Below are 70,045 nucleotides of genomic sequence, written 5' to 3'. Positions count from 1 at the left end.
GGCAAGCGAGAGATAACCGTGCTCTAAGTCAGCAAGCTCACAATCATCCTGCTCGCTCCTAACCAGGGAGGCAGTGGCTGCAAAGGGAATGAGCGAGCCTCGCCTCCTCCGGCGCCCTCCCACATCAAAAGCACCCGAGGCGGGGGCTGCAGAGCCAACATTTTGCGTGGCGTTATGCTATCAGCCTCATTCTCAGCCCAGGAGAGCTCCCAAAGGGAAACAGAGAGCTCCAAGTGCTCTTGAGATCCGCCTGTCAAAAGTACGAGGTTTCACTTTGCAGACCTGCCTTTCAGGCAGCCTCTCTCGAGTTGGGCCAGAGCTGCCGCACAGCTGAGCCATCTGGAAAGGAGACTCCTCTCCGTCCTGGGCAGCTCTCCAAGTGAGAGCCATTCCCTAGGGAAACTCGCCAACAGGCTCCCAGCCCGCAAGAGGATGCTGCTGTGCCCGCAGGAGTCCCATGGGCTCAGGGAATGCCGAGGTTTGTCCCTGGCAGGGGCCAGCTTCACCCATATTCGATGCCTGCCCGCACAGACTTGGCACTTCCACTGGGGCAACGCCAATTCTTCCTGCCAGCGGTGGCCAGTGCCTTCTCCAAGGCAACAGAACCCCGGAATGCTGGCTGCCAAACTGACACCCAGGCCCGTGAGGGACAATCTCTCTCCGGGCTCCCTTTGCAGCTCCCAGTCCTGCCCAGACGTCCCCCACAGGCTCCAGGGTCTTCACAGCACCTCTTACACTTGCTCCTCTCTTCAAATAGAGACATGAAACGGCTCTGCAAGGCCTTACCATCAGTGGTGAGATCGCGCAGCGTTGGAAACATGCCAGGCTTCATGCCTTCCATCTTTCCACACCCTCTCTCCAGCTTAACACCAGCAGAAGGCGGGGGAAAAGGAACTTCCTCCTCTCCAATCTCCTTCTCCTTCTCCCCTTCTGCACTTCACCAAACGGCCCTCCACTGCTAGTGTACTGCCTCCCTTTGCCTTCTCCGTCTCTCGGAAAAGCAGCTCCTGAGGAGGAGAAAGGCAGCACAGAGAGCAGCAGCTAGCGCTGGGGATGCTGCAGGCCTCACAGTGAAGTGCGGGTGGGAGCCAGGGGCCCCGTGGGGAGAGGGGAGCTGTGGCTATGATGCGTGAGTGCCCCACTGTGACCCCAGGCCTTGTCACACCCGGAGGGGCTGCAGGGCCCTGACCGGCCTGCCAGATCATGCCCTACAATGGACATGGCGGTGGCACTGGCCCTTTGGGGGAGCTGCCCTCCTCCTGCTCTCCCTGCTGCCCAGGGGAGGGAATGAATAAAGAGGCCTGCACTGTTGGCTATACGCTCATGCGGCCAGTGGGAAGGAAGGGCTGATGCTGGCTGGTATTTCAGTAGGCCATGCGCATGGAAATAGCACAGCCTGGCAAAGGAGCAGAGAGATTTCCCCTGTCAGCTTGAGGAAGGGTTACTTCCTCTTCCCACAGGGATTCTCAAAAACTTGGAAGCAAGTCTTATCGTGGTTGCCACCAGGTGGTGCCAAAGCCTGTGAAGACTCTCCAGTCGGACACGGGACAGTTTGCTTCTGCTCGTGCTGCCCAAATCTCCCGCCATGCTGAGGAGCGCTGAGAAGGCTGGGGTGGTGGTGGTGGGGGGGGTTCTTTTGGTGTGACATCGTTTGTGTTTTCTTAAGCAGTCCTCACAATCACACGGGAGGAGATCGAGGCTGAGGTTGTGATGGGAGGCTGAACACCAACTTTGACTGCAGATTGCTCCTTTTGTGCAAGCAGGCCACAAAACTCACTTGCAGCTTCCCACACTCCTGTCCTCTGGAGGACTTTTAGACCCACTCCTGATCCAGATCATGGCAACACAACAAGAGGGACCCCAACGATGCCTGGAAATAGCGCCCGCCTGTAACATAATCTGATGATTTACAGCTCTCTCGGGGTCACACTCCTCAGTCACACACGAGCCTTTGAAAAGCACCAGGTCTCTAGCCCCTGCAGTAGTAAGCACTCCTGCAGAAAGGAGAGTTTCCCCCTGGGACACGGCTGCAATGGAAGAATCAGGGCAGGGAGCAGTGTGTCCTGCCGAGCCAAGTTTTCCCCCCGTTTTCTGTCTCACCAAGTCCCTTCCGGTGTGGCTGTCCCCCTCAGGAAGCCAGGTAGGCACCCTTGCCCTGTGCTCACCAGTGCGCCTTGATCAAGAATGCACAGAGCTAGCCTGCAGCCTGAACCGTTGGCTCCAGAGGTAGTGCACGGGAGCTGAGAAGCTCGAAAGTCCCAGGCCGCCTTGCACAGAGACAGATCTGATGCCTGCCCTCACGGATGGCTTCCTAACAAGCTACATGACCAGCTCATGGATAAGGGAGAGCACAACGGATGCCACTAGGTGCTCATGGCTAGGCATCATTTCCCCTTTTCCTCCTCAGAGAAATCTCAGGGCAAAGTCGTTCCCCTCATGTTTCTTCGTCCTCTTCACTGCCCAGGCCCCCGGGACTGCTGATCTCTCCTGCACTGATACTGCTGAATGGGACTTGGGCACAAACCTGCTAAGTAACTTGCTTCAGGCAGCATCACTGCCACACGAGTGCTTCTTGCAGGAGAAAGTATTTTCACACGCACTGTCGAACTAAGTTCACCCCACACACGCACTCCCTCGCCAAGTCTTCTTTCCCCACTGGGAACAACAAGCAAGCCTCAAACAAACGGACGATGAAATCCGCCAGAATTCCCCTGAAGGAGAGACAGACAGGAAAGGGGATACAACTCGGGGCGCTTCCTCAGTGAACACTTTACAATACCCTTTGAGCCTCCAAAGACTACAAATCCCCCCTAACCCTCGCAAACCCAAGCGGCCCCGCATCCAGAGGGGCTCCTGATGAAAGAGGCCGCGACAGTGGAGAAGAAATGCTGACAGCGCCCAGCCCGATTGAAGGGAGAGAAAAGAGTCAGGGGGCCTTTAAACCCCTTCTGACCAGGAAGAGAAAGTAGGTGGAAGCTTGCCAAGGAGAGCATTTCTCAGCCAAACTACAGCATTTCTGTGGTAGCCAGCCACAGTCGTTGCCCTGACTGCTTGTCTGGCTGCTCTTGGCTTTTCTCTTTCGGGGATCTCATGCACCAGTGTTAGCTGAGTGCCTACGCGCACTACCAACAATACTACACAACCCAACAGGTATAGAAACCAAAAGCTGCTTTCTAGCAGGGGTTCATCTGCTTCCCATTCCATGTGCAATGGAAGTGTGCTGCTTCGATGGAGATGCTCCCCTGTGTTTATTAGTCTGGCATTAGAATGGTTGAGACTGGCGAGCAAATGGGATTTCTCTGCCCTTACCATTCCTCAAAGCATCTTCCGAGAGCCCAGCACCACCTGCTCTTTCGTAAGGGGGTTAGGGTTAAGGCAGAGGCGCCTACAGGTGGCCAACCTGACAACGTGTGGGAAAGAAGGCCTCGCACCACACCGCTCTATGAGCACTTCTCACATTCTGAGGACTGCACGTGCTGGACTGTTTACCACCATACCAGACAGCTGGTTTCCAGAAAGTGTCATTTCACTTACACAGCGCAAATGAATGCCTTGAAAGCAGCCATGACAAGCCCTTTCTGCATCAGCACTCAGGCGTTTGGAGGGCAGAGCCAGGGGCAGTAGAAGCATGGTGCTGCCTCCCTCCATGCCCTCCAGCAAGCTAACACCACTCCTGTTCCTGTCCCCTAATGACCTTGGTGGCTGTCCTCTCTCCTTGCTGCACGTGATTACCTTGGTCAGGCTTTACATGCAGCAGGGGAGTCAGTGGCACCGTGGTCAGTGGGGCGGGAGCAACGGTGCTGGCAGAGTTGGCTTCTGTGTGTCTGCGTGCTCCAAGTGCTCCAGGAAGGGCAGCGCCCTACCTGCCTGGGGCAGACCTCCGCGTGGGCGTAGAGCCAAGAGACTGGGCACTGCTCACTGCCTCCTGGGCTTCGGAGGGGGCTGCTCGCTCTGCAGACCATACGTGCGTGTGGGAAAATGTGGAGTGGTTTCCAGGTGCTGAAGGGGGTCCCATGCCCCTGGAGGACGGGGCTTGGGAAAGAAGAGGCGGAAAGTGTGTGTCAGGGTGGTCTCAGGCCTCCCGTCAAGGCCCCTGGTGGCCCTTTGCCCTGGCTGGTGGTGTCAGAGCCAGAGCGCCCATCGTGCTGAAGACAGCCGCAGTGGCCCGGGCCATGAGCACGTCCTCTCCGGCAGCCCCCATCCCTATGGCAGCATCAGCTGAGGGAGTGCTGCTGGGGAGCCCGGGGAGGGGAGGAAGCAGTCTCCAAAGCCTCCTGCCTGGGGACTTGGTGAGGAGAGTTGCAGCAGTGGCTGCAGCAGTCAGCTGTGCGTGCCTCTGGGGCTGTCTGCCGGCATGGAAGAGCCTGGCCGGGTGCAGCAGAGAGATGGTGGGGCTGCCATTCGTACGTGCTCATTTGCCCGCTGAGACAAGTGCCCAGGCCTCAGCAGGAGAGGTCTGAAGGGGACAACCAGGTGCAGGTGAGGGAAGAAGGAGGTCATGCCTTGGGTCAGCTGTCTGCTGGAAAGCTTCCCGCTCACAGGCGGGAAATGGTTGGACAGAAAAGGCCAGTGTGTAACGTGGTGCTTTTAAGAAGCCTGATTATGGTTTAGCTAGCCCCCTCTGAGCCTTCCAGCTCCCAGGTGGTTTCAGCCTTCTCCACTCTCACCATTGCGCTCCTGCTCTCCTGTGGAAGTGGCACTGTGACGGCCAGGCAGGGAAGTGAGTCTGTGGCAGAGGGAAGAAACCGCTGCCTTTCTTTCTGCAACAGCAGCACTTGAAGCACTGAAAACACAGGGAGGGAGCAGGTGGGGGCCTGAGTACACCTGGAGGTGCCTAGCAGACATTGCTCTGAGGGCAATGGAGGATAATAGTGGGGGGCATGTGTATATATATATATATATATATAAAATGCATACATATGTGGATAAATGTATGCTTTTATCTATGTGCCCTCCCTTGTACATATATACTCCTATCAGTCATATGTCTATAAGAAAGAGAATAAAAGCAGGTATCTCTGCCTTATTTATCCGTGTTCAGGTGCGTGCATGCGTACGGCAGGAGGTACACTTAGAGATGTTTCTGTGGGGCCTTGACATAGTTCCGAGAGAAGCCTTTCTCTTCAGCCTGGCAGCACGCTAATGGCCCCTGAGGCCAGGATGCCCTCCCTCAGCCTAGGTTCTGTCCCAGAAGTGCCTGGTCCCCCAGTGACCTCCAAACTCCTTGCTGCCCCTGGCTGGGCATGCCAGTGAGCACCAGGCAAGAGCAATGCCCTTCAGCTGGAAAGCTGGCTAACTCATCTCTCGCAAGCAGGCAGCACTTGAATGGGAAAGGACAAAGGCTCACAGGCGCTTTCTTTGAATGCCGCTTCCCGTTTATATTGCTTTCCGCCTCTCTTGCTATCTCTTTCTTTCTTCCTTTTCTTTCCTTTGTATATCTGCAGCCACAGAAGCCCAGAAGATTCTTTGCTCCTCCTGCAGGCAGTGGAAGCACATTTCCTGCAGGGCCACACAAAGGCAAGAGTATGCAGGATTAGTCTCAGCTTTTTTTCTTTCTCCTTTTTTCTTTCTTTTTCTTTTTCAGACGAGTAGCTAGTGCTCGCTCTCGCTTCTGCCCCTTCTCTTCGTGCCTTTCTGTCCACAGCGTTTTGTTCTCAAGGCACAACTGAGAGGCCCTTCTGCATTGACCGGAGTTCGAAACCATCAGGGCACTACAAGGAAACTGCACATTTGCTATCCCCCAAAAGCCTTGCAATTAACCATTCTGGGATGAACAATGCCCCAAGAAGGAGCTGTAAAGTGTTTTGTGAGACTCTAGGCATGAAGAGTACTCTGTAAAAACGTGGAGCAGCTGGCATCTTTGAAAGTAAGAGCCAAAAGAAGTAACCGCATGTTACTATGAACACATAGGAAGGGCTCCCTGCTCAATACCCGTTCAAGTGTGTTCGTGCAGCTGTCTGCAGTCAGACACAAGAATCGTACCAATCCGTACAGTGTACCTGTCCTGCTGTCAGACATCCTTCACACACAGGGTATGCTGCCTGGCGCTGGGCTTCACGGGTTTCCTGCCCTCGGCAGCCGCTGGGATATGGTGGCAATCCGCAAGTACGCAAAGAGATGCGTTCACGTGTGTGCGGGATAAGTTTGTTGTCCCCCTTGTGCTCAAAAGCTGCACACCTGCTTCCGCAGCAGGAGGTGCTTCTGCAGGAGTGCCTTCCTGGGCTTGATAAACCAAAAGAGGAAGGCAAAACCCTGAGCTGTAACCCTCAGATGTGCCCCAATACTCCGCAAGCATGGTGCAGGGAGCTCAGGCCTGGGCCCCCTCTCTGTAAGAGAGAGCAAGAATAGGAGCAGTGTCATTGCTCCCACAAGTGCCCTCTTGGGAAGCTATCTGGAGAGCATTTTGACTTCTCCCCTTGTCATGAAATGCTTATAGATCTTGAAGACGGCTCCCGTGAATCAAAAGGATCAAGGTCCTTTAAATGCAGAAGGAATGAGGCAAAGATGCTAAGCCTCGTGAATGGTTACTTGCACTTAGTTCCCAAAGAGATGTGTGCACTGGAAGCACCGTCCCCCGAAAAGCGAGCTCAACATGGGAGTCTCGTAACAACCTGTGACACCCTTCCTCCCCAACAAGAGAAGGCAGCTATGCGCACCACTTGGCACAGCTGCTAGAGACCTTCCCGAGTGCATGCGGACCCTGTGTGCCGGGGAAACCTCTCCCTCGCACAGGACAAGAACACAGGGCCACCCCACCGCACTTCTCCAAGAGTCTCACCTGACAGAAGGCACTGCTCTGCTGGCCACCTCCCCTGCTTCTTCCTTGAGGCTGGGCAGCACATGAACTTGGGACCGCTTTTGAAGACGAAGCCTCTTTAGCGTAAGGAGGCACTTTGCGGGGCTCCCTGAAAGCAGGAATCGGGAGAAACTGCCCACTGGGTAGCTGAAGGCACTAGTACAATGCTCCCCCCACCGCCAAGGCCCTCTCTCCCCCACACCCAGATGCCCCAGCATCTCCTTGACCACCACGTGCGCTCGCCCCCTAGGGACCTTCGTGGCCACGTTCCCTTCTTCCTGGGGCTTACTACCTTGGGCGGGTGTAGCATGGAGGATGGTAGATCTGGAGCCGGCTCTTTTAGGTGCCATCTCAAGCTCAGACCTGGAAGGAAGAAGCAGATAAAGATGGGCCAGCACCAGAAGCAGGGGCAGATGGAGAGTCTCATGGAAACGTGCTGTGCCCTTGCCTGCCCTGCAGCAGGAAAGCACAGGTCACTGTGACAAGAGCTCTCGAGCTCAGTGAGACTCAGTGTCCAAGGGAAGCATCTCTGCCCATGCACAAGTACAGGCTTGCGCAAGGCTCTCACCTCACAGGAGACTCGTCTCGATAGGCACTCTTCCTCATTTCTTCCTGCACAGTCTTAGCTCTAGCCGCCAACTTCTGAGGCGTTATCCTCCTTCGAGCAAGGAGTCGCTTGCAGGCAGGGGTTAGAGGAAGGCTCCCTGACAGGGTGAAATGAGAAAACTCTTCAGAGAGCGGGGCCGCCTTGGATCAGGGTCCTCAGGTTCCTGTCCAGCCAAGGGTGAAGTATCGCCGAGGATGGCCATTCCAGGGCCTCTCCTGGCAACCTGGTCTGAAGTTTGCATGCCCTCCCCGTGAATGGTTTTGGCTTTGGGCGCTTCTCCTCCAGCAACCTCTCCCTCTTGCCTCTCGACCCCTCCCTGGGTACCCCTGAGAAAGCTCTGACTCTGTCTTCCCTGTAACCAACCAGTGGGTGTGAGTAAGGGGGTGTGAGGGGGAGTCAAAGCAAGCCATACAGGCAGCCTGCCTTAGCCTTCCCTTTGCCACAGGGAACAAACCTAGTGCCTGTAGTGTCTCCCAGTAAGTCGGGCACTTCCTCGTGGCCATGTTTGTGGCCGTACTCTCCCTTTCTGCCATCCTCTTCACGTGGGAGGACTTTGGGAGAAGAGAGGAACTTTTTAAAGGTGGTCTTCTGGGGGTTGTCCAAAGGCTTGACCTGGAAGCAAGGAGACAGAGGTGAGTATGGCATGACAGAGACACAAGCTGCTGCTAAAAGCTTGCGGTGCAGCAAGAAAGCAGGGGCCGTGGTGGCAGGGGGTAACAACATTCGGAGTCCACAAGAACATTGTGTCCCAGCACCACATCCCCCTCCCACAAGTAGTAGAGCACACTATCCGCCCAGTCGCCTTCTCCAAAGCGCTCACCTCGCGGGAGACTCGCTCTTCTCCCTCCCTTTGGCTGGCACAGTGAGCCCACTGATGCTCCGGGAAGAATGGCTCTGTTGGGGAAACTGGCGTTTCCCAGGAAGACTCCCTGCAAGGGGGACAGTGGGGAGTTCATCGGCTCTACGAGGCCGTGCGTTGCCTTTGCATCGTGGCTAGAATTCCCAAGCAAGGAGAAGCAAGCAAAGGCCTACAAGCGTCCGGAAATTCTCCTCTGGGTTTTTACATTACCTTTGTTTGTATTGTCCTTGTCAAGCTGATCTTCCCTGTTCTTTTTTGGGCTGGGGCTGAGAGGTGCACGGTGCGCTGTAGCTGCTGGAGGTCTTGGGAAAAGGTTGCATTTGGACCTGGAAGCAAGAGGAAGGGAAAAATGAGCCAGACAGAAGTGCCTTAGCAAAACCCGCTACCTGCTTGCTGTTCAGCAAGAAAGCAGAAGCCACGGTGGGAGAAGGGTAACAACCTTTCCGAGTGCAGAAGAACATTGTGTCCCAGCAACACTGCCTGCCCACAAGTACCAGAGCACACTGTGTGCCCAGCTGCCTTCTGCAAAGCTCTCACCTCACAGGAGACTGGCTCTTCTGCCTCCCTTTGGCCGGCACAGGGACCCCACTTACGCTCCGGGAAGAATGGCTCTGTTGGCGACACAAGCGCTTCCCCGGAAGATTCCCTGGAAGAGGGACAGCGGTGAGCAAATCAGTTGTACCTGTCCCTGCATTGCATTTGCGTCTTGGCTAGAATTCCCGAGCAAGAAGGACAAAGCGAAAGCCTGCAAACTGCTACGGAAAGTCGGGTCGGGTCTTACATTACCTTTCTTTGCATTGTCATCACCAGCCTCTTCCTGCATGTTCCTTTTGGGGCTGGGGCTAAGCGGTGCACGGGCCACTCCAGTTGCTGGAGGTCTTGGAAAGAGCTTGCCTTTGGACCTGGAACCCAGAAGAAGGGACAAATGATCCTGACAGGAGAATTTCACCTGGAAGAGCTACCTGCCTGCCGTGCAGCAAGAGCAGAGAGGCCCTGGTGGGAAAGGGTAACAATCTTCCGGGTCCGGAAGAAGATCGTGTCCCAGTGACACATCTCCCTCCACAAGTACCAGAGCACAGGATCAGCCCAATCCCCTTCTCCAAGGCACCCACCTCACAGGAGACTTGCTCTTTGTCCCTGCTTTTGCCAGCGCTGGGAGCCCACTTGTGCCCCGGGAAGAATGGCTCTGATGAGGAAGCTGGCCCTTCCCAGGAAGACTCCCTGCAAGGCGAGCAGTGAGAGTACATCAGCTCTAATGGTCCCTGCACTGCACTTGCGTCTCGGCTAGAATTCCTGAGCAAGAAGAAGAAAGCAAAGGCCTACAAACCTTCACAAATTCTCCCCTGGGTTTTCGCGTTACCTTTGTTTGTATTGTCACGGCCCAGCTCTTCTTCCACATTGCTTGTTGGGCTGGGGCAAAGCGGTGCACGGGCCACTCTAGTTGGTGGAGGTCTTGGAAAGAGCTTGCGTTCAGACCTGGAACAAAGAGGAAGAGGCAAATGAGCCTGACAGGAGAGTCTCACCAAAGCCCGATACCTGCTAGCCACGCAGCAAGAGCAGAGAGGCCCTGGTGGCAGGGAGCCACAATCTCTCGGGGTGCTGAAGAACATTGTGTCTCAGCACCACATTCCCCTCCCCAAAGTACCAGAGCAAACAATCCACCCAGCTGCCTTCTCCGAGGCTCTCACCTCACAGGAGACTTGCTCTCCTCCCTCCCTTTGGCCGGCACAGTGAGCCCACTGATGCTCCGGGAAGAATGGCTCTGTTGGGGAAACTGGCGCGTCCCAGGAAGATTCCCTGCAAGGGCAACAGGAGAGAGCTCCTCAGATCAGAAGCCCATGGTCAGCTTGAACTAAAACGCCGTTCCGATCTGATCCAGCCTCTTAGAAAATGGCAGCAGCAAGCCGCATTCCATCCACGCCATGCTTCTGAAGAGGTCTTTGGGCTCTTTTATCCTCCGTGGCTAGGGCAGCTGCCTTGTTGCCTCTGAACGTCCACAGCCGAGCCTTATTCCCTGGGGCATCACCCTTTGCCTGCTTTTCCCAGTCCCTGTGCTTCACAGGGTGGATAGCAGGGACCTTTCCAGGAGCTGACATAGTCTCTTTTAGGGGAATACCTTCACACCAGGGGAGCACGTTTTGGCATGTCTGTATCACTCTCATACAGACAATCTTGCTAGCCGCCTATTCAGTCCGAGCCCCCTCTTCTCATGGAAAGAGTACAACCAGTTTTCCCGACATGGGGTCAACCCCTGCCATAGCTGATGACTCAAGGTAGAATTAGTCCCCCAGAAGGCTGATGAGACCTGCCTACAGGTTTCCTCTTCTCCACCGCAAAGCAAAGGGCAGTTTGCAATGTCTGTGACTGTGAGGGAAGAGAGTCCGGCGGGAAGTGTCCTCCGGCCCTGCCAACTGCAGTTTGCAGTGCTGGGCTGTTCTCTGAGCTTGATTTGTAGGGTGCTTGTAGGGAGATTTGTCATGATGGGTAGGTAGTCTTGCCACAGTCTGCTTGTCCCCTGCAGTGCATTCACGAGGTGTCTCAAATCGCATAGCAAGAAGGCCAGGATGAAAGTGTAGAAAGCGTGCTCATGTGCCTGCTCTTACGTTACCTTGTTTGTTACCGTGACCATCGGTCTCTTCTTCCGCAGCCTCTTCTGCTCTGGGCTTTACGGACACGGTGGCCAATTTTGTGCCTCTTCTCTTTGGGGGTAGGTGGAGCTCGAACCTGGAAACAAGCGGACAACATCAGTTTGAACACAGGCCTCCAGGTCCCTTTGTAGCTTGCGCTAGCAAGGCCGCTGCGTAGGTGTCCAGGGCTGTTGGGAAGGCCATAGTTTTCCAAAGCAGAATATGCAATGTCTGGGGGGGCTATATTCAGAACGCGAGTTACACAGGAAAGAATTCCCGTGCCTGGAGGGGCAGGAGCATCTTTGTTAGTAAGCTCAGGGGCTTTGGGGGGCCTTACTGTGAGAAAGCGTATTCGAACACCAGTGCGCTCTCTTGTGCTGTTAGCCCAGCTCTCGCCTGGGGCTCATAAAGTTTGTGGAGAACTGTCTGGTTTTCCTCCCAGTCGCCACGGTGAAACTAAATTCTAATCTCGCCCTTGAGTTCACTTGCAGACCCTCCCTGAGTAACGCCATGTCATTGCGACTGGGAAGCGTAGTGTCAGTCGCCTAGGTCCCTAACGGAACTTCCTAGCAGCACTGGATTCCCTTTGCACGCATCTCCGCAGAGACCCACGGGAGGTTTTGCTGAGAAATCCCTCGTCCTGTACACTTTTGGCCCAAGACAAAGGCTTTCTGGTAACTTTTATTTACTGGAGTCCTCCAAGAGATGTGGTCCGCCCAAGTCACAAGCAGATGACTTGGATGGACCTGCTCTTTGAGCCACCTGCTAAGAGAGCAATGGGCTGAAGCTGTGTGGGAAAGGTTGCCTTAGCTCCTCTCCGTGTCACAGGCTTGGAGTTACGGGGGAACCGTTCCTTAGAAAGCACTAGTTGTGAATGACTTCACAAGTAGACAAGCCTTGGAAATGTGCTGCTACCATTCTGGAGCCGAGAAGCTGCCAGCTTGGTCAGCCAGGGGCTACAGAAAGCAACCTACTCACCTTGGAAGCAGGAAGACACCAACGGAATGCATGTCAAAGACGGTGGCTTCGCTGCTTCGTATGACTGAATCCCTTGCCCAGGGGGTCTGCAACAGTGGCAGAGACGGATCACCACGTTTTGTTCACACAAAGGGTCTCTAAGGCATGGCTTTCTGGAAGGTGTGTGTGGGAAGAGCAAGGGAAGCACCATGGGATAGAGAGCAACTCCGATCTTTGTCTGACCCAAGACACCTCTTCTATGTTGCAAAGAGCACCAAATGCTGGAGAGTAAATCTGCAGAGAGCTGTCAATAGTGCAGAACATGCTGAGGCCGTGGGGCTCCTTGGGTCCTGGCAGGCCAGCGGTGATCAGATCAATGGAGCTTTGGCCGGGTTGGGAAGGAACTGCAAGGAGCACCGCGGAAACGCCCCAACTTACACAGAGAAGAGATTCCAGCAGGTACCCCGTCCTATCCACGCTCTGAAGAAAGTCCTCGTAAAACCTCATTTTCACTTTCTTTTCTCTGATAACCAGGATGCCAATGTTGTTGAAAACCAAGTCAGCATCCTTCCCGTTGGCTAAGACCCGAGAGAAGAAACGCAGTGTCTCTCGGATACAGGCTTCCACCGTGTGCTGAGGGTACCGGGTGGCCAAGGTTATCAGAGCAGAGTTGAGCGGAACAGTTTGCATAAAACCTAGGGAAGAGCAGAAGAGGGTTGCAGGACAAGTCGGGCAGAATGGGGCCAGTTCCCTGTACAAGGTGGACGGCCTGAGAGAGCCGCAGCTGCCCCTATGTGGCTAAAGCCGTTCCAAGGCACGTAGCCTAAGTTTGTGCTACTTGGTGGCTATTTGGTTTTCAGGAGCTGAAGTTGTTCTCAGGAGCTTCTCAGGGACCTCTGTACATCGACCAGCCGTGGCCAGAGCCCAGGCAGTGCATGCTCCACATACGCTGCGGGGCAAAGCAAAGGGTTGGATCGGTCTGCTTACCAGAAATATCATTGCAGACAGGTCTGAGCCCTAATGACTGTGCATAAGAGGCAGACAGACAAAACACAGGCCTCCGAACAGTCAAAGGGGCACGGTTTTTCATGTAGAGGTCCTGGTCCAGAAGGCAGAATGTCCCGATTTCCATTCTGACAGCCTGAGAAGAGAAGAGAAGAGAAGAGAAGAGAAGAGAAGAGAAGAGAAGAGAAGAGAAGAGAAGAGAAGAGAAGAGAAGAGAAGGGCAGGAAGAAAGCATCTTTGTTTAGGCAGGCAAAGTGACTGATGGCTTGTCAGAGCATGGCCCATGTGCTTGGTGCCTTGCCCACTCCAGACGCACAAAGGGTCTCTCAGCTTGGGAGAGCTTTGGGGAAGATGTGGAGTCTGGTGCTCTCTTGCCTCTGCCCGCTCTAACAGACAGCGGGCGAAGCAGAAGCAGAGCAACTTCCCTATGCTAGCTCAGCTCCACGGGTGTCCTACAATGGGACAGGCCCCGCAAAGTGTCCAAGGCTGTCTGGGCTTGCTCCTTCCACTCTGGCCGTGGGGCCTCGAGGAGCCGCAGAAAGTGCACAGCCCTTTCTTCTGCTAGAGCTGGGCTTTTTCCTTTCTCCCAAGTGAGAGAGAAGCTGCTCTGCCCCACGTTGGTCAAGCGCAGGGCACTGCTGGGCTGTCTTTTCTGCCTTAAAAGGAGGGGGAGCATTAGGGCACGCGATGGCACGGGGGTGTCAGGGCTACCCACATCCTTGGAATTTGAGGGGAGAAAGGGGATACCTTGTCCAGGATAAGTTCTCGGAAAATGTAATCCGACACACCACCCCAGATAGCAACGATATCTGGAAGGCAAGCGAGAGATAACCGTGCTCTAAGTCAGCAAGCTCACAATCATCCTGCTCGCTCCTAACCAGGGAGGCAGTGGCTGCAAAGGGAATGAGCGAGCCTCGCCTCCTCCGGCGCCCTCCCACATCAAAAGCACCCGAGGCGGGGGCTGCAGAGCCAACATTTTGCGTGGCGTTATGCTATCAGCCTCATTCTCAGCCCAGGAGAGCTCCCAAAGGGAAACAGAGAGCTCCAAGTGCTCTTGAGATCCGCCTGTCAAAAGTACGAGGTTTCACTTTGCAGACCTGCCTTTCAGGCAGCCTCTCTCGAGTTGGGCCAGAGCTGCCGCACAGCTGAGCCATCTGGAAAGGAGACTCCTCTCCGTCCTGGGCAGCTCTCCAAGGGAGAGCCATTCCCTAGGGAAACTCGCCAACGGGCTCCCAGCCCGCAAGAGGATGCTGCTGTGCCCGCAGGAGTCCCATGGGCTCAGGGAATGCCGAGGTTTGTCCCTGGCAGGGGCCAGCTTCACCCATATTCGATGCCTGCCCGCACAGACTTGGCACTTCCACTGGGGCAACGCCAATTCTTCCTGCCAGCGGTGGCCAGTGCCTTCTCCAAGGCAACAGAACCCCGGAATGCTGGCTGCCAAACTGACACCCAGGCCCGTGAGGGACAATCTCTCTCCGGGCTCCCTTTGCAGCTCCCAGTCCTGCCCAGACGTCCCCCACAGGCTCCAGGGTCTTCACAGCACCTCTTACACTTGCTCCTCTCTTCAAATAGAGACATGAAACGGCTCTGCAAGGCCTTACCATCAGTGGTGAGATCGCGCAGCGTTGGAAACACGCCAGGCTTCATGCCTTCCATCTTTCCACACCCTCTCTCCAGCTTAACACCAGCAGAAGGCGGGGGAAAAGGAACTTCCTCCTCTCCAATCTCCTTCTCCTTCTCCCCTTCTGCACTTCACCAAACGGCCCTCCACTGCTAGTGTACTGCCTCCCTTTGCCTTCTCCGTCTCTCGGAAAAGCAGCTCCTGAGGAGGAGAAAGGCAGCACAGAGAGCAGCAGCTAGCGCTGGGGATGCTGCAGGCCTCACAGTGAAGTGCGGGTGGGAGCCAGGGGCCCCGTGGGGAGAGGGGAGCTGTGGCTATGATGCGTGAGTGCCCCACTGTGACCCCAGGCCTTGTCACACCCGGAGGGGCTGCAGGGCCCTGACCGGCCTGCCAGATCATGCCCTACAATGGACATGGCGGTGGCACTGGCCCTTTGGGGGAGCTGCCCTCCTCCTGCTCTCCCTGCTGCCCAGGGGAGGGAATGAATAAAGAGGCCTGCACTGTTGGCTATACGCTCATGCGGCCAGTGGGAAGGAAGGGCTGATGCTGGCTGGTATTTCAGTAGGCCATGCGCATGGAAATAGCACAGCCTGGCAAAGGAGCAGAGAGATTTCCCCTGTCAGCTTGAGGAAGGGTTACTTCCTCTTCCCACAGGGATTCTCAAAAACTTGGAAGCAAGTCTTATCGTGGTTGCCACCAGGTGGTGCCAAAGCCTGTGAAGACTCTCCAGTCGGACACGGGACAGTTTGCTTCTGCTCGTGCTGCCCAAATCTCCCGCCATGCTGAGGAGCGCTGAGAAGGCTGGGGTGGTGGTGGTGGGGGGGGTTCTTTTGGTGTGACATCGTTTGTGTTTTCTTAAGCAGTCCTCACAATCACACGGGAGGAGATCGAGGCTGAGGTTGTGATGGGAGGCTGAACACCAACTTTGACTGGAGATTGCTCCTTTTGTGCAAGCAGGCCACAAAACTCACTTGCAGCTTCCCACACTCCTGTCCTCTGGAGGACTTTTAGACCCACTCCTGATCCAGATCATGGCAACACAACAAGAGGGACCCCAACGATGCCTGGAAATAGCGCCCGCCTGTAACATAATCTGATGATTTACAGCTCTCTCGGGGTCACACTCCTCAGTCACACACGAGCCTTTGAAAAGCACCAGGTCTCTAGCCCCTGCAGTAGTAAGCACTCCTGCAGAAAGGAGAGTTTCCCCCTGGGACACGGCTGCAATGGAAGAATCAGGGCAGGGAGCAGTGTGTCCTGCCGAGCCAAGTTTTCCCCCCGTTTTCTGTCTCACCAAGTCCCTTCCGGTGTGGCTGTCCCCCTCAGGAAGCCAGGTAGGCACCCTTGCCCTGTGCTCACCAGTGCGCCTTGATCAAGAATGCACAGAGCTAGCCTGCAGCCTGAACCGTTGGCTCCAGAGGTAGTGCACGGGAGCTGAGAAGCTCGAAAGTCCCAGGCCGCCTTGCACAGAGACAGATCTGATGCCTGCCCTCACGGATGGCTTCCTAACAAGCTACATGACCAGCTCATGGATAAGGGAGAGCACAACGGATGCCACTAGGTGCTCATGGCTAGGCATCATTTCCCCTTTTCCTCCTCAGAGAAATCTCAGGGCAAAGTCGTTCCCCTCATGTTTCTTCGTCCTCTTCACTGCCCAGGCCCCCGGGACTGCTGATCTCTCCTGCACTGATACTGCTGAATGGGACTTGGGCACAAACCTGCTAAGTAACTTGCTTCAGGCAGCATCACTGCCACACGAGTGCTTCTTGCAGGAGAAAGTATTTTCACACGCACTGTCGAACTAAGTCCACCCCACACACGCACTCCCTCGCCAAGTCTTCTTTCCCCACTGGGAACAACAAGCAAGCCTCAAACAAACGGACGATGAAATCCGCCAGAATTCCCCTGAAGGAGAGACAGACAGGAAAGGGGATACAACTCGGGGCGCTTCCTCAGTGAACACTTTACAATACCCTTTGAGCCTCCAAAGACTACAAATCCCCCCTAACCCTCGCAAACCCAAGCGGCCCCGCATCCAGAGGGGCTCCTGATGAAAGAGGCCGCGACAATGGAGAAGAAATGCTGACAGCGCCCAGCCCGATTGAAGGGAGAGAAAAGAGTCAGGGGGCCTTTAAACCCCTTCTGACCAGGAAGAGAAAGTAGGTGGAAGCTTGCCAAGGAGAGCATTTCTCAGCCAAACTACAGCATTTCTGTGGTAGCCAGCCACAGTCGTTGCCCTGACTGCTTGTCTGGCTGCTCTTGGCTTTTCTCTTTCAGGGATCTCATGCACCAGTGTTAGCTGAGTGCCTACGCGCACTACCAACAATACTACACAACCCAACAGGTATAGAAACCAAAAGCTGCTTTCTAGCAGGGGTTCATCTGCTTCCCATTCCATGTGCAATGGAAGTGTGCTGCTTCGATGGAGATGCTCCCCTGTGTTTATTAGTCTGGCATTAGAATGGTTGAGACTGGCGAGCAAATGGGATTTCTCTGCCCTTACCATTCCTCAAAGCATCTTCCGAGAGCCCAGCACCACCTGCTCTTTCGTAAGGGGTTAAGGCAGAGGCGCCTACAGGTGGCCAACCTGACAACGTGTGGGAAAGAAGGCCTCGCACCACACCGCTCTATGAGCACTTCTCACATTCTGAGGACTGCACGTGCTGGACTGTTTACTACCATACCAGACAGCTGGTTTCCAGAAAGTGTCATTTCACTTACACAGCGCAAATGAATGCCTTGAAAGCAGCCATGACAAGCCCTTTCTGCATCAGCACTCAGGCGTTTGGAGGGCAGAGCCAGGGGCAGTAGAAGCATGGTGCTGCCTCCCTCCATGCCCTCCAGCAAGCTAACACCACTCCTGTTCCTGTCCCCTAATGACCTTGGTGGCTGTCCTCTCTCCTTGCTGCACGTGATTACCTTGGTCAGGCTTTACATGCAGCAGGGGAGTCAGTGGCACCGTGGTCAGTGGGGCGGGAGCAACAGTGCTGGCAGAGTTGGCTTCTGTGTGTCTGCGTGCTCCAAGTGCTCCAGGAAGGGCAGCGCCCTACCTGCCTGGGGCAGACCTCCGCGTGGGCGTAGAGCCAAGAGACTGGGCACTGCTCACTGCCTCCTGGGCTTCGGAGGGGGCTGCTCGCTCTGCAGACAATACGTGCGTGTGGGAAAATGTGGAGTGGTTTCCAGGTGCTGAAGGGGGTCCCATGCCCCTGGAGGACGGGGCTTGGGAAAGAAGAGGCGGAAAGTGTGTGTCGGGGTGGTCTCAGGCCTCCCGTCAAGGCCCCTGGTGGCCCTTTGCCCTGGCTGGTGGTGTCAGAGCCAGAGCGCCGATCGTGCTGAAGACAGCCGCAGTGGCCCGGGCCATGAGCACGTCCTCTCCGGCAGCCCCCATCCCTATGGCAGCATCAGCTGAGGGAGTGCTGCTGGGGAGCCCGGGGAGGGGAGGAAGCAGTCTCCAAAGCCTCCTGCCTGGGGACTTGGTGAGGAGAGTTGCAGCAGTGGCTGCAGCAGTCAGCTGTGCGTGCCTCTGGGGCTGTCTGCCGGCATGGAAGAGCCTGGCCGGGTGCAGCAGAGAGATGGTGGGGCTGCCATTCGTACGTGCTCATTTGCCCGCTGAGACAAGTGCCCAGGCCTCAGCAGGAGAGGTCTGAAGGGGACAACCAGGTGCAGGTGAGGGAAGAAGGAGGTCATCCCTTGGGTCAGCTGTCTGCTGGAAAGCTTCCCGCTCACAGGCGGGAAATGGTTGGACAGAAAAGGCCAGTGTGTAACGTGGTGCTTTTAAGAAGCCTGATTATGGTTTAGCTAGCCCCCTCTGAGCCTTCCAGCTCCCAGGTGGTTTCAGCCTTCTCCACTCTCACCATTGTGCTCCTGCTCTCCTGTGGAAGTGGCACTGTGACAGCCAGGCAGGGAAGTGAGTCTGTGGCAGAGGGAAGAAACCGCTGCCTTTCTTTCTGCAACAGCAGCACTTGAAGCACTGAAAACACAGGGAGGGAGCAGGTGGGGGCCTGAGTACACCTGGAGGTGCCTAGCAGACATTGCTCTGAGGGCAATGGAGGATAATAGTGGGGGGCATGTGTATATATATATATATATATATAAAATGCATACATATGTGGATAAATGTATGCTTTTATCTATGTGCACTCCCTTGTACATATATACTCCTATCAGACATATGTCTATAAGAAAGAGAATAAAAGGAGGTATCTCTGCCTTATTTATCCGTGTTCAGGTGTGTGCACGCGTACGGCGGGAGGTACACTTAGAGATGTTTCTGTGGGGCCTTGACATAGTTCCGAGAGAAGCCTTTCTCTTCAGCCTGGCAGCACGCTAATGGCCCCTGAGGCCAGGATGCCCTCCCTCAGCCTAGGTTCTGTCCCAGAAGTGCCTGGTCCCCCAGTGACCTCCAAACTCCTTGCTGCCCCTGGCTGGGCATGCCAGTGAGCACCAGGCAAGAGCAATGCCCTTCAGCTGGAAAGCTGGCTAACTCATCTCTCGCAAGCAGGCAGCACTTGAATGGGAAAGGACAAAGGCTCACAGGCGCTTTCTTTGAATGCCGCTTCCCGTTTATATTGCTTTCCGCCTCTCTTGCCATCTCTTTCTTTCTTCCTTTTCTTTCCTTTGTATATCTGCAGCCACAGAAGCCCAGAAGATTCTTTGCTCCTCCTGCAGGCAGTGGAAGCACATTTCCTGCAGGGCCACACAAAGGCAAGAGTATGCAGGATTAGTCTCAGCTTTTTTTCTTTCTCCTTTTTTCTTTCTTTTTCTTTTTCAGACGAGTAGCTAGTGCTCGCTCTCGCTTCTGCCCCTTCTCTTCGTGCCTTTCTGTCCACAGCGTTTTGTTCTCAAGGCACAACTGAGAGGCCCTTCTGCATTGACCGGAGTTCGAAACCATCAGGGCGCTACAAGGAAACTGCACATTTGCTATCCCCCAAAAGCCTTGCAATTAACCATTCTGGGATGAACAATGCCCCAAGAAGGAGCTGTAAAGTGTTTTGTGAGACTCTAGGCATGAAGAGTACTCTGTAAAAACGTGGAGCAGCTGGCATCTTTGAAAGTAAGAGCCAAAAGAAGTAACCGCATGTTACTATGAACACATAGGAAGGGCTCCCTGCTCAATACCCGTTCAAGTGTGTTCGTGCAGCTGTCTGCAGTCAGACACAAGAATCGTACCAATCCGTACAGTGTACCTGTCCTGCTGTCAGACATCCTTCACACACAGGGTGTGCTGCCTGGCGCTGGGCTTCACGGGTTTCCTGCCCTCGGCAGCCGCTGGGATATGGTGGCAATCTGCAAGTACGCAAAGAGATGCGTTCACGTGTGTGCGGGATAAGTTTGTTGTCCCCCTTGTGCTCAAAAGCTGCACGCCTGCTTCCGCAGCAGGAGGTGCTTCTGCAGGAGTGCCTTCCTGGGCTTGATAAACCAAAAGAGGAAGGCAAAACCCTGAGCTGTAACCCTCAGATGTGCCCCAATACTCCGCAAGCATGGTGCAGGGAGCTCAGGCCTGGGCCCCCTCTCTGTAAGAGAGAGCAAGAATAGGAGCAGTGTCATTGCTCCCACAAGTGCCCTCTTGGGAAGCTATCTGGAGAGCATTTTGACTTCTCCCCTTGTCATGAAATGCTTATAGATCTTGAAGACGGCTCCCGTGAATCAAAAGCATCAAGGTCCTTTAAATGCAGAAGGAATGAGGCAAAGATGCTAAGCCTCGTGAATGGTTACTTGCACTTAGTTCCCAAAGAGATGTGTGCACTGGAAGCACCGTCCCCCGAAAAGCGAGCTCAACATGGGAGTCTCGTAACAACCTGTGACACCCTTCCTCCCCAACAAGAGAAGGCAGCTATGCGCACCACTTGGCACAGCTGCTAGAGACCTTCCCGAGTGCATACGGACCCTGTGTGCCGGGGAAACCTCTCCCTCGCACAGGACAAGAACACAGGACCACCCCACCGCTCTTCTCCAAGAGTCTCACCTGACAGAAGGCACTGCTCTGCTGGCCACCTCCCCTGCTTCTTCCTTGAGGCTGGGCAGCACATGAACTTGGGACCGCTTTTGAAGACGAAGCCTCTTTAGCGTAAGGAGGCACTTTGCGGGGCTCCCTGAAAGCAGGAATCGGGAGAAACTGCCCACTGGGTAGCTGAAGGCACTAGTACAATGCTCCCCCCACCGCCAAGGCCCTCTCTGCCCCACACCCAGATGCCCCAGCATCTCCTTGACCACCACGTGCGCTCGCCCCCTAGGGACCTTCGTGGCCACGTTCCCTTCTTCCTGGGGCTTACTACCTTGGGCGGGTGTAGCATGGAGGATGGTAGATCTGGAGCCGGCTCTTTTAGGTGCCATCTCAAGCTCAGACCTGGAAGGAAGAAGCAGATAAAGATGGGCCAGCACCAGAAGCAGGGGCAGATGGAGAGTCTCATGGAAACGTGCTGTGCCCTTGCCTGCCCTGCAGCAGGAAAGCACAGGTCACTGTGACAAGAGCTCTCGAGCTCAGCGAGACTCAGTGTCCAAGGGAAGCATCTCTGCCCATGCACAAGTACAGGCTTGCGCAAGGCTCTCACCTCACAAGAGACTCGTCTCGATAGGCACTCTTCCTCATTTCTTCCTGCACAGTCTTAGCTCTAGCCGCCAACTTCTGAGGCGTTATCCTCCTTCGAGCAAGGAGTCGCTTGCAGGCAGGGGTTAGAGGAAGGCTCCCTGACAGGGTGAAATGAGAAAACTCTTCAGAGAGCGGGGCCGCCTTGGATCAGGGTCCTCAGGTTCCTGTCCAGCCAAGGGTGAAGTATCGCCGAGGATGGCCATTCCAGGGCCTCTCCTGGCAACCTGGTCTGAAGTTTGCATGCCCTCCCCGTGAATGGTTTTGGCTTTGGGCGCTTCTCCTCCAGCAACCTCTCCCTCTTGCCTCTCGACCCCTCCCTGGGTACCCCTGAGAAAGCTCTGACTCTGTCTTCCCTGTAACCAACCAGTGGGTGTGAGTAAGGGGGTGTGAGGGGGAGTCAAAGCAAGCCATACAGGCAGCCTGCCTTAGCCTTCCCTTTGCCACAGGGAACAAACCTAGTGCCTGTAGTGTCTCCCAGTAAGTCGGGCACTTCCTCGTGGCCATGTTTGTGGCCGTACTCTCCCTTTCTGCCATCCTCTTCACGTGGGAGGACTTTGGGAGAAGAGAGGAACTTTTTAAAGGTGGTCTTCTGGGGGTTGTCCAAAGGCTTGACCTGGAAGCAAGGAGACAGAGGTGAGTATGGCATGACAGAGACACAAGCTGCTGCTAAAAGCTTGCGGTGCAGCAAGAAAGCAGGGGCCGTGGTGGCAGGGGGTAACAACATTCGGAGTCCACAAGAACATTGTGTCCCAGCACCACATCCCCCTCCCACAAGTAGTAGAGCACACTATCCGCCCAGTCACCTTCTCCAAAGCGCTCACCTCGCGGGAGACTCGCTCTTCTCCCTCCCTTTGGCTGGCACAGTGAGCCCACTGATGCTCCGGGAAGAATGGCTCTGTTGGGGAAACTGGCGTTTCCCAGGAAGACTCCCTGCAAGGGGGACAGTGGGGAGTTCATCGGCTCTACGAGGCCGTGCGTTGCCTTTGCATCGTGGCTAGAATTCCCAAGCAAGGAGAAGCAAGCAAAGGCCTACAAGCGTCCGGAAATTCTCCTCTGGGTTTTTACATTACCTTTGTTTGTATTGTCCTTGTCAAGCTGATCTTCCCTGTTCTTTTTTGGGCTGGGGCTGAGAGGTGCACGGTGTGCTGTAGCTGCTGGAGGTCTTGGGAAAAGGTTGCATTTGGACCTGGAAGCAAGAGGAAGGGAAAAATGAGCCAGACAGAAGTGCCTTAGCAAAACCCGCTACCTGCTTGCTGTTCAGCAAGAAAGCAGAAGCCACGGTGGGAGAAGGGTAACAACCTTTCCGAGTGCAGAAGAACATTGTGTCCCAGCAACACTGCCTGCCCACAAGTACCAGAGCACACTGTGTGCCCAGCTGCCTTCTGCAAAGCTCTCACCTCACAGGAGACTGGCTCTTCTGCCTCCCTTTGGCCGGCACAGGGACCCCACTTACGCTCCGGGAAGAATGGCTCTGTTGGCGACACAAGCGCTTCCCCGGAAGATTCCCTGGAAGAGGGACAGCGGTGAGCAAATCAGTTGTACCTGTCCCTGCATTGCATTTGCGTCTTGGCTAGAATTCCCGAGCAAGAAGGACAAAGCGAAAGCCTGCAAACTGCTACGGAAAGTCGGGTCGGGTCTTACATTACCTTTCTTTGCATTGTCATCACCAGCCTCTTCCTGCATGTTCCTTTTGGGGCTGGGGCTAAGCGGTGCACGGGCCACTCCAGTTGCTGGAGGTCTTGGAAAGAGCTTGCCTTCGGACCTGGAACCCAGAAGAAGGGACAAATGATCCTGACAGGAGAATTTCACCTGGAAGAGCTACCTGCCTGCCGTGCAGCAAGAGCAGAGAGGCCCTGGTGGGAAAGGGTAACAATCTTCCGGGTCCGGAAGAAGATTGTGTCCCAGTGACACATCTCCCTCCACAAGTACCAGAGCACAGGATCAGCCCAATCCCCTTCTCCAAGGCACCCACCTCACAGGAGACTTGCTCTTTGTCCCTGCTTTTGCCAGCGCTGGGAGCCCACTTGTGCCCCGGGAAGAATGGCTCTGATGAGGAAGCTGGCCCTTCCCAGGAAGACTCCCTGCAAGGCGAGCAGTGAGAGTACATCAGCTCTATTGGTCCCTGCACTGCACTTGCGTCTCGGCTAGAATTCCTGAGCAAGAAGAAGAAAGCAAAGGCCTACAAACCTTCACAAATTCTCCCCTGGGTTTTCGCGTTACCTTTGTTTGTATTGTCACGGCCCAGCTCTTCTTCCACATTGCTTGTTGGGCTGGGGCAAAGCGGTGCACGGGCCACTCTAGTTGGTGGAGGTCTTGGAAAGAGCTTGCGTTCAGACCTGGAACAAAGAGGAAGAGGCAAATGAGCCTGACAGGAGAGTCTCACCAAAGCCCGATACCTGCTAGCCACGCAGCAAGAACAGAGAGGCCCTGGTGGCAGGGAGCCACAGTCTCTCCGGGTGCTGAAGAACATTGTGTCTCAGCACCACATTCCCCTCCCCAAAGTACCAGAGCAAACAATCCACCCAGCTGCCTTCTCCGAGGCTCTCACCTCACAGGAGACTTGCTCTCCTCCCTCCCTTTGGCCGGCACAGTGAGCCCACTCATGCTCCGGGAAGAATGGCTCTGTTGGGGAAACTGGCGCGTCCCAGGAAGATTCCCTGCAAGGGCAACAGGAGAGAGCTCCTCAGATCAGAAGCCCATGGTCAGCTTGAACTAAAACGCCGTTCCGATCTGATCCAGCCTCTTAGAAAATGGCAGCAGCAAGCCGCATTCCATCCACGCCATGCTTCTGAAGAGGTCTTTGGGCTCTTTTATCCTCCGTGGCTAGGGCAGCTGCCTTATTGCCTCTGAACGTCCACAGCCGAGCCTTATTCCCTGGGGCATCACCCTTTGCCTGCTTTTCCCAGTCCCTGTGCTTCACAGGGTGGATAGCAGGGACCTTTCCAGGAGCTGACATAGTCTCTTTTAGGGGAATACCTTCACACCAGAGGAGCACGTTTTGGCATGCCTGTATCACTCTCATACAGACAATCTTGCTAGCCGCCTATTCAGTCCGAGCCCCCTCTTCTCATGGAAAGAGTACAACCAGTTTTCCCGACATGGGGTCAACCCCTGCCATAGCTGATGACTCAAGGTAGAATTAGTCCCCCAGAAGGCTGATGAGACCTGCCTACAGGTTTCCTCTTCTCCACCGCAAAGCAAAGGGCAGTTTGCAATGTCTGTGACTGTGAGGGAAGAGAGTCCGGCGGGAAGTGTCCTCCGGCCCTGCCAACTGCAGTTTGCAGTGCTGGGCTGTTCTCTGAGCTTGATTTGTAGGGTGCTTGTAGGGAGATTTGTCATGATGGGTAGGTAGTCTTGCCACAGTCTGCTTGTCCCCTGCAGTGCATTCACGAGGTGTCTCAAATCGCATAGCAAGAAGGCCAGGATGAAAGTGTAGAAAGCGTGCTCATGTGCCTGCTCTTACGTTACCTTGTTTGTTACCGTGACCATCGGTCTCTTCTTCCGCAGCCTCTTCTGCTCTGGGCTTTACGGACACGGTGGCCAATTTTGTGCCTCTTCTCTTTGGGGGTAGGTGGAGCTCGAACCTGGAAACAAGCGGACAACATCAGTTTGAACACAGGCCTCCAGGTCCCTTTGTAGCTTGCGCTAGCAAGGCCGCTGCGTAGGTGTCCAGGGCTGTTGGGAAGGCCATAGTTTTCCAAAGCAGAATATGCAATGTCTGGGGGGGCTATATTCAGAACGCGAGTTACACAGGAAAGAATTCCCGTGCCTGGAGGGGCAGGAGCATCTTTGTTAGTAAGCTCAGGGGCTTTGGGGGGCCTTACTGTGAGAAAGCGTATTCGAACACCAGTGCGCTCTCTTGTGCTGTTAGCCCAGCTCTCGCCTGGGGCTCATAAAGTTTGTGGAGAACCGTCTGGTTTTCCTCCCAGTTGCCACGGTGAAACTAAATTCTAATCTCGCCCTTGAGTTCACTTGCAGACCCTCCCTGAGTAACGCCATGTCATTGCGACTGGGAAGCGTAGTGTCAGTCGCCTAGGTCCCTAACGGAACTTCCTAGCAGCACTGGATTCCCTTTGCACGCATCTCCGCAGAGACCCACGGGAGGTTTTGCTGAGAAATCCCTCGTCCTGTACACTTTTGGCCCAAGACAAAGGCTTTCTGGTAACTTTTATTTACTGGAGTCCTCCAAGAGATGTGGTCCGCCCAAGTCACAAGCAGATGACTTGGATGGACCTGCTCTTTGAGCCACCTGCTAAGAGAGCAATGGGCTGAAGCTGTGTGGGAAAGGTTGCCTTAGCTCCTCTCCGTGCCACAGGCTTGGAGTTACGGGGGAACCGTTCCTTAGAAAGCACTGGTTGTGAATGACTTCACAAGTAGACAAGCCTTGGAAATGTGCTGCTACCATTCTGGAGCCGAGAAGCTGCCAGCTTGGTCAGCCAGGGGCTACAGAAAGCAACCTACTCACCTTGGAAGCAGGAAGACACCAACGGAACGCATGTCAAAGACGGTGGCTTCGCTGCTTCGTATGACTGAATCCCTTGCCCAGGGGGTCTGCAACAGTGGCAGAGACGGATCACCACGTTTTATTCACACAAAGGGTCTCTAAGGCATGGCTTTCTGGAAGGTGTGTGTGGGAAGAGCAAGGGAAGCACCATGGGATAGAGAGCAACTCCGATCTTTGTCTGACCCAAGACACCTCTTCTATGTTGCAAAGAGCACCAAATGCTGGAGAGTAAATCTGCAGAGAGCTGTCAATAGTGCAGAACATGCTGAGGCTGTGGGGCTCCTTAGGTCCTGGCAGGCCAGCGGTGATCAGATCAATGGAGCTTTGGCCGGGTTGGGAAGGAACTGCAAGGAGCACCGCGGAAATGCCCCAACTTACACAGAGAAGAGATTCCAGCAGGTACCCCGTCCTATCCACGCTCTGAAGAAAGTCCTCGTAAAACCTCATTTTCACTTTCTTTTCTCTGATAACCAGGATGCCAATGTTGTTGAAAACCAAGTCAGCATCCTTCCCGTTGGCTAAGACCCGAGAGAAGAAACGCAGCGTCTCTCGGATACAGGCTTCCACCGTGTGCTGAGGGTACTGGGTGGCCAAGGTTATCAGAGCAGAGTTGAGCGGAACAGTTTGCATAAAACCTAGGGAAGAGCAGAAGAGGGTTGCAGGACAAGTCGGGCAGAATGGGGCCAGTTCCCTGTACAAGGTGGACGGCCTGAGAGAGCCGCAGCTGCCCCTATGTGGCTAAAGCCGTTCCAAGGCACGTAGCCTAAGTTTGTGCTACTTGGTGGCTATTTGGTTTTCAGGAGCTGAAGTTGTTCTCAGGAGCTTCTCAGGGACCTCTGTACATCGACCAGCCGTGGCCAGAGCCCAGGCAGTGCATGCTCCACATACGCTGCGGGGCAAAGCAAAGGGTTGGATCGGTCTGCTTACCAGAAATATCATTGCAGACAGGTCTGAGCCCTAATGACTGTGCATAAGAGGCAGACAGACAAAACACAGGCCTCCGAACAGTCAAAGGGGCACGGTTTTTCATGTAGAGGTCCTGGTCCAGAAGGCAGAATGTCCCGATTTCCATTCTGACAGCCTGAGAAGAGAAGAGAAGAGAAGAGAAGAGAAGAGAAGAGAAGAGAAGAGAAGAGAAGAGAAGGGCAGGAAGAAAGCATCTTTGTTTAGGCAGGCAAAGTGACTGATGGCTTGTCAGAGCATGGCCCATGTGCTTGGTGCCTTGCCCACTCCAGACGCACAAAGGGTCTCTCAGCTTGGGAGAGCTTTGGGGAAGATGTGGAGTCTGGTGCTCTCTTGCCTCTGCCCGCTCTAACAGACAGCGGGCGAAGCAGAAGCAGAGCAACTTCCCTATGCTAGCTCAGCTCCATGGGTGTCCTACAATGGGACAGGCCCCACAAAGTGTCCAAGGCTGTCTGGGCTTGCTCCTTCCACTCTGGCCGTGGGGCCTCGAGGAGCCGCAGAAAGTGCACAGCCCTTTCTTCTGCTAGAGCTGGGCTTTTTCCTTTCTCCCAAGTGAGAGAGAAGCTGCTCTGCCCCACGTTGGTCAAGCGCAGGGCACTGCTGGGCTGTCTTTTCTGCCTTAAAAGGAGGGGGAGCATTAGGGCACGCGATGGCACGGGGGTGTCAGGGCTACCCACATCCTTGGAATTTGAGGGGAGAAAGGGGATACCTTGTCCAGGATAAGTTCTCGGAAAATGTAATCCGACACACCACCCCAGATAGCAACGATATCTGGAAGGCAAGCGAGAGATAACCGTGCTCTAAGTCAGCAAGCTCACAATCATCCTGCTCGCTCCTAACCAGGGAGGCAGTGGCTGCAAAGGGAATGAGCGAGCCTCGCCTCCTCCGGCGCCCTCCCACATCAAAAGCGCCCGAGGCGGGGGCTGCAGAGCCAACATTTTGCGTGGCGTTATGCTATCAGCCTCATTCTCAGCCCAGGAGAGCTCCCAAAGGGAAACAGAGAGCTCCAAGTGCTCTTGAGATCCGCCTGTCAAAAGTACGAGGTTTCACTTTGCAGACCTGCCTTTCAGGCAGCCTCTCTCGAGTTGGGCCAGAGCTGCCGCACAGCTGAGCCATCTGGAAAGGAGACTCCTCTCCGTCCTGGGCAGCTCTCCAAGGGAGAGCCATTCCCTAGGGAAACTCGCCAACGGGCTCCCAGCCCGCAAGAGGATGCTGCTGTGCCCGCAGGAGTCCCATGGGCTCAGGGAATGCCGAGGTTTGTCCCTGGCAGGGGCCAGCTTCACCCATATTCGATGCCTGCCCGCACAGACTTGGCACTTCCACTGGGGCAACGCCAATTCTTCCTGCCAGCGGTGGCCAGTGCCTTCTCCAAGACAACAGAACCCCGGAATGCTGGCTGCCAAACTGACACCCAGGCCAGTGAGGGACAATCTCTCTCCGGGCTCCCTTTGCAGCTCCCAGTCCTGCCCAGACATCCCCCACAGGCTCCAGGGTCTTCACAGCACCTCTTACACTTGCTCCTCTCTTCAAATAGAGACATGAAACGGCTCTGCAAGGCCTTACCATCAGTGGTGAGATCGCGCAGCGTTGGAAACACGCCAGGCTTCATGCCTTCCATCTTTCCACACCCTCTCTCCAGCTTAACACCAGCAGAAGGCGGGGGAAAAGGAACTTCCTCCTCTCCAATCTCCTTCTCCTTCTCCCCTTCTGCACTTCACCAAACGGCCCTCCACTGCTAGTGTACTGCCTCCCTTTGCCTTCTCCGTCTCTCGGAAAAGCAGCTCCTGAGGAGGAGAAAGGCAGCACAGAGAGCAGCAGCTAGCGCTGGGGATGCTGCAGGCCTCACAGTGAAGTGCGGGTGGGAGCCAGGGGCCCCGTGGGGAGAGGGGAGCTGTGGCTATGATGCGTGAGTGCCCCACTGTGACCCCAGGCCTTGTCACACCCGGAGGGGCTGCAGGGCCCTGACCGGCCTGCCAGATCATGCCCTACAATGGACATGGCGGTGGCACTGGCCCTTTGGGGGAGCTGCCCTCCTCCTGCTCTCCCTGCTGCCCAGGGGAGGGAATGAATAAAGAGGCCTGCACTGTTGGCTATACGCTCATGCGGCCAGTGGGAAGGAAGGGCTGATGCTGGCTGGTATTTCAGTAGGCCATGCGCGTGGAAATAGCACAGCCTGGCAAAGGAGCAGAGAGATTTCCCCTGTCAGCTTGAGGAAGGGTTACTTCCTCTTCCCACAGGGATTCTCAAAAACTTGGAAGCAAGTCTTATCGTGGTTGCCACCAGGTGGTGCCAAAGCCTGTGAAGACTCTCCAGTCGGACACGGGACAGTTTGCTTCTGCTCGTGCTGCCCAAATCTCCCGCCATGCTGAGGAGCGCTGAGAAGGCTGGGGTGGTGGTGGTGGGGGGGGTTCTTTTGGTGTGACATCGTTTGTGTTTTCTTAAGCAGTCCTCACAATCACACGGGAGGAGATCGAGGCTGAGGTTGTGATGGGAGGCTGAACACCAACTTTGACTGCAGATTGCTCCTTTTGTGCAAGCAGGCCACAAAACTCACTTGCAGCTTCCCACACTCCTGTCCTCTGGAGGACTTTTAGACCCACTCCTGATCCAGATCATGGCAACACAACAAGAGGGACCCCAACGATGCCTGGAAATAGCGCCCGCCTGTAACATAATCTGATGATTTACAGCTCTCTCGGGGTCACACTCCTCAGTCACACACGAGCCTTTGAAAAGCACCAGGTCTCTAGCCCCTGCAGTAGTAAGCACTCCTGCAGAAAGGAGAGTTTCCCCCTGGGACACGGCTGCAATGGAAGAATCAGGGCAGGGAGCAGTGTGTCCTGCCGAGCCAAGTTTTCCCCCCGTTTTCTGTCTCACCAAGTCCCTTCTGGTCTGGCTGTCCCCCTCAGGAAGCCAGGTAGGCACCCTTGCCCTGTGCTCACCAGTGCGCCTTGATCAAGAATGCACAGAGCTAGCCTGCAGCCTGAACCGTTGGCTCCAGAGGTAGTGCACGGGAGCTGAGAAGCTCGAAAGTCCCAGGCCGCCTTGCACAGAGACAGATCTGATGCCTGCCCTCACGGATGGCTTCCTAACAAGCTACATGACCAGCTCATGGATAAGGGAGAGCACAACGGATGCCACTAGGTGCTCATGGCTAGGCATCATTTCCCCTTTTCCTCCTCAGAGAAATCTCAGGGCAAAGTCGTTCCCCTCATGTTTCTTCGTCCTCTTCACTGCCCAGGCCCCCGGGACTGCTGATCTCTCCTGCACTGATACTGCTGAATGGGACTTGGGCACAAACCTGCTAAGTAACTTGCTTCAGGCAGCATCACTGCCACACGAGTGCTTCTTGCAGGAGAAAGTATCTTCACACGCACTGTCGAACTAAGTCCAGCCCACACACGCACTCCCTCGCCAAGTCTTCTTTCCCCACTGGGAACAACAAGCAAGCCTCAAACAAATGGACGATGAAATCCACCAGAATTCCCCTGAAGGAGAGACAGACAGGAAAGGGGATACAACTCGGGGCGCTTCCTCAGTGAACACTTTACAATACCCTTTGAGCCTCCAAAGACTACAAATCCCCCCTAACCCTCGCAAACCCAAGCGGCCCCGCATCCAGAGGGGCTCCTGATGAAAGAGGCCGCGACAGTGGAGAAGAAATGCTGACAGCGCCCAGCCCGATTGAAGGGAGAGAAAAGAGTCAGGGGGCCTTTAAACCCCTTCTGACCAGGAAGAGAAAGTAGGTGGAAGCTTGCCAAGGAGAGCATTTCTCAGCCAAACTACAGCATTTCTGTGGTAGCTAGCCACAGTCGTTGCCCTGACTGCTTGTCTGGCTGCTCTTGGCTTTTCTCTTTCGGGGATCTCATGCACCAGTGTTAGCTGAGTGCCTACGCGCACTACCAACAATACTACACAACCCAACAGGTATAGAAACCAAAAGCTGCTTTCTAGCAGGGGTTCATCTGCTTCCCATTCCATGTGCAATGGAAGTGTGCTGCTTCGATGGAGATGCTCCCCTGTGTTTATTAGTCTGGCATTAGAATGGTTGAGACTGGCGAGCAAATGGGATTTCTCTGCCCTTACCATTCCTCAAAGCATCTTCCGAGAGCCCAGCACCACCTGCTCTTTCGTAAGGGGTTAAGGCAGAGGCGCCTACAGGTGGCCAACCTGACAACATGTGGGAAAGAAGGCCTCGCACCACACCGCTCTATGAGCACTTCTCACATTCTGAGGACTGCACGTGCTGGACTGTTTACTACCATACCAGACAGCTGGTTTCCAGAAAGTGTCATTTCACTTACACAGCGCAAATGAATGCCTTGAAAGCAGCCATGACAAGCCCTTTCTGCATCAGCACTCAGGCGTTTGGAGGGCAGAGCCAGGGGCAGTAGAAGCATGGTGCTGCCTCCCTCCATGCCCTCCAGCAAGCTAACACCACTCCTGTTCCTGTCCCCTAATGACCTTGGTGGCTGTCCTCTCTCCTTGCTGCACGTGATTACCTTGGTCAGGCTTTACATGCAGCAGGGGAGTCAGTGGCACCGTGGTCAGTGGGGCGGGAGCAACAGTGCTGGCAGAGTTGGCTTCTGTGTGTCTGCGTGCTCCAAGTGCTCCAGGAAGGGCAGCGCCCTACCTGCCTGGGGCAGACCTCCGCGTGGGCGTAGAGCCAAGAGACTGGGCACTGCTCACTGCCTCCTGGGCTTCGGAGGGGGCTGCTCGCTCTGCAGACAATACGTGCGTGTGGGAAAATGTGGAGTGGTTTCCAGGTGCTGAAGGGGGTCCCATGCCCCTGGAGGACGGGGCTTGGGAAAGAAGAGGCGGAAAGTGTGTGTCAGGGTGGTCTCAGGCCTCCCGTCAAGGCCCCTGGTGGCCCTTTGCCCTGGCTGGTGGTGTCAGAGCCAGAGCGCCGATCGTGCTGAAGACAGCCGCAGTGGCCCGGGCCATGAGCACGTCCTCTCCGGCAGCCCCCATCCCTATGGCAGCATCAGCTGAGGGAGTGCTGCTGGGGAGCCCGTGGAGGGGAGGAAGCAGTCTCCAAAGCCTCCTGCCTGGGGACTTGGTGAGGAGAGTTGCAGCAGTGGCTGCAGCAGTCAGCTGTGCGTGCCTCTGGGGCTGTCTGCCGGCATGGAAGAGCCTGGCCGGGTGCAGCAGAGAGATGGTGGGGCTGCCATTCGTACGTGCTCATTTGCCCGCTGAGACAAGTGCCCAGGCCTCAGCAGGAGAGGTCTGAAGGGGACAACCAGGTGCAGGTGAGGGAAGAAGGAGGTCATCCCTTGGGTCAGCTGTCTGCTGGAAAGCTTCCCGCTCACAGGCGGGAAATGGTTGGACAGAAAAGGCCGGTGTGTAACGTGGTGCTTTTAAGAAGCCTGATTATGGTTTAGCTAGCCCCCTCTGAGCCTTCCAGCTCCCAGGTGGTTTCAGCCTTCTCCACTCTCACCATTGTGCTCCTGCTCTCCTGTGGAAGTGGCACTGTGACAGCCAGGCAGGGAAGTGAGTCTGTGGCAGAGGGAAGAAACCGCTGCCTTTCTTTCTGCAACAGCAGCACTTGAAGCACTGAAAACACAGGGAGGGAGCAGGTGGGGGCCTGAGTACACCTGGAGGTGCCTAGCAGACATTGCTCTGAGGGCAATGGAGGATAATAGTGGGGGGCATGTGTATATATATATATATATATATAAAATGCATACATATGTGGATAAATGTATGCTTTTATCTATGTGCACTCCCTTGTACATATATACTCCTATCAGACATATGTCTATAAGAAAGAGAATAAAAGGAGGTATCTCTGCCTTATTTATCCGTGTTCAGGTGTGTGCACGCGTACGGCGGGAGGTACACTTAGAGATGTTTCTGTGGGGCCTTGACATAGTTCCGAGAGAAGCCTTTCTCTTCAGCCTGGCAGCACGCTAATGGCCCCTGAGGCCAGGATGCCCTCCCTCAGCCTAGGTTCTGTCCCAGAAGTGCCTGGTCCCCCAGTGACCTCCAAACTCCTTGCTGCCCCTGGCTGGGCATGCCAGTGAGCACCAGGCAAGAGCAATGCCCTTCAGCTGGAAAGCTGGCTAACTCATCTCTCGCAAGCAGGCAGCACTTGAATGGGAAAGGACAAAGGCTCACAGGCGCTTTCTTTGAATGCCGCTTCCCGTTTATATTGCTTTCCGCCTCTCTTGCCATCTCTTTCTTTCTTCCTTTTCTTTCCTTTGTATATCTGCAGCCACAGAAGCCCAGAAGATTCTTTGCTCCTCCTGCAGGCAGTGGAAGCACATTTCCTGCAGGGCCACACAAAGGCAAGAGTATGCAGGATTAGTCTCAGCTTTTTTTCTTTCTCCTTTTTTCTTTCTTTTTCTTTTTCAGACGAGTAGCTAGTGCTCACTCTCGCTTCTGCCCCTTCTCTTCGTGCCTTTCTGTCCACAGCGTTTTGTTCTCAAGGCACAACTGAGAGGCCCTTCTGCATTGACCGGAGTTCGAAACCATCAGGGCGCTACAAGGAAACTGCACATTTGCTATCCCCCAAAAGCCTTGCAATTAACCATTCTGGGATGAACAATGCCCCAAGAAGGAGCTGTAAAGTGTTTTGTGAGACTCTAGGCATGAAGAGTACTCTGTAAAAACGTGGAGCAGCTGGCATCTTTGAAAGTAAGAGCCAAAAGAAGTAACCGCATGTTACTATGAACACATAGGAAGGGCTCCCTGCTCAATACCCGTTCAAGTGTGTTCGTGCAGCTGTCTGCAGTCAGACACAAGAATCGTACCAATCCGTACAGTGTACCTGTCCTGCTGTCAGACATCCTTCACACACAGGGTGTGCTGCCTGGCGCTGGGCTTCACGGGTTTCCTGCCCTCGGCAGCCGCTGGGATATGGTGGCAATCTGCAAGTACGCAAAGAGATGCGTTCACGTGTGTGCGGGATAAGTTTGTTGTCCCCCTTGTGCTCAAAAGCTGCACGCCTGCTTCCGCAGCAGGAGGTGCTTCTGCAGGAGTGCCTTCCTGGGCTTGATAAACCAAAAGAGGAAGGCAAAACCCTGAGCTGTAACCCTCAGATGTGCCCCAATACTCCGCAAGCATGGTGCAGGGAGCTCAGGCCTGGGCCCCCTCTCTGTAAGAGAGAGCAAGAATAGGAGCAGTGTCATTGCTCCCACAAGTGCCCTCTTGGGAAGCTATCTGGAGAGCATTTTGACTTCTCCCCTTGTCATGAAATGCTTATAGATCTTGAAGACGGCTCCCGTGAATCAAAAGCATCAAGGTCCTTTAAATGCAGAAGGAATGAGGCAAAGATGCTAAGCCTCGTGAATGGTTACTTGCACTTAGTTCCCAAAGAGATGTGTGCACTGGAAGCACCGTCCCCCGAAAAGCGAGCTCAACATGGGAGTCTCGTAACAACCTGTGACACCCTTCCTCCCCAACAAGAGAAGGCAGCTATGCGCACCACTTGGCACAGCTGCTAGAGACCTTCCCGAGTGCATACGGACCCTGTGTGCCGGGGAAACCTCTCCCTCGCACAGGACAAGAACACAGGACCACCCCACCGCTCTTCTCCAAGAGTCTCACCTGACAGAAGGCACTGCTCTGCTGGCCACCTCCCCTGCTTCTTCCTTGAGGCTGGGCAGCACATGAACTTGGGACCGCTTTTGAAGACGAAGCCTCTTTAGCGTAAGGAGGCACTTTGCGGGGCTCCCTGAAAGCAGGAATCGGGAGAAACTGCCCACTGGGTAGCTGAAGGCACTAGTACAATGCTCCCCCCACCGCCAAGGCCCTCTCTGCCCCACACCCAGATGCCCCAGCATCTCCTTGACCACCACGTGCGCTCGCCCCCTAGGGACCTTCGTGGCCACGTTCCCTTCTTCCTGGGGCTTACTACCTTGGGCGGGTGTAGCATGGAGGATGGTAGATCTGGAGCCGGCTCTTTTAGGTGCCATCTCAAGCTCAGACCTGGAAGGAAGAAGCAGATAAAGATGGGCCAGCACCAGAAGCAGGGGCAGATGGAGAGTCTCATGGAAACGTGCTGTGCCCTTGCCTGCCCTGCAGCAGGAAAGCACAGGTCACTGTGACAAGAGCTCTCGAGCTCAGTGAGACTCAGTGTCCAAGGGAAGCATCTCTGCCCATGCACAAGTACAGGCTTGCGCAAGGCTCTCACCTCACAGGAGACTCGTCTCGATAGGCACTCTTCCTCATTTCTTCCTGCACAGTCTTAGCTCTAGCCGCCAACTTCTGAGGCGTTATCCTCCTTCGAGCAAGGAGTCGCTTGCAGGCAGGGGTTAGAGGAAGGCTCCCTGACAGGGTGAAATGAGAAAACTCTTCAGAGAGCGGGGCCGCCTTGGATCAGGGTCCTCAGGTTCCTGTCCAGCCAAGGGTGAAGTATCGCCGAGGATGGCCATTCCAGGGCCTCTCCTGGCAACCTGGTCTGAAGTTTGCATGCCCTCCCCGTGAATGGTTTTGGCTTTGGGCGCTTCTCCTCCAGCAACCTCTCCCTCTTGCCTCTCGACCCCTCCCTGGGTACCCCTGAGAAAGCTCTGACTCTGTCTTCCCTGTAACCAACCAGTGGGTGTGAGTAAGGGGGTGTGAGGGGGAGTCAAAGCAAGCCATACAGGCAGCCTGCCTTAGCCTTCCCTTTGCCACAGGGAACAAACCTAGTGCCTGTAGTGTCTCCCAGTAAGTCGGGCACTTCCTCGTGGCCATGTTTGTGGCCGTACTCTCCCTTTCTGCCATCCTCTTCACGTGGGAGGACTTTGGGAGAAGAGAGGAACTTTTTAAAGGTGGTCTTCTGGGGGTTGTCCAAAGGCTTGACCTGGAAGCAAGGAGACAGAGGTGAGTATGGCATGACAGAGACACAAGCTGCTGCTAAAAGCTTGCGGTGCAGCAAGAAAGCAGGGGCCGTGGTGGCAGGGGGTAACAACATTCGGAGTCCACAAGAACATTGTGTCCCAGCACCACATCCCCCTCCCACAAGTAGTAGAGCACACTATCCGCCCAGTCGCCTTCTCCAAAGCGCTCACCTCGCGGGAGACTCGCTCTTCTCCCTCCCTTTGGCTGGCACAGTGAGCCCACTGATGCTCCGGGAAGAATGGCTCTGTTGGGGAAACTGGCGTTTCCCAGGAAGACTCCCTGCAAGGGGGACAGTGGGGAGTTCATCGGCTCTACGAGGCCGTGCGTTGCCTTTGCATCGTGGCTAGAATTCCCAAGCAAGGAGAAGCAAGCAAAGGCCTACAAGCGTCCGGAAATTCTCCTCTGGGTTTTTACATTACCTTTGTTTGTATTGTCCTTGTCAAGCTGATCTTCCCTGTTCTTTTTTGGGCTGGGGCTGAGAGGTGCACGGTGCGCTGTAGCTGCTGGAGGTCTTGGGAAAAGGTTGCATTTGGACCTGGAAGCAAGAGGAAGGGAAAAATGAGCCAGACAGAAGTGCCTTAGCAAAACCCGCTACCTGCTTGCTGTTCAGCAAGAAAGCAGAAGCCACGGTGGGAGAAGGGTAACAACCTTTCCGAGTGCAGAAGAACATTGTGTCCCAGCAACACTGCCTGCCCACAAGTACCAGAGCACACTGTGTGCCCAGCTGCCTTCTGCAAAGCTCTCACCTCACAGGAGACTGGCTCTTCTGCCTCCCTTTGGCCGGCACAGGGACCCCACTTACGCTCCGGGAAGAATGGCTCTGTTGGCGACACAAGCGCTTCCCCGGAAGATTCCCTGGAAGAGGGACAGCGGTGAGCAAATCAGTTGTACCTGTCCCTGCATTGCATTTGCGTCTTGGCTAGAATTCCCGAGCAAGAAGGACAAAGCGAAAGCCTGCAAACTGCTACGGAAAGTCGGGTCGGGTCTTACATTACCTTTCTTTGCATTGTCATCACCAGCCTCTTCCTGCATGTTCCTTTTGGGGCTGGGGCTAAGCGGTGCACGGGCCACTCCAGTTGCTGGAGGTCTTGGAAAGAGCTTGCCTTTGGACCTGGAACCCAGAAGAAGGGACAAATGATCCTGACAGGAGAATTTCACCTGGAAGAGCTACCTGCCTGCCGTGCAGCAAGAGCAGAGAGGCCCTGGTGGGAAAGGGTAACAATCTTCCGGGTCCGGAAGAAGATCGTGTCCCAGTGACACATCTCCCTCCACAAGTACCAGAGCACAGGATCAGCCCAATCCCCTTCTCCAAGGCACCCACCTCACAGGAGACTTGCTCTTTGTCCCTGCTTTTGCCAGCGCTGGGAGCCCACTTGTGCCCCGGGAAGAATGGCTCTGATGAGGAAGCTGGCCCTTCCCAGGAAGACTCCCTGCAAGGCGAGCAGTGAGAGTACATCAGCTCTAATGGTCCCTGCACTGCACTTGCGTCTCGGCTAGAATTCCTGAGCAAGAAGAAGAAAGCAAAGGCCTACAAACCTTCACAAATTCTCCCCTGGGTTTTCGCGTTACCTTTGTTTGTATTGTCACGGCCCAGCTCTTCTTCCACATTGCTTGTTGGGCTGGGGCAAAGCGGTGCACGGGCCACTCTAGTTGGTGGAGGTCTTGGAAAGAGCTTGCGTTCAGACCTGGAACAAAGAGGAAGAGGCAAATGAGCCTGACAGGAGAGTCTCACCAAAGCCCGATACCTGCTAGCCACGCAGCAAGAACAGAGAGGCCCTGGTGGCAGGGAGCCACAATCTCTCGGGGTGCTGAAGAACATTGTGTCTCAGCACCACATTCCCCTCCCCAAAGTACCAGAGCAAACAATCCACCCAGCTGCCTTCTCCGAGGCTCTCACCTCACAGGAGACTTGCTCTCCTCCCTCCCTTTGGCCGGCACAGTGAGCCCACTGATGCTCCGGGAAGAATGGCTCTGTTGGGGAAACTGGCGCGTCCCAGGAAGATTCCCTGCAAGGGCAACAGGAGAGAGCTCCTCAGATCAGAAGCCCATGGTCAGCTTGAACTAAAACGCCGTTCCGATCTGATCCAGCCTCTTAGAAAATGGCAGCAGCAAGCCGCATTCCATCCACGCCATGCTTCTGAAGAGGTCTTTGGGCTCTTTTATCCTCCGTGGCTAGGGCAGCTGCCTTGTTGCCTCTGAACGTCCACAGCCGAGCCTTATTCCCTGGGGCATCACCCTTTGCCTGCTTTTCCCAGTCCCTGTGCTTCACAGGGTGGATAGCAGGGACCTTTCCAGGAGCTGACATAGTCTCTTTTAGGGGAATACCTTCACACCAGGGGAGCACGTTTTGGCATGTCTGTATCACTCTCATACAGACAATCTTGCTAGCCGCCTATTCAGTCCGAGCCCCCTCTTCTCATGGAAAGAGTACAACCAGTTTTCCCGACATGGGGTCAACCCCTGCCATAGCTGATGACTCAAGGTAGAATTAGTCCCCCAGAAGGCTGATGAGACCTGCCTACAGGTTTCCTCTTCTCCACCGCAAAGCAAAGGGCAGTTTGCAATGTCTGTGACTGTGAGGGAAGAGAGTCCGGCGGGAAGTGTCCTCCGGCCCTGCCAACTGCAGTTTGCAGTGCTGGGCTGTTCTCTGAGCTTGATTTGTAGGGTGCTTGTAGGGAGATTTGTCATGATGGGTAGGTAGTCTTGCCACAGTCTGCTTGTCCCCTGCAGTGCATTCACGAGGTGTCTCAAATCGCATAGCAAGAAGGCCAGGATGAAAGTGTAGAAAGCGTGCTCATGTGCCTGCTCTTACGTTACCTTGTTTGTTACCGTGACCATCGGTCTCTTCTTCCGCAGCCTCTTCTGCTCTGGGCTTTACGGACACGGTGGCCAATTTTGTGCCTCTTCTCTTTGGGGGTAGGTGGAGCTCGAACCTGGAAACAAGCGGACAACATCAGTTTGAACACAGGCCTCCAGGTCCCTTTGTAGCTTGCGCTAGCAAGGCCGCTGCGTAGGTGTCCAGGGCTGTTGGGAAGGCCATAGTTTTCCAAAGCAGAATATGCAATGTCTGGGGGGGCTATATTCAGAACGCGAGTTACACAGGAAAGAATTCCCGTGCCTGGAGGGGCAGGAGCATCTTTGTTAGTAAGCTCAGGGGCTTTGGGGGGCCTTACTGTGAGAAAGCGTATTCGAACACCAGTGCGCTCTCTTGTGCTGTTAGCCCAGCTCTCGCCTGGGGCTCATAAAGTTTGTGGAGAACTGTCTGGTTTTCCTCCCAGTCGCCACGGTGAAACTAAATTCTAATCTCGCCCTTGAGTTCACTTGCAGACCCTCCCTGAGTAACGCCATGTCATTGCGACTGGGAAGCGTAGTGTCAGTCGCCTAGGTCCCTAACGGAACTTCCTAGCAGCACTGGATTCCCTTTGCACGCATCTCCGCAGAGACCCACGGGAGGTTTTGCTGAGAAATCCCTCGTCCTGTACACTTTTGGCCCAAGACAAAGGCTTTCTGGTAACTTTTATTTACTGGAGTCCTCCAAGAGATGTGGTCCGCCCAAGTCACAAGCAGATGACTTGGATGGACCTGCTCTTTGAGCCACCTGCTAAGAGAGCAATGGGCTGAAGCTGTGTGGGAAAGGTTGCCTTAGCTCCTCTCCGTGTCACAGGCTTGGAGTTACGGGGGAACCGTTCCTTAGAAAGCACTAGTTGTGAATGACTTCACAAGTAGACAAGCCTTGGAAATGTGCTGCTACCATTCTGGAGCCGAGAAGCTGCCAGCTTGGTCAGCCAGGGGCTACAGAAAGCAACCTACTCACCTTGGAAGCAGGAAGACACCAACGGAATGCATGTCAAAGACGGTGGCTTCGCTGCTTCGTATGACTGAATCCCTTGCCCAGGGGGTCTGCAACAGTGGCAGAGACGGATCACCACGTTTTGTTCACACAAAGGGTCTCTAAGGCATGGCTTTCTGGAAGGTGTGTGTGGGAAGAGCAAGGGAAGCACCATGGGATAGAGAGCAACTCCGATCTTTGTCTGACCCAAGACACCTCTTCTATGTTGCAAAGAGCACCAAATGCTGGAGAGTAAATCTGCAGAGAGCTGTCAATAGTGCAGAACATGCTGAGGCCGTGGGGCTCCTTGGGTCCTGGCAGGCCAGCGGTGATCAGATCAATGGAGCTTTGGCCGGGTTGGGAAGGAACTGCAAGGAGCACCGCGGAAACGCCCCAACTTACACAGAGAAGAGATTCCAGCAGGTACCCCGTCCTATCCACGCTCTGAAGAAAGTCCTCGTAAAACCTCATTTTCACTTTCTTTTCTCTGATAACCAGGATGCCAATGTTGTTGAAAACCAAGTCAGCATCCTTCCCGTTGGCTAAGACCCGAGAGAAGAAACGCAGTGTCTCTCGGATACAGGCTTCCACCGTGTGCTGAGGGTACCGGGTGGCCAAGGTTATCAGAGCAGAGTTGAGCGGAACAGTTTGCATAAAACCTAGGGAAGAGCAGAAGAGGGTTGCAGGACAAGTCGGGCAGAATGGGGCCAGTTCCCTGTACAAGGTGGACGGCCTGAGAGAGCCGCAGCTGCCCCTATGTGGCTAAAGCCGTTCCAAGGCACGTAGCCTAAGTTTGTGCTACTTGGTGGCTATTTGGTTTTCAGGAGCTGAAGTTGTTCTCAGGAGCTTCTCAGGGACCTCTGTACATCGACCAGCCGTGGCCAGAGCCCAGGCAGTGCATGCTCCACATACGCTGCGGGGCAAAGCAAAGGGTTGGATCGGTCTGCTTACCAGAAATATCATTGCAGACAGGTCTGAGCCCTAATGACTGTGCATAAGAGGCAGACAGACAAAACACAGGCCTCCGAACAGTCAAAGGGGCACGGTTTTTCATGTAGAGGTCCTGGTCCAGAAGGCAGAATGTCCCGATTTCCATTCTGACAGCCTGAGAAGAGAAGAGAAGAGAAGAGAAGAGAAGAGAAGAGAAGAGAAGAGAAGAGAAGAGAAGGGCAGGAAGAAAGCATCTTTGTTTAGGCAGGCAAAGTGACTGATGGCTTGTCAGAGCATGGCCCATGTGCTTGGTGCCTTGCCCACTCCAGACGCACAAAGGGTCTCTCAGCTTGGGAGAGCTTTGGGGAAGATGTGGAGTCTGGTGCTCTCTTGCCTCTGCCCGCTCTAACAGACAGCGGGCGAAGCAGAAGCAGAGCAACTTCCCTATGCTAGCTCAGCTCCACGGGTGTCCTACAATGGGACAGGCCCCGCAAAGTGTCCAAGGCTGTCTGGGCTTGCTCCTTCCACTCTGGCCGTGGGGCCTCGAGGAGCCGCAGAAAGTGCACAGCCCTTTCTTCTGCTAGAGCTGGGCTTTTTCCTTTCTCCCAAGTGAGAGAGAAGCTGCTCTGCCCCACGTTGGTCAAGCGCAGGGCACTGCTGGGCTGTCTTTTCTGCCTTAAAAGGAGGGGGAGCATTAGGGCACGCGATGGCACGGGGGTGTCAGGGCTACCCACATCCTTGGAATTTGAGGGGAGAAAGGGGATACCTTGTCCAGGATAAGTTCTCGGAAAATGTAATCCGACACACCACCCCAGATAGCAACGATATCTGGAAGGCAAGCGAGAGATAACCGTGCTCTAAGTCAGCAAGCTCACAATCATCCTGCTCGCTCCTAACCAGGGAGGCAGTGGCTGCAAAGGGAATGAGCGAGCCTCGCCTCCTCCGGCGCCCTCCCACATCAAAAGCACCCGAGGCGGGGGCTGCAGAGCCAACATTTTGCGTGGCGTTATGCTATCAGCCTCATTCTCAGCCCAGGAGAGCTCCCAAAGGGAAACAGAGAGCTCCAAGTGCTCTTGAGATCCGCCTGTCAAAAGTACGAGGTTTCACTTTGCAGACCTGCCTTTCAGGCAGCGTCTCTCGAGTTGGGCCAGAGCTGCCGCACAGCTGAGCCATCTGGAAAGGAGACTCCTCTCCGTCCTGGGCAGCTCTCCAAGGGAGAGCCATTCCCTAGGGAAACTCGCCAACGGGCTCCCAGCCCGCAAGAGGATGCTGCTGTGCCCGCAGGAGTCCCATGGGCTCAGGGAATGCCGAGGTTTGTCCCTGGCAGGGGCCAGCTTCACCCATATTCGATGCCTGCCCGCACAGACTTGGCACTTCCACTGGGGCAACGCCAATTCTTCCTGCCAGCGGTGGCCAGTGCCTTCTCCAAGGCAACAGAACCCCGGAATGCTGGCTGCCAAACTGACACCCAGGCCCGTGAGGGACAATCTCTCTCCGGGCTCCCTTTGCAGCTCCCAGTCCTGCCCAGACGTCCCCCACAGGCTCCAGGGTCTTCACAGCACCTCTTACACTTGCTCCTCTCTTCAAATAGAGACATGAAACGGCTCTGCAAGGCCTTACCATCAGTGGTGAGATCGCGCAGCGTTGGAAACACGCCAGGCTTCATGCCTTCCATCTTTCCACACCCTCTCTCCAGCTTAACACCAGCAGAAGGCGGGGGAAAAGGAACTTCCTCCTCTCCAATCTCCTTCTCCTTCTCCCCTTCTGCACTTCACCAAACGGCCCTCCACTGCTAGTGTACTGCCTCCCTTTGCCTTCTCCGTCTCTCGGAAAAGCAGCTCCTGAGGAGGAGAAAGGCAGCACAGAGAGCAGCAGCTAGCGCTGGGGATGCTGCAGGCCTCACAGTGAAGTGCGGGTGGGAGCCAGGGGCCCCGTGGGGAGAGGGGAGCTGTGGCTATGATGCGTGAGTGCCCCACTGTGACCCCAGGCCTTGTCACACCCGGAGGGGCTGCAGGGCCCTGACCGGCCTGCCAGATCATGCCCTACAATGGACATGGCGGTGGCACTGGCCCTTTGGGGGAGCTGCCCTCCTCCTGCTCTCCCTGCTGCCCAGGGGAGGGAATGAATAAAGAGGCCTGCACTGTTGGCTATACGCTCATGCGGCCAGTGGGAAGGAAGGGCTGATGCTGGCTGGTATTTCAGTAGGCCATGCGCATGGAAATAGCACAGCCTGGCAAAGGAGCAGAGAGATTTCCCCTGTCAGCTTGAGGAAGGGTTACTTCCTCTTCCCACAGGGATTCTCAAAAACTTGGAAGCAAGTCTTATCGTGGTTGCCACCAGGTGGTGCCAAAGCCTGTGAAGACTCTCCAGTCGGACACGGGACAGTTTGCTTCTGCTCGTGCTGCCCAAATCTCCCGCCATGCTGAGGAGCGCTGAGAAGGCTGGGGTGGTGGTGGTGGGGGGGGTTCTTTTGGTGTGACATCGTTTGTGTTTTCTTAAGCAGTCCTCACAATCACACGGGAGGAGATCGAGGCTGAGGTTGTGATGGGAGGCTGAACACCAACTTTGACTGGAGATTGCTCCTTTTGTGCAAGCAGGCCACAAAACTCACTTGCAGCTTCCCACACTCCTGTCCTCTGGAGGACTTTTAGACCCACTCCTGATCCAGATCATGGCAACACAACAAGAGGGACCCCAACGATGCCTGGAAATAGCGCCCGCCTGTAACATAATCTGATGATTTACAGCTCTCTCGGGGTCACACTCCTCAGTCACACACGAGCCTTTGAAAAGCACCAGGTCTCTAGCCCCTGCAGTAGTAAGCACTCCTGCAGAAAGGAGAGTTTCCCCCTGGGACACGGCTGCAATGGAAGAATCAGGGCAGGGAGCAGTGTGTCCTGCCGAGCCAAGTTTTCCCCCCGTTTTCTGTCTCACCAAGTCCCTTCCGGTGTGGCTGTCCCCCTCAGGAAGCCAGGTAGGCACCCTTGCCCTGTGCTCACCAGTGCGCCTTGATCAAGAATGCACAGAGCTAGCCTGCAGCCTGAACCGTTGGCTCCAGAGGTAGTGCACGGGAGCTGAGAAGCTCGAAAGTCCCAGGCCGCCTTGCACAGAGACAGATCTGATGCCTGCCCTCACGGATGGCTTCCTAACAAGCTACATGACCAGCTCATGGATAAGGGAGAGCACAACGGATGCCACTAGGTGCTCATGGCTAGGCATCATTTCCCCTTTTCCTCCTCAGAGAAATCTCAGGGCAAAGTCGTTCCCCTCATGTTTCTTCGTCCTCTTCACTGCCCAGGCCCCCGGGACTGCTGATCTCTCCTGCACTGATACTGCTGAATGGGACTTGGGCACAAACCTGCTAAGTAACTTGCTTCAGGCAGCATCACTGCCACACGAGTGCTTCTTGCAGGAGAAAGTATTTTCACACGCACTGTCGAACTAAGTCCACCCCACACACGCACTCCCTCGCCAAGTCTTCTTTCCCCACTGGGAACAACAAGCAAGCCTCAAACAAACGGACGATGAAATCCGCCAGAATTCCCCTGAAGGAGAGACAGACAGGAAAGGGGATACAACTCGGGGCGCTTCCTCAGTGAACACTTTACAATACCCTTTGAGCCTCCAAAGACTACAAATCCCCCCTAACCCTCGCAAACCCAAGCGGCCCCGCATCCAGAGGGGCTCCTGATGAAAGAGGCCGCGACAATGGAGAAGAAATGCTGACAGCGCCCAGCCCGATTGAAGGGAGAGAAAAGAGTCAGGGGGCCTTTAAACCCCTTCTGACCAGGAAGAGAAAGTAGGTGGAAGCTTGCCAAGGAGAGCATTTCTCAGCCAAACTACAGCATTTCTGTGGTAGCCAGCCACAGTCGTTGCCCTGACTGCTTGTCTGGCTGCTCTTGGCTTTTCTCTTTCAGGGATCTCATGCACCAGTGTTAGCTGAGTGCCTACGCGCACTACCAACAATACTACACAACCCAACAGGTATAGAAACCAAAAGCTGCTTTCTAGCAGGGGTTCATCTGCTTCCCATTCCATGTGCAATGGAAGTGTGCTGCTTCGATGGAGATGCTCCCCTGTGTTTATTAGTCTGGCATTAGAATGGTTGAGACTGGCGAGCAAATGGGATTTCTCTGCCCTTACCATTCCTCAAAGCATCTTCCGAGAGCCCAGCACCACCTGCTCTTTCGTAAGGGGTTAAGGCAGAGGCGCCTACAGGTGGCCAACCTGACAACGTGTGGGAAAGAAGGCCTCGCACCACACCGCTCTATGAGCACTTCTCACATTCTGAGGACTGCACGTGCTGGACTGTTTACTACCATACCAGACAGCTGGTTTCCAGAAAGTGTCATTTCACTTACACAGCGCAAATGAATGCCTTGAAAGCAGCCATGACAAGCCCTTTCTGCATCAGCACTCAGGCGTTTGGAGGGCAGAGCCAGGGGCAGTAGAAGCATGGTGCTGCCTCCCTCCATGCCCTCCAGCAAGCTAACACCACTCCTGTTCCTGTCCCCTAATGACCTTGGTGGCTGTCCTCTCTCCTTGCTGCACGTGATTACCTTGGTCAGGCTTTACATGCAGCAGGGGAGTCAGTGGCACCGTGGTCAGTGGGGCGGGAGCAACAGTGCTGGCAGAGTTGGCTTCTGTGTGTCTGCGTGCTCCAAGTGCTCCAGGAAGGGCAGCGCCCTACCTGCCTGGGGCAGACCTCCGCGTGGGCGTAGAGCCAAGAGACTGGGCACTGCTCACTGCCTCCTGGGCTTCGGAGGGGGCTGCTCGCTCTGCAGACAATACGTGCGTGTGGGAAAATGTGGAGTGGTTTCCAGGTGCTGAAGGGGGTCCCATGCCCCTGGAGGACGGGGCTTGGGAAAGAAGAGGCGGAAAGTGTGTGTCGGGGTGGTCTCAGGCCTCCCGTCAAGGCCCCTGGTGGCCCTTTGCCCTGGCTGGTGGTGTCAGAGCCAGAGCGCCGATCGTGCTGAAGACAGCCGCAGTGGCCCGGGCCATGAGCACGTCCTCTCCGGCAGCCCCCATCCCTATGGCAGCATCAGCTGAGGGAGTGCTGCTGGGGAGCCCGGGGAGGGGAGGAAGCAGTCTCCAAAGCCTCCTGCCTGGGGACTTGGTGAGGAGAGTTGCAGCAGTGGCTGCAGCAGTCAGCTGTGCGTGCCTCTGGGGCTGTCTGCCGGCATGGAAGAGCCTGGCCGGGTGCAGCAGAGAGATGGTGGGGCTGCCATTCGTACGTGCTCATTTGCCCGCTGAGACAAGTGCCCAGGCCTCAGCAGGAGAGGTCTGAAGGGGACAACCAGGTGCAGGTGAGGGAAGAAGGAGGTCATCCCTTGGGTCAGCTGTCTGCTGGAAAGCTTCCCGCTCACAGGCGGGAAATGGTTGGACAGAAAAGGCCAGTGTGTAACGTGGTGCTTTTAAGAAGCCTGATTATGGTTTAGCTAGCCCCCTCTGAGCCTTCCAGCTCCCAGGTGGTTTCAGCCTTCTCCACTCTCACCATTGTGCTCCTGCTCTCCTGTGGAAGTGGCACTGTGACAGCCAGGCAGGGAAGTGAGTCTGTGGCAGAGGGAAGAAACCGCTGCCTTTCTTTCTGCAACAGCAGCACTTGAAGCACTGAAAACACAGGGAGGGAGCAGGTGGGGGCCTGAGTACACCTGGAGGTGCCTAGCAGACATTGCTCTGAGGGCAATGGAGGATAATAGTGGGGGGCATGTGTATATATATATATATATATATAAAATGCATACATATGTGGATAAATGTATGCTTTTATCTATGTGCACTCCCTTGTACATATATACTCCTATCAGACATATGTCTATAAGAAAGAGAATAAAAGGAGGTATCTCTGCCTTATTTATCCGTGTTCAGGTGTGTGCACGCGTACGGCGGGAGGTACACTTAGAGATGTTTCTGTGGGGCCTTGACATAGTTCCGAGAGAAGCCTTTCTCTTCAGCCTGGCAGCACGCTAATGGCCCCTGAGGCCAGGATGCCCTCCCTCAGCCTAGGTTCTGTCCCAGAAGTGCCTGGTCCCCCAGTGACCTCCAAACTCCTTGCTGCCCCTGGCTGGGCATGCCAGTGAGCACCAGGCAAGAGCAATGCCCTTCAGCTGGAAAGCTGGCTAACTCATCTCTCGCAAGCAGGCAGCACTTGAATGGGAAAGGACAAAGGCTCACAGGCGCTTTCTTTGAATGCCGCTTCCCGTTTATATTGCTTTCCGCCTCTCTTGCCATCTCTTTCTTTCTTCCTTTTCTTTCCTTTGTATATCTGCAGCCACAGAAGCCCAGAAGATTCTTTGCTCCTCCTGCAGGCAGTGGAAGCACATTTCCTGCAGGGCCACACAAAGGCAAGAGTATGCAGGATTAGTCTCAGCTTTTTTTCTTTCTCCTTTTTTCTTTCTTTTTCTTTTTCAGACGAGTAGCTAGTGCTCGCTCTCGCTTCTGCCCCTTCTCTTCGTGCCTTTCTGTCCACAGCGTTTTGTTCTCAAGGCACAACTGAGAGGCCCTTCTGCATTGACCGGAGTTCGAAACCATCAGGGCGCTACAAGGAAACTGCACATTTGCTATCCCCCAAAAGCCTTGCAATTAACCATTCTGGGATGAACAATGCCCCAAGAAGGAGCTGTAAAGTGTTTTGTGAGACTCTAGGCATGAAGAGTACTCTGTAAAAACGTGGAGCAGCTGGCATCTTTGAAAGTAAGAGCCAAAAGAAGTAACCGCATGTTACTATGAACACATAGGAAGGGCTCCCTGCTCAATACCCGTTCAAGTGTGTTCGTGCAGCTGTCTGCAGTCAGACACAAGAATCGTACCAATCCGTACAGTGTACCTGTCCTGCTGTCAGACATCCTTCACACACAGGGTGTGCTGCCTGGCGCTGGGCTTCACGGGTTTCCTGCCCTCGGCAGCCGCTGGGATATGGTGGCAATCTGCAAGTACGCAAAGAGATGCGTTCACGTGTGTGCGGGATAAGTTTGTTGTCCCCCTTGTGCTCAAAAGCTGCACGCCTGCTTCCGCAGCAGGAGGTGCTTCTGCAGGAGTGCCTTCCTGGGCTTGATAAACCAAAAGAGGAAGGCAAAACCCTGAGCTGTAACCCTCAGATGTGCCCCAATACTCCGCAAGCATGGTGCAGGGAGCTCAGGCCTGGGCCCCCTCTCTGTAAGAGAGAGCAAGAATAGGAGCAGTGTCATTGCTCCCACAAGTGCCCTCTTGGGAAGCTATCTGGAGAGCATTTTGACTTCTCCCCTTGTCATGAAATGCTTATAGATCTTGAAGACGGCTCCCGTGAATCAAAAGCATCAAGGTCCTTTAAATGCAGAAGGAATGAGGCAAAGATGCTAAGCCTCGTGAATGGTTACTTGCACTTAGTTCCCAAAGAGATGTGTGCACTGGAAGCACCGTCCCCCGAAAAGCGAGCTCAACATGGGAGTCTCGTAACAACCTGTGACACCCTTCCTCCCCAACAAGAGAAGGCAGCTATGCGCACCACTTGGCACAGCTGCTAGAGACCTTCCCGAGTGCATACGGACCCTGTGTGCCGGGGAAACCTCTCCCTCGCACAGGACAAGAACACAGGACCACCCCACCGCTCTTCTCCAAGAGTCTCACCTGACAGAAGGCACTGCTCTGCTGGCCACCTCCCCTGCTTCTTCCTTGAGGCTGGGCAGCACATGAACTTGGGACCGCTTTTGAAGACGAAGCCTCTTTAGCGTAAGGAGGCACTTTGCGGGGCTCCCTGAAAGCAGGAATCGGGAGAAACTGCCCACTGGGTAGCTGAAGGCACTAGTACAATGCTCCCCCCACCGCCAAGGCCCTCTCTGCCCCACACCCAGATGCCCCAGCATCTCCTTGACCACCACGTGCGCTCGCCCCCTAGGGACCTTCGTGGCCACGTTCCCTTCTTCCTGGGGCTTACTACCTTGGGCGGGTGTAGCATGGAGGATGGTAGATCTGGAGCCGGCTCTTTTAGGTGCCATCTCAAGCTCAGACCTGGAAGGAAGAAGCAGATAAAGATGGGCCAGCACCAGAAGCAGGGGCAGATGGAGAGTCTCATGGAAACGTGCTGTGCCCTTGCCTGCCCTGCAGCAGGAAAGCACAGGTCACTGTGACAAGAGCTCTCGAGCTCAGCGAGACTCAGTGTCCAAGGGAAGCATCTCTGCCCATGCACAAGTACAGGCTTGCGCAAGGCTCTCACCTCACAAGAGACTCGTCTCGATAGGCACTCTTCCTCATTTCTTCCTGCACAGTCTTAGCTCTAGCCGCCAACTTCTGAGGCGTTATCCTCCTTCGAGCAAGGAGTCGCTTGCAGGCAGGGGTTAGAGGAAGGCTCCCTGACAGGGTGAAATGAGAAAACTCTTCAGAGAGCGGGGCCGCCTTGGATCAGGGTCCTCAGGTTCCTGTCCAGCCAAGGGTGAAGTATCGCCGAGGATGGCCATTCCAGGGCCTCTCCTGGCAACCTGGTCTGAAGTTTGCATGCCCTCCCCGTGAATGGTTTTGGCTTTGGGCGCTTCTCCTCCAGCAACCTCTCCCTCTTGCCTCTCGACCCCTCCCTGGGTACCCCTGAGAAAGCTCTGACTCTGTCTTCCCTGTAACCAACCAGTGGGTGTGAGTAAGGGGGTGTGAGGGGGAGTCAAAGCAAGCCATACAGGCAGCCTGCCTTAGCCTTCCCTTTGCCACAGGGAACAAACCTAGTGCCTGTAGTGTCTCCCAGTAAGTCGGGCACTTCCTCGTGGCCATGTTTGTGGCCGTACTCTCCCTTTCTGCCATCCTCTTCACGTGGGAGGACTTTGGGAGAAGAGAGGAACTTTTTAAAGGTGGTCTTCTGGGGGTTGTCCAAAGGCTTGACCTGGAAGCAAGGAGACAGAGGTGAGTATGGCATGACAGAGACACAAGCTGCTGCTAAAAGCTTGCGGTGCAGCAAGAAAGCAGGGGCCGTGGTGGCAGGGGGTAACAACATTCGGAGTCCACAAGAACATTGTGTCCCAGCACCACATCCCCCTCCCACAAGTAGTAGAGCACACTATCCGCCCAGTCACCTTCTCCAAAGCGCTCACCTCGCGGGAGACTCGCTCTTCTCCCTCCCTTTGGCTGGCACAGTGAGCCCACTGATGCTCCGGGAAGAATGGCTCTGTTGGGGAAACTGGCGTTTCCCAGGAAGACTCCCTGCAAGGGGGACAGTGGGGAGTTCATCGGCTCTACGAGGCCGTGCGTTGCCTTTGCATCGTGGCTAGAATTCCCAAGCAAGGAGAAGCAAGCAAAGGCCTACAAGCGTCCGGAAATTCTCCTCTGGGTTTTTACATTACCTTTGTTTGTATTGTCCTTGTCAAGCTGATCTTCCCTGTTCTTTTTTGGGCTGGGGCTGAGAGGTGCACGGTGTGCTGTAGCTGCTGGAGGTCTTGGGAAAAGGTTGCATTTGGACCTGGAAGCAAGAGGAAGGGAAAAATGAGCCAGACAGAAGTGCCTTAGCAAAACCCGCTACCTGCTTGCTGTTCAGCAAGAAAGCAGAAGCCACGGTGGGAGAAGGGTAACAACCTTTCCGAGTGCAGAAGAACATTGTGTCCCAGCAACACTGCCTGCCCACAAGTACCAGAGCACACTGTGTGCCCAGCTGCCTTCTGCAAAGCTCTCACCTCACAGGAGACTGGCTCTTCTGCCTCCCTTTGGCCGGCACAGGGACCCCACTTACGCTCCGGGAAGAATGGCTCTGTTGGCGACACAAGCGCTTCCCCGGAAGATTCCCTGGAAGAGGGACAGCGGTGAGCAAATCAGTTGTACCTGTCCCTGCATTGCATTTGCGTCTTGGCTAGAATTCCCGAGCAAGAAGGACAAAGCGAAAGCCTGCAAACTGCTACGGAAAGTCGGGTCGGGTCTTACATTACCTTTCTTTGCATTGTCATCACCAGCCTCTTCCTGCATGTTCCTTTTGGGGCTGGGGCTAAGCGGTGCACGGGCCACTCCAGTTGCTGGAGGTCTTGGAAAGAGCTTGCCTTCGGACCTGGAACCCAGAAGAAGGGACAAATGATCCTGACAGGAGAATTTCACCTGGAAGAGCTACCTGCCTGCCGTGCAGCAAGAGCAGAGAGGCCCTGGTGGGAAAGGGTAACAATCTTCCGGGTCCGGAAGAAGATTGTGTCCCAGTGACACATCTCCCTCCACAAGTACCAGAGCACAGGATCAGCCCAATCCCCTTCTCCAAGGCACCCACCTCACAGGAGACTTGCTCTTTGTCCCTGCTTTTGCCAGCGCTGGGAGCCCACTTGTGCCCCGGGAAGAATGGCTCTGATGAGGAAGCTGGCCCTTCCCAGGAAGACTCCCTGCAAGGCGAGCAGTGAGAGTACATCAGCTCTATTGGTCCCTGCACTGCACTTGCGTCTCGGCTAGAATTCCTGAGCAAGAAGAAGAAAGCAAAGGCCTACAAACCTTCACAAATTCTCCCCTGGGTTTTCGCGTTACCTTTGTTTGTATTGTCACGGCCCAGCTCTTCTTCCACATTGCTTGTTGGGCTGGGGCAAAGCGGTGCACGGGCCACTCTAGTTGGTGGAGGTCTTGGAAAGAGCTTGCGTTCAGACCTGGAACAAAGAGGAAGAGGCAAATGAGCCTGACAGGAGAGTCTCACCAAAGCCCGATACCTGCTAGCCACGCAGCAAGAACAGAGAGGCCCTGGTGGCAGGGAGCCACAGTCTCTCCGGGTGCTGAAGAACATTGTGTCTCAGCACCACATTCCCCTCCCCAAAGTACCAGAGCAAACAATCCACCCAGCTGCCTTCTCCGAGGCTCTCACCTCACAGGAGACTTGCTCTCCTCCCTCCCTTTGGCCGGCACAGTGAGCCCACTCATGCTCCGGGAAGAATGGCTCTGTTGGGGAAACTGGCGCGTCCCAGGAAGATTCCCTGCAAGGGCAACAGGAGAGAGCTCCTCAGATCAGAAGCCCATGGTCAGCTTGAACTAAAACGCCGTTCCGATCTGATCCAGCCTCTTAGAAAATGGCAGCAGCAAGCCGCATTCCATCCACGCCATGCTTCTGAAGAGGTCTTTGGGCTCTTTTATCCTCCGTGGCTAGGGCAGCTGCCTTATTGCCTCTGAACGTCCACAGCCGAGCCTTATTCCCTGGGGCATCACCCTTTGCCTGCTTTTCCCAGTCCCTGTGCTTCACAGGGTGGATAGCAGGGACCTTTCCAGGAGCTGACATAGTCTCTTTTAGGGGAATACCTTCACACCAGAGGAGCACGTTTTGGCATGCCTGTATCACTCTCATACAGACAATCTTGCTAGCCGCCTATTCAGTCCGAGCCCCCTCTTCTCATGGAAAGAGTACAACCAGTTTTCCCGACATGGGGTCAACCCCTGCCATAGCTGATGACTCAAGGTAGAATTAGTCCCCCAGAAGGCTGATGAGACCTGCCTACAGGTTTCCTCTTCTCCACCGCAAAGCAAAGGGCAGTTTGCAATGTCTGTGACTGTGAGGGAAGAGAGTCCGGCGGGAAGTGTCCTCCGGCCCTGCCAACTGCAGTTTGCAGTGCTGGGCTGTTCTCTGAGCTTGATTTGTAGGGTGCTTGTAGGGAGATTTGTCATGATGGGTAGGTAGTCTTGCCACAGTCTGCTTGTCCCCTGCAGTGCATTCACGAGGTGTCTCAAATCGCATAGCAAGAAGGCCAGGATGAAAGTGTAGAAAGCGTGCTCATGTGCCTGCTCTTACGTTACCTTGTTTGTTACCGTGACCATCGGTCTCTTCTTCCGCAGCCTCTTCTGCTCTGGGCTTTACGGACACGGTGGCCAATTTTGTGCCTCTTCTCTTTGGGGGTAGGTGGAGCTCGAACCTGGAAACAAGCGGACAACATCAGTTTGAACACAGGCCTCCAGGTCCCTTTGTAGCTTGCGCTAGCAAGGCCGCTGCGTAGGTGTCCAGGGCTGTTGGGAAGGCCATAGTTTTCCAAAGCAGAATATGCAATGTCTGGGGGGGCTATATTCAGAACGCGAGTTACACAGGAAAGAATTCCCGTGCCTGGAGGGGCAGGAGCATCTTTGTTAGTAAGCTCAGGGGCTTTGGGGGGCCTTACTGTGAGAAAGCGTATTCGAACACCAGTGCGCTCTCTTGTGCTGTTAGCCCAGCTCTCGCCTGGGGCTCATAAAGTTTGTGGAGAACCGTCTGGTTTTCCTCCCAGTTGCCACGGTGAAACTAAATTCTAATCTCGCCCTTGAGTTCACTTGCAGACCCTCCCTGAGTAACGCCATGTCATTGCGACTGGGAAGCGTAGTGTCAGTCGCCTAGGTCCCTAACGGAACTTCCTAGCAGCACTGGATTCCCTTTGCACGCATCTCCGCAGAGACCCACGGGAGGTTTTGCTGAGAAATCCCTCGTCCTGTACACTTTTGGCCCAAGACAAAGGCTTTCTGGTAACTTTTATTTACTGGAGTCCTCCAAGAGATGTGGTCCGCCCAAGTCACAAGCAGATGACTTGGATGGACCTGCTCTTTGAGCCACCTGCTAAGAGAGCAATGGGCTGAAGCTGTGTGGGAAAGGTTGCCTTAGCTCCTCTCCGTGTCACAGGCTTGGAGTTACGGGGGAACCGTTCCTTAGAAAGCACTGGTTGTGAATGACTTCACAAGTAGACAAGCCTTGGAAATGTGCTGCTACCATTCTGGAGCCGAGAAGCTGCCAGCTTGGTCAGCCAGGGGCTACAGAAAGCAACCTACTCACCTTGGAAGCAGGAAGACACCAACGGAACGCATGTCAAAGACGGTGGCTTCGCTGCTTCGTATGACTGAATCCCTTGCCCAGGGGGTCTGCAACAGTGGCAGAGACGGATCACCACGTTTTATTCACACAAAGGGTCTCTAAGGCATGGCTTTCTGGAAGGTGTGTGTGGGAAGAGCAAGGGAAGCACCATGGGATAGAGAGCAACTCCGATCTTTGTCTGACCCAAGACACCTCTTCTATGTTGCAAAGAGCACCAAATGCTGGAGAGTAAATCTGCAGAGAGCTGTCAATAGTGCAGAACATGCTGAGGCTGTGGGGCTCCTTAGGTCCTGGCAGGCCAGCGGTGATCAGATCAATGGAGCTTTGGCCGGGTTGGGAAGGAACTGCAAGGAGCACCGCGGAAATGCCCCAACTTACACAGAGAAGAGATTCCAGCAGGTACCCCGTCCTATCCACGCTCTGAAGAAAGTCCTCGTAAAACCTCATTTTCACTTTCTTTTCTCTGATAACCAGGATGCCAATGTTGTTGAAAACCAAGTCAGCATCCTTCCCGTTGGCTAAGACCCGAGAGAAGAAACGCAGCGTCTCTCGGATACAGGCTTCCACCGTGTGCTGAGGGTACTGGGTGGCCAAGGTTATCAGAGCAGAGTTGAGCGGAACAGTTTGCATAAAACCTAGGGAAGAGCAGAAGAGGGTTGCAGGACAAGTCGGGCAGAATGGGGCCAGTTCCCTGTACAAGGTGGACGGCCTGAGAGAGCCGCAGCTGCCCCTATGTGGCTAAAGCCGTTCCAAGGCACGTAGCCTAAGTTTGTGCTACTTGGTGGCTATTTGGTTTTCAGGAGCTGAAGTTGTTCTCAGGAGCTTCTCAGGGACCTCTGTACATCGACCAGCCGTGGCCAGAGCCCAGGCAGTGCATGCTCCACATACGCTGCGGGGCAAAGCAAAGGGTTGGATCGGTCTGCTTACCAGAAATATCATTGCAGACAGGTCTGAGCCCTAATGACTGTGCATAAGAGGCAGACAGACAAAACACAGGCCTCCGAACAGTCAAAGGGGCACGGTTTTTCATGTAGAGGTCCTGGTCCAGAAGGCAGAATGTCCCGATTTCCATTCTGACAGCCTGAGAAGAGAAGAGAAGAGAAGAGAAGAGAAGAGAAGAGAAGAGAAGAGAAGAGAAGAGAAGGGCAGGAAGAAAGCATCTTTGTTTAGGCAGGCAAAGTGACTGATGGCTTGTCAGAGCATGGCCCATGTGCTTGGTGCCTTGCCCACTCCAGACGCACAAAGGGTCTCTCAGCTTGGGAGAGCTTTGGGGAAGATGTGGAGTCTGGTGCTCTCTTGCCTCTGCCCGCTCTAACAGACAGCGGGCGAAGCAGAAGCAGAGCAACTTCCCTATGCTAGCTCAGCTCCATGGGTGTCCTACAATGGGACAGGCCCCGCAAAGTGTCCAAGGCTGTCTGGGCTTGCTCCTTCCACTCTGGCCGTGGGGCCTCGAGGAGCCGCAGAAAGTGCACAGCCCTTTCTTCTGCTAGAGCTGGGCTTTTTCCTTTCTCCCAAGTGAGAGAGAAGCTGCTCTGCCCCACGTTGGTCAAGCGCAGGGCACTGCTGGGCTGTCTTTTCTGCCTTAAAAGGAGGGGGAGCATTAGGGCACGCGATGGCACGGGGGTGTCAGGGCTACCCACATCCTTGGAATTTGAGGGGAGAAAGGGGATACCTTGTCCAGGATAAGTTCTCGGAAAATGTAATCCGACACACCACCCCAGATAGCAACGATATCTGGAAGGCAAGCGAGAGATAACCGTGCTCTAAGTCAGCAAGCTCACAATCATCCTGCTCGCTCCTAACCAGGGAGGCAGTGGCTGCAAAGGGAATGAGCGAGCCTCGCCTCCTCCGGCGCCCTCCCACATCAAAAGCGCCCGAGGCGGGGGCTGCAGAGCCAACATTTTGCGTGGCGTTATGCTATCAGCCTCATTCTCAGCCCAGGAGAGCTCCCAAAGGGAAACAGAGAGCTCCAAGTGCTCTTGAGATCCGCCTGTCAAAAGTACGAGGTTTCACTTTGCAGACCTGCCTTTCAGGCAGCCTCTCTCGAGTTGGGCCAGAGCTGCCGCACAGCTGAGCCATCTGGAAAGGAGACTCCTCTCCGTCCTGGGCAGCTCTCCAAGGGAGAGCCATTCCCTAGGGAAACTCGCCAACGGGCTCCCAGCCCGCAAGAGGATGCTGCTGTGCCCGCAGGAGTCCCATGGGCTCAGGGAATGCCGAGGTTTGTCCCTGGCAGGGGCCAGCTTCACCCATATTCGATGCCTGCCCGCACAGACTTGGCACTTCCACTGGGGCAACGCCAATTCTTCCTGCCAGCGGTGGCCAGTGCCTTCTCCAAGACAACAGAACCCCGGAATGCTGGCTGCCAAACTGACACCCAGGCCAGTGAGGGACAATCTCTCTCCGGGCTCCCTTTGCAGCTCCCAGTCCTGCCCAGACATCCCCCACAGGCTCCAGGGTCTTCACAGCACCTCTTACACTTGCTCCTCTCTTCAAATAGAGACATGAAACGGCTCTGCAAGGCCTTACCATCAGTGGTGAGATCGCGCAGCGTTGGAAACACGCCAGGCTTCATGCCTTCCATCTTTCCACACCCTCTCTCCAGCTTAACACCAGCAGAAGGCGGGGGAAAAGGAACTTCCTCCTCTCCAATCTCCTTCTCCTTCTCCCCTTCTGCACTTCACCAAACGGCCCTCCACTGCTAGTGTACTGCCTCCCTTTGCCTTCTCCGTCTCTCGGAAAAGCAGCTCCTGAGGAGGAGAAAGGCAGCACAGAGAGCAGCAGCTAGCGCTGGGGATGCTGCAGGCCTCACAGTGAAGTGCGGGTGGGAGCCAGGGGCCCCGTGGGGAGAGGGGAGCTGTGGCTATGATGCGTGAGTGCCCCACTGTGACCCCAGGCCTTGTCACACCCGGAGGGGCTGCAGGGCCCTGACCGGCCTGCCAGATCATGCCCTACAATGGACATGGCGGTGGCACTGGCCCTTTGGGGGAGCTGCCCTCCTCCTGCTCTCCCTGCTGCCCAGGGGAGGGAATGAATAAAGAGGCCTGCACTGTTGGCTATACGCTCATGCGGCCAGTGGGAAGGAAGGGCTGATGCTGGCTGGTATTTCAGTAGGCCATGCGCGTGGAAATAGCACAGCCTGGCAAAGGAGCAGAGAGATTTCCCCTGTCAGCTTGAGGAAGGGTTACTTCCTCTTCCCACAGGGATTCTCAAAAACTTGGAAGCAAGTCTTATCGTGGTTGCCACCAGGTGGTGCCAAAGCCTGTGAAGACTCTCCAGTCGGACACGGGACAGTTTGCTTCTGCTCGTGCTGCCCAAATCTCCCGCCATGCTGAGGAGCGCTGAGAAGGCTGGGGTGGTGGTGGTGGGGGGGGTTCTTTTGGTGTGACATCGTTTGTGTTTTCTTAAGCAGTCCTCACAATCACACGGGAGGAGATCGAGGCTGAGGTTGTGATGGGAGGCTGAACACCAACTTTGACTGCAGATTGCTCCTTTTGTGCAAGCAGGCCACAAAACTCACTTGCAGCTTCCCACACTCCTGTCCTCTGGAGGACTTTTAGACCCACTCCTGATCCAGATCATGGCAACACAACAAGAGGGACCCCAACGATGCCTGGAAATAGCGCCCGCCTGTAACATAATCTGATGATTTACAGCTCTCTCGGGGTCACACTCCTCAGTCACACACGAGCCTTTGAAAAGCACCAGGTCTCTAGCCCCTGCAGTAGTAAGCACTCCTGCAGAAAGGAGAGTTTCCCCCTGGGACACGGCTGCAATGGAAGAATCAGGGCAGGGAGCAGTGTGTCCTGCCGAGCCAAGTTTTCCCCCCGTTTTCTGTCTCACCAAGTCCCTTCTGGTCTGGCTGTCCCCCTCAGGAAGCCAGGTAGGCACCCTTGCCCTGTGCTCACCAGTGCGCCTTGATCAAGAATGCACAGAGCTAGCCTGCAGCCTGAACCGTTGGCTCCAGAGGTAGTGCACGGGAGCTGAGAAGCTCGAAAGTCCCAGGCCGCCTTGCACAGAGACAGATCTGATGCCTGCCCTCACGGATGGCTTCCTAACAAGCTACATGACCAGCTCATGGATAAGGGAGAGCACAACGGATGCCACTAGGTGCTCATGGCTAGGCATCATTTCCCCTTTTCCTCCTCAGAGAAATCTCAGGGCAAAGTCGTTCCCCTCATGTTTCTTCGTCCTCTTCACTGCCCAGGCCCCCGGGACTGCTGATCTCTCCTGCACTGATACTGCTGAATGGGACTTGGGCACAAACCTGCTAAGTAACTTGCTTCAGGCAGCATCACTGCCACACGAGTGCTTCTTGCAGGAGAAAGTATCTTCACACGCACTGTCGAACTAAGTCCAGCCCACACACGCACTCCCTCGCCAAGTCTTCTTTCCCCACTGGGAACAACAAGCAAGCCTCAAACAAATGGACGATGAAATCCACCAGAATTCCCCTGAAGGAGAGACAGACAGGAAAGGGGATACAACTCGGGGCGCTTCCTCAGTGAACACTTTACAATACCCTTTGAGCCTCCAAAGACTACAAATCCCCCCTAACCCTCGCAAACCCAAGCGGCCCCGCATCCAGAGGGGCTCCTGATGAAAGAGGCCGCGACAGTGGAGAAGAAATGCTGACAGCGCCCAGCCCGATTGAAGGGAGAGAAAAGAGTCAGGGGGCCTTTAAACCCCTTCTGACCAGGAAGAGAAAGTAGGTGGAAGCTTGCCAAGGAGAGCATTTCTCAGCCAAACTACAGCATTTCTGTGGTAGCTAGCCACAGTCGTTGCCCTGACTGCTTGTCTGGCTGCTCTTGGCTTTTCTCTTTCGGGGATCTCATGCACCAGTGTTAGCTGAGTGCCTACGCGCACTACCAACAATACTACACAACCCAACAGGTATAGAAACCAAAAGCTGCTTTCTAGCAGGGGTTCATCTGCTTCCCATTCCATGTGCAATGGAAGTGTGCTGCTTCGATGGAGATGCTCCCCTGTGTTTATTAGTCTGGCATTAGAATGGTTGAGACTGGCGAGCAAATGGGATTTCTCTGCCCTTACCATTCCTCAAAGCATCTTCCGAGAGCCCAGCACCACCTGCTCTTTCGTAAGGGGTTAAGGCAGAGGCGCCTACAGGTGGCCAACCTGACAACATGTGGGAAAGAAGGCCTCGCACCACACCGCTCTATGAGCACTTCTCACATTCTGAGGACTGCACGTGCTGGACTGTTTACTACCATACCAGACAGCTGGTTTCCAGAAAGTGTCATTTCACTTACACAGCGCAAATGAATGCCTTGAAAGCAGCCATGACAAGCCCTTTCTGCATCAGCACTCAGGCGTTTGGAGGGCAGAGCCAGGGGCAGTAGAAGCATGGTGCTGCCTCCCTCCATGCCCTCCAGCAAGCTAACACCACTCCTGTTCCTGTCCCCTAATGACCTTGGTGGCTGTCCTCTCTCCTTGCTGCACGTGATTACCTTGGTCAGGCTTTACATGCAGCAGGGGAGTCAGTGGCACCGTGGTCAGTGGGGCGGGAGCAACAGTGCTGGCAGAGTTGGCTTCTGTGTGTCTGCGTGCTCCAAGTGCTCCAGGAAGGGCAGCGCCCTACCTGCCTGGGGCAGACCTCCGCGTGGGCGTAGAGCCAAGAGACTGGGCACTGCTCACTGCCTCCTGGGCTTCGGAGGGGGCTGCTCGCTCTGCAGACAATACGTGCGTGTGGGAAAATGTGGAGTGGTTTCCAGGTGCTGAAGGGGGTCCCATGCCCCTGGAGGACGGGGCTTGGGAAAGAAGAGGCGGAAAGTGTGTGTCAGGGTGGTCTCAGGCCTCCCGTCAAGGCCCCTGGTGGCCCTTTGCCCTGGCTGGTGGTGTCAGAGCCAGAGCGCCGATCGTGCTGAAGACAGCCGCAGTGGCCCGGGCCATGAGCACGTCCTCTCCGGCAGCCCCCATCCCTATGGCAGCATCAGCTGAGGGAGTGCTGCTGGGGAGCCCGGGGAGGGGAGGAAGCAGTCTCCAAAGCCTCCTGCCTGGGGACTTGGTGAGGAGAGTTGCAGCAGTGGCTGCAGCAGTCAGCTGTGCGTGCCTCTGGGGCTGTCTGCCGGCATGGAAGAGCCTGGCCGGGTGCAGCAGAGAGATGGTGGGGCTGCCATTCGTACGTGCTCATTTGCCCGCTGAGACAAGTGCCCAGGCCTCAGCAGGAGAGGTCTGAAGGGGACAACCAGGTGCAGGTGAGGGAAGAAGGAGGTCATCCCTTGGGTCAGCTGTCTGCTGGAAAGCTTCCCGCTCACAGGCGGGAAATGGTTGGACAGAAAAGGCCGGTGTGTAACGTGGTGCTTTTAAGAAGCCTGATTATGGTTTAGCTAGCCCCCTCTGAGCCTTCCAGCTCCCAGGTGGTTTCAGCCTTCTCCACTCTCACCATTGTGCTCCTGCTCTCCTGTGGAAGTGGCACTGTGACAGCCAGGCAGGGAAGTGAGTCTGTGGCAGAGGGAAGAAACCGCTGCCTTTCTTTCTGCAACAGCAGCACTTGAAGCACTGAAAACACAGGGAGGGAGCAGGTGGGGGCCTGAGTACACCTGGAGGTGCCTAGCAGACATTGCTCTGAGGGCAATGGAGGATAATAGTGGGGGGCATGTGTATATATATATATATATATATAAAATGCATACATATGTGGATAAATGTATGCTTTTATCTATGTGCACTCCCTTGTACATATATACTCCTATCAGACATATGTCTATAAGAAAGAGAATAAAAGGAGGTATCTCTGCCTTATTTATCCGTGTTCAGGTGTGTGCACGCGTACGGCGGGAGGTACACTTAGAGATGTTTCTGTGGGGCCTTGACATAGTTCCGAGAGAAGCCTTTCTCTTCAGCCTGGCAGCACGCTAATGGCCCCTGAGGCCAGGATGCCCTCCCTCAGCCTAGGTTCTGTCCCAGAAGTGCCTGGTCCCCCAGTGACCTCCAAACTCCTTGCTGCCCCTGGCTGGGCATGCCAGTGAGCACCAGGCAAGAGCAATGCCCTTCAGCTGGAAAGCTGGCTAACTCATCTCTCGCAAGCAGGCAGCACTTGAATGGGAAAGGACAAAGGCTCACAGGCGCTTTCTTTGAATGCCGCTTCCCGTTTATATTGCTTTCCGCCTCTCTTGCCATCTCTTTCTTTCTTCCTTTTCTTTCCTTTGTATATCTGCAGCCACAGAAGCCCAGAAGATTCTTTGCTCCTCCTGCAGGCAGTGGAAGCACATTTCCTGCAGGGCCACACAAAGGCAAGAGTATGCAGGATTAGTCTCAGCTTTTTTTCTTTCTCCTTTTTTCTTTCTTTTTCTTTTTCAGACGAGTAGCTAGTGCTCACTCTCGCTTCTGCCCCTTCTCTTCGTGCCTTTCTGTCCACAGCGTTTTGTTCTCAAGGCACAACTGAGAGGCCCTTCTGCATTGACCGGAGTTCGAAACCATCAGGGCGCTACAAGGAAACTGCACATTTGCTATCCCCCAAAAGCCTTGCAATTAACCATTCTGGGATGAACAATGCCCCAAGAAGGAGCTGTAAAGTGTTTTGTGAGACTCTAGGCATGAAGAGTACTCTGTAAAAACGTGGAGCAGCTGGCATCTTTGAAAGTAAGAGCCAAAAGAAGTAACCGCATGTTACTATGAACACATAGGAAGGGCTCCCTGCTCAATACCCGTTCAAGTGTGTTTGTGGAGCTGTCTGCAGTCAGACACAAGAATCGTACCAATCCGTACAGTGTACCTGTCCTGCTGTCAGACATCCTTCACACACAGGGTGTGCTGCCTGGCGCTGGGCTTCACGGGTTTCCTGCCCTCGGCAGCCGCTGGGATATGGTGGCAATCTGCAAGTACGCAAAGAGATGCGTTCACGTGTGTGCGGGATAAGTTTGTTGTCCCCCTTGTGCTCAAAAGCTGCACGCCTGCTTCCGCAGCAGGAGGTGCTTCTGCAGGAGTGCCTTCCTGGGCTTGATAAACCAAAAGAGGAAGGCAAAACCCTGAGCTGTAACCCTCAGATGTGCCCCAATACTCCGCAAGCATGGTGCAGGGAGCTCAGGCCTGGGCCCCCTCTCTGTAAGAGAGAGCAAGAATAGGAGCAGTGTCATTGCTCCCACAAGTGCCCTCTTGGGAAGCTATCTGGAGAGCATTTTGACTTCTCCCCTTGTCATGAAATGCTTATAGATCTTGAAGACGGCTCCCGTGAATCAAAAGCATCAAGGTCCTTTAAATGCAGAAGGAATGAGGCAAAGATGCTAAGCCTCGTGAATGGTTACTTGCACTTAGTTCCCAAAGAGATGTGTGCACTGGAAGCACCGTCCCCCGAAAAGCGAGCTCAACATGGGAGTCTCGTAACAACCTGTGACACCCTTCCTCCCCAACAAGAGAAGGCAGCTATGCGCACCACTTGGCACAGCTGCTAGAGACCTTCCCGAGTGCATACGGACCCTGTGTGCCGGGGAAACCTCTCCCTCGCACAGGACAAGAACACAGGACCACCCCACCGCTCTTCTCCAAGAGTCTCACCTGACAGAAGGCACTGCTCTGCTGGCCACCTCCCCTGCTTCTTCCTTGAGGCTGGGCAGCACATGAACTTGGGACCGCTTTTGAAGACGAAGCCTCTTTAGCGTAAGGAGGCACTTTGCGGGGCTCCCTGAAAGCAGGAATCGGGAGAAACTGCCCACTGGGTAGCTGAAGGCACTAGTACAATGCTCCCCCCACCGCCAAGGCCCTCTCTGCCCCACACCCAGATGCCCCAGCATCTCCTTGACCACCACGTGCGCTCGCCCCCTAGGGACCTTCGTGGCCACGTTCCCTTCTTCCTGGGGCTTACTACCTTGGGCGGGTGTAGCATGGAGGATGGTAGATCTGGAGCCGGCTCTTTTAGGTGCCATCTCAAGCTCAGACCTGGAAGGAAGAAGCAGATAAAGATGGGCCAGCACCAGAAGCAGGGGCAGATGGAGAGTCTCATGGAAACGTGCTGTGCCCTTGCCTGCCCTGCAGCAGGAAAGCACAGGTCACTGTGACAAGAGCTCTCGAGCTCAGCGAGACTCAGTGTCCAAGGGAAGCATCTCTGCCCATGCACAAGTACAGGCTTGCGCAAGGCTCTCACCTCACAGGAGACTCGTCTCGATAGGCACTCTTCCTCATTTCTTCCTGCACAGTCTTAGCTCTAGCCGCCAACTTCTGAGGCGTTATCCTCCTTCGAGCAAGGAGTCGCTTGCAGGCAGGGGTTAGAGGAAGGCTCCCTGACAGGGTGAAATGAGAAAACTCTTCAGAGAGCGGGGCCGCCTTGGATCAGGGTCCTCAGGTTCCTGTCCAGCCAAGGGTGAAGTATCGCCGAGGATGGCCATTCCAGGGCCTCTCCTGGCAACCTGGTCTGAAGTTTGCATGCCCTCCCCGTGAATGGTTTTGGCTTTGGGCGCTTCTCCTCCAGCAACCTCTCCCTCTTGCCTCTCGACCCCTCCCTGGGTACCCCTGAGAAAGCTCTGACTCTGTCTTCCCTGTAACCAACCAGTGGGTGTGAGTAAGGGGGTGTGAGGGGGAGTCAAAGCAAGCCATACAGGCAGCCTGCCTTAGCCTTCCCTTTGCCACAGGGAACAAACCTAGTGCCTGTAGTGTCTCCCAGTAAGTCGGGCACTTCCTCGTGGCCATGTTTGTGGCCGTACTCTCCCTTTCTGCCATCCTCTTCACGTGGGAGGACTTTGGGAGAAGAGAGGAACTTTTTAAAGGTGGTCTTCTGGGGGTTGTCCAAAGGCTTGACCTGGAAGCAAGGAGACAGAGGTGAGTATGGCATGACAGAGACACAAGCTGCTGCTAAAAGCTTGCGGTGCAGCAAGAAAGCAGGGGCCGTGGTGGCAGGGGGTAACAACATTCGGAGTCCACAAGAACATTGTGTCCCAGCACCACATCCCCCTCCCACAAGTAGTAGAGCACACTATCCGCCCAGTCACCTTCTCCAAAGCGCTCACCTCGCGGGAGACTCGCTCTTCTCCCTCCCTTTGGCTGGCACAGTGAGCCCACTGATGCTCCGGGAAGAATGGCTCTGTTGGGGAAACTGGCGTTTCCCAGGAAGACTCCCTGCAAGGGGGACAGTGGGGAGTTCATCGGCTCTACGAGGCCGTGCGTTGCCTTTGCATCGTGGCTAGAATTCCCAAGCAAGGAGAAGCAAGCAAAGGCCTACAAGCGTCCGGAAATTCTCCTCTGGGTTTTTACATTACCTTTGTTTGTATTGTCCTTGTCAAGCTGATCTTCCCTGTTCTTTTTTGGGCTGGGGCTGAGAGGTGCACAGTGCGCTGTAGCTGCTGGAGGTCTTGGGAAAAGGTTGCATTTGGACCTGGAAGCAAGAGGAAGGGAAAAATGAGCCAGACAGAAGTGCCTTAGCAAAACCCGCTACCTGCTTGCTGTTCAGCAAGAAAGCAGAAGCCACGGTGGGAGAAGGGTAACAACCTTTCCGAGTGCAGAAGAACATTGTGTCCCAGCAACACTGCCTGCCCACAAGTACCAGAGCACACTGTGTGCCCAGCTGCCTTCTGCAAAGCTCTCACCTCACAGGAGACTGGCTCTTCTGCCTCCCTTTGGCCGGCACAGGGACCCCACTTACGCTCCGGGAAGAATGGCTCTGTTGGCGACACAAGCGCTTCCCCGGAAGATTCCCTGGAAGAGGGACAGCGGTGAGCAAATCAGTTGTACCTGTCCCTGCATTGCATTTGCGTCTTGGCTAGAATTCCCGAGCAAGAAGGACAAAGCGAAAGCCTGCAAACTGCTACGGAAAGTCGGGTCGGGTCTTACATTACCTTTCTTTGCATTGTCATCACCAGCCTCTTCCTGCATGTTCCTTTTGGGGCTGGGGCTAAGCGGTGCACGGGCCACTCCAGTTGCTGGAGGTCTTGGAAAGAGCTTGCCTTCGGACCTGGAACCCAGAAGAAGGGACAAATGATCCTGACAGGAGAATTTCACCTGGAAGAGCTACCTGCCTGCCGTGCAGCAAGAGCAGAGAGGCCCTGGTGGGAAAGGGTAACAATCTTCCGGGTCCGGAAGAAGATTGTGTCCCAGTGACACATCTCCCTCCACAAGTACCAGAGCACAGGATCAGCCCAATCCCCTTCTCCAAGGCACCCACCTCACAGGAGACTTGCTCTTTGTCCCTGCTTTTGCCAGCGCTGGGAGCCCACTTGTGCCCCGGGAAGAATGGCTCTGATGAGGAAGCTGGCCCTTCCCAGGAAGACTCCCTGCAAGGCGAGCAGTGAGAGTACATCAGCTCTATTGGTCCCTGCACTGCACTTGCGTCTCGGCTAGAATTCCTGAGCAAGAAGAAGAAAGCAAAGGCCTACAAACCTTCACAAATTCTCCCCTGGGTTTTCGCGTTACCTTTGTTTGTATTGTCACGGCCCAGCTCTTCTTCCACATTGCTTGTTGGGCTGGGGCAAAGCGGTGCACGGGCCACTCTAGTTGGTGGAGGTCTTGGAAAGAGCTTGCGTTCAGACCTGGAACAAAGAGGAAGAGGCAAATGAGCCTGACAGGAGAGTCTCACCAAAGCCCGATACCTGCTAGCCACGCAGCAAGAACAGAGAGGCCCTGGTGGCAGGGAGCCACAGTCTCTCCGGGTGCTGAAGAACATTGTGTCTCAGCACCACATTCCCCTCCCCAAAGTACCAGAGCAAACAATCCACCCAGCTGCCTTCTCCGAGGCTCTCACCTCACAGGAGACTTGCTCTCCTCCCTCCCTTTGGCCGGCACAGTGAGCCCACTCATGCTCCGGGAAGAATGGCTCTGTTGGGGAAACTGGCGCGTCCCAGGAAGATTCCCTGCAAGGGCAACAGGAGAGAGCTCCTCAGATCAGAAGCCCATGGTCAGCTTGAACTAAAACGCCGTTCCGATCTGATCCAGCCTCTTAGAAAATGGCAGCAGCAAGCCGCATTCCATCCACGCCATGCTTCTGAAGAGGTCTTTGGGCTCTTTTATCCTCCGTGGCTAGGGCAGCTGCCTTGTTGCCTCTGAACGTCCACAGCCGAGCCTTATTCCCTGGGGCATCACCCTTTGCCTGCTTTTCCCAGTCCCTGTGCTTCACAGGGTGGATAGCAGGGACCTTTCCAGGAGCTGACATAGTCTCTTTTAGGGGAATACCTTCACACCAGGGGAGCACGTTTTGGCATGTCTGTATCACTCTCATACAGACAATCTTGCTAGCCGCCTATTCAGTCCGAGCCCCCTCTTCTCATGGAAAGAGTACAACCAGTTTTCCCGACATGGGGTCAACCCCTGCCATAGCTGATGACTCAAGGTAGAATTAGTCCCCCAGAAGGCTGATGAGACCTGCCTACAGGTTTCCTCTTCTCCACCGCAAAGCAAAGGGCAGTTTGCAATGTCTGTGACTGTGAGGGAAGAGAGTCCGGCGGGAAGTGTCCTCCGGCCCTGCCAACTGCAGTTTGCAGTGCTGGGCTGTTCTCTGAGCTTGATTTGTAGGGTGCTTGTAGGGAGATTTGTCATGATGGGTAGGTAGTCTTGCCACAGTCTGCTTGTCCCCTGCAGTGCATTCACGAGGTGTCTCAAATCGCATAGCAAGAAGGCCAGGATGAAAGTGTAGAAAGCGTGCTCATGTGCCTGCTCTTACGTTACCTTGTTTGTTACCGTGACCATCAGTCTCTTCTTCCGCAGCCTCTTCTGCTCTGGGCTTTACGGACACGGTGGCCAATTTTGTGCCTCTTCTCTTTGGGGGTAGGTGGAGCTCGAACCTGGAAACAAGCGGACAACATCAGTTTGAACACAGGCCTCCAGGTCCCTTTGTAGCTTGCGCTAGCAAGGCCGCTGCGTAGGTGTCCAGGGCTGTTGGGAAGGCCATAGTTTTCCAAAGCAGAATATGCAATGTCTGGGGGGGCTATATTCAGAACGCGAGTTACACAGGAAAGAATTCCCGTGCCTGGAGGGGCAGGAGCATCTTTGTTAGTAAGCTCAGGGGCTTTGGGGGGCCTTACTGTGAGAAAGCGTATTCGAACACCAGTGCGCTCTCTTGTGCTGTTAGCCCAGCTCTCGCCTGGGGCTCATAAAGTTTGTGGAGAACCGTCTGGTTTTCCTCCCAGTCGCCACGGTGAAACTAAATTCTAATCTCGCCCTTGAGTTCACTTGCAGACCCTCCCTGAGTAACGCCATGTCATTGCGACTGGGAAGCGTAGTGTCAGTCGCCTAGGTCCCTAACGGAACTTCCTAGCAGCACTGGATTCCCTTTGCACGCATCTCCGCAGAGACCCACGGGAGGTTTTGCTGAGAAATCCCTCGTCCTGTACACTTTTGGCCCAAGACAAAGGCTTTCTGGTAACTTTTATTTACTGGAGTCCTCCAAGAGATGTGGTCCGCCCAAGTCACAAGCAGATGACTTGGATGGACCTGCTCTTTGAGCCACCTGCTAAGAGAGCAATGGGCTGAAGCTGTGTGGGAATGGTTGCCTTAGCTCCTCTCCGTGTCACAGGCTTGGAGTTACGGGGGAACCGTTCCTTAGAAAGCACTGGTTGTGAATGACTTCACAAGTAGACAAGCCTTGGAAATGTGCTGCTACCATTCTGGAGCCGAGAAGCTGCCAGCTTGGTCAGCCAGGGGCTACAGAAAGCAACCTACTCACCTTGGAAGCAGGAAGACACCAACGGAACGCATGTCAAAGACGGTGGCTTCGCTGCTTCGTATGACTGAATCCCTTGCCCAGGGGGTCTGCAACAGTGGCAGAGACGGATCACCACGTTTTATTCACACAAAGGGTCTCTAAGGCATGGCTTTCTGGAAGGTGTGTGTGGGAAGAGCAAGGGAAGCACCATGGGATAGAGAGCAACTCCGATCTTTGTCTGACCCAAGACACCTCTTCTATGTTGCAAAGAGCACCAAATGCTGGAGAGTAAATCTGCAGAGAGCTGTCAATAGTGCAGAACATGCTGAGGCTGTGGGGCTCCTTAGGTCCTGGCAGGCCAGCGGTGATCAGATCAATGGAGCTTTGGCCGGGTTGGGAAGGAACTGCAAGGAGCACCGCGGAAACGCCCCAACTTACACAGAGAAGAGATTCCAGCAGGTACCCCGTCCTATCCACGCTCTGAAGAAAGTCCTCGTAAAACCTCATTTTCACTTTCTTTTCTCTGATAACCAGGATGCCAATGTTGTTGAAAACCAAGTCAGCATCCTTCCCGTTGGCTAAGACCCGAGAGAAGAAACGCAGCGTCTCTCGGATACAGGCTTCCACCGTGTGCTGAGGGTACCGGGTGGCCAAGGTTATCAGAGCAGAGTTGAGCGGAACAGTTTGCATAAAACCTAGGGAAGAGCAGAAGAGGGTTGCAGGACAAGTCGGGCAGAATGGGGCCAGTTCCCTGTACAAGGTGGACGGCCTGAGAGAGCCGCAGCTGCCCCTATGTGGCTAAAGCCGTTCCAAGGCACGTAGCCTAAGTTTGTGCTACTTGGTGGCTATTTGGTTTTCAGGAGCTGAAGTTGTTCTCAGGAGCTTCTCAGGGACCTCTGTACATCGACCAGCCGTGGCCAGAGCCCAGGCAGTGCATGCTCCACATACGCTGCGGGGCAAAGCAAAGGGTTGGATCGGTCTGCTTACCAGAAATATCATTGCAGACAGGTCTGAGCCCTAATGACTGTGCATAAGAGGCAGACAGACAAAACACAGGCCTCCGAACAGTCAAAGGGGCACGGTTTTTCATGTAGAGGTCCTGGTCCAGAAGGCAGAATGTCCCGATTTCCATTCTGACAGCCTGAGAAGAGAAGAGAAGAGAAGAGAAGAGAAGAGAAGAGAAGAGAAGAGAAGAGAAGAGAAGAGAAGAGAAGAGAAGGGCAGGAAGAAAGCATCTTTGTTTAGGCAGGCAAAGTGACTGATGGCTTGTCAGAGCATGGCCCATGTGCTTGGTGCCTTGCCCACTCCAGACGCACAAAGGGTCTCTCAGCTTGGGAGAGCTTTGGGGAAGATGTGGAGTCTGGTGCTCTCTTGCCTCTGCCCGCTCTAACAGACAGCGGGCGAAGCAGAAGCAGAGCAACTTCCCTATGCTAGCTCAGCTCCATGGGTGTCCTACAATGGGACAGGCCCCGCAAAGTGTCCAAGGCTGTCTGGGCTTGCTCCTTCCACTCTGGCCGTGGGGCCTCGAGGAGCCGCAGAAAGTGCACAGCCCTTTCTTCTGCTAGAGCTGGGCTTTTTCCTTTCTCCCAAGTGAGAGAGAAGCTGCTCTGCCCCACGTTGGTCAAGCGCAGGGCACTGCTGGGCTGTCTTTTCTGCCTTAAAAGGAGGGGGAGCATTAGGGCACGCGATGGCACGGGGGTGTCAGGGCTACCCACATCCTTGGAATTTGAGGGGAGAAAGGGGATACCTTGTCCAGGATAAGTTCTCGGAAAATGTAATCCGACACACCACCCCAGATAGCAACGATATCTGGAAGGCAAGCGAGAGATAACCGTGCTCTAAGTCAGCAAGCTCACAATCATCCTGCTCGCTCCTAACCAGGGAGGCAGTGGCTGCAAAGGGAATGAGCGAGCCTCGCCTCCTCCGGCGCCCTCCCACATCAAAAGCGCCCGAGGCGGGGGCTGCAGAGCCAACATTTTGCGTGGCGTTATGCTATCAGCCTCATTCTCAGCCCAGGAGAGCTCCCAAAGGGAAACAGAGAGCTCCAAGTGCTCTTGAGATCCGCCTGTCAAAAGTACGAGGTTTCACTTTGCAGACCTGCCTTTCAGGCAGCCTCTCTCGAGTTGGGCCAGAGCTGCCGCACAGCTGAGCCATCTGGAAAGGAGACTCCTCTCCGTCCTGGGCAGCTCTCCAAGTGAGAGCCATTCCCTAGGGAAACTCGCCAACGGGCTCCCAGCCCGCAAGAGGATGCTGCTGTGCCCGCAGGAGTCCCATGGGCTCAGGGAATGCCGAGGTTTGTCCCTGGCAGGGGCCAGCTTCACCCATATTCGATGCCTGCCCGCACAGACTTGGCACTTCCACTGGGGCAACGCCAATTCTTCCTGCCAGCGGTGGCCAGTGCCTTCTCCAAGGCAACAGAACCCCGGAATGCTGGCTGCCAAACTGACACCCAGGCCAGTGAGGGACAATCTCTCTCCGGGCTCCCTTTGCAGCTCCCAGTCCTGCCCAGACGTCCCCCACAGGCTCCAGGGTCTTCACAGCACCTCTTACACTTGCTCCTCTCTTCAAATAGAGACATGAAACGGCTCTGCAAGGCCTTACCATCAGTGGTGAGATCGCGCAGCGTTGGAAACACGCCAGGCTTCATGCCTTCCATCTTTCCACACCCTCTCTCCAGCTTAACACCAGCAGAAGGCGGGGGAAAAGGAACTTCCTCCTCTCCAATCTCCTTCTCCTTCTCCCCTTCTGCACTTCACCAAACGGCCCTCCACTGCTAGTGTACTGCCTCCCTTTGCCTTCTCCGTCTCTCGGAAAAGCAGCTCCTGAGGAGGAGAAAGGCAGCACAGAGAGCAGCAGCTAGCGCTGGGGATGCTGCAGGCCTCACAGTGAAGTGCGGGTGGGAGCCAGGGGCCCCGTGGGGAGAGGGGAGCTGTGGCTATGATGCGTGAGTGCCCCACTGTGACCCCAGGCCTTGTCACACCCGGAGGGGCTACAGGGCCCTGACCGGCCTGCCAGATCATGCCCTACAATGGACATGGCGGTGGCACTGGCCCTTTGGGGGAGCTGCCCTCCTCCTGCTCTCCCTGCTGCCCAGGGGAGGGAATGAATAAAGAGGCCTGCACTGTTGGCTATACGCTCATGCGGCCAGTGGGAAGGAAGGGCTGATGCTGGCTGGTATTTCAGTAGGCCATGCGCGTGGAAATAGCACAGCCTGGCAAAGGAGCAGAGAGATTTCCCCTGTCAGCTTGAGGAAGGGTTACTTCCTCTTCCCACAGGGATTCTCAAAAACTTGGAAGCAAGTCTTATCGTGGTTGCCACCAGGTGGTGCCAAAGCCTGTGAAGACTCTCCAGTCGGACACGGGACAGTTTGCTTCTGCTCGTGCTGCCCAAATCTCCCGCCATGCTGAGGAGCGCTGAGAAGGCTGGGGTGGTGGTGGTGGGGGGGGTTCTTTTGGTGTGACATCGTTTGTGTTTTCTTAAGCAGTCCTCACAATCACACGGGAGGAGATCGAGGCTGAGGTTGTGATGGGAGGCTGAACACCAACTTTGACTGGAGATTGCTCCTTTTGTGCAAGCAGGCCACAAAACTCACTTGCAGCTTCCCACACTCCTGTCCTCTGGAG

The sequence above is a fragment of the Rhea pennata genome, chromosome 23, assembly GCF_028389875.1.
Source record: "Rhea pennata isolate bPtePen1 chromosome 23, bPtePen1.pri, whole genome shotgun sequence".
Taxonomy (NCBI): domain Eukaryota; kingdom Metazoa; phylum Chordata; class Aves; order Rheiformes; family Rheidae; genus Rhea; species Rhea pennata.
Note: the sequence above shows the minus strand (reverse complement) of the source record.